Below are 72,089 nucleotides of genomic sequence, written 5' to 3' on the forward strand. Positions count from 1 at the left end.
TAAACCTTGAATACCTTGATTTTCTTTAGTTCTCTCTGTGGATTGCCCCCTCAGTAAGATGCTGACAGGCTTTTGATACCATTTACGAGCTTGCAGTTGGCACAGTCACAAAAAAGAAAAAAAAAATTTGACCTTTTGTAACTATATAGGTACTACCTCATTATTCCTAGGAATGTTACACGGTGAATTGTCTTGTTTGTGAGATACTCAGGGGTGACTGTGGTATAGGCTTAAAGCAGAATCCCAAAAATTAAATTAGTGACCATCTCTGTTGCTGCCATTAGATTACTCAACCACAGTGATTCTGTTCTATAATACAATGTTTGCTCTACCAGGCTTTATAGGACTGACTATCATACGCATCACCAAGCACAGTGATGGATAGATATGCTATGTCAATTAGTAAAATCATAGACCAGTGCTCAGCAAAACATATTTGGACTGATGATGAAAGCTTTTGTATCTTGAAGTTGACAGAATTGCAACACCTTCCTTTGCAGGGCTCTCGTAAGTATTCTGTATTTTAGTATATTCAAAATGCAGCAATCTGCATCCTTACAGGCATTCAGCTAGCTTTATTTTCTCTATTTCATTTACACGTACCAAGTGCCAATTCAGTTTGTTTAGTCACTTTTCTAGTCTTTATAGTAGAGATTTTGGCAGTAGAATTGTATCTAGAGATAGAGGGCTATTTCTCTGACCCATCCACATATTAGACGAAGCAAGTTGCATTAAGAGACAGCAAAATAAGTGCCTGAGTCTCCATAATATAAGAAATAGCTAGAAGGAAAACAAGACAGACTATAGAGGAAAACCTGCTTGAAGGAGAGCTTGGGCCTTCTGCCGTAAACATAGTCCTGACTTTATCAAGGATTTCTGGGAAGCACAAGGACAATAACTTACTTGTAGATTTCTCATCTCTGTTGTTTCTGGTTACCTTCTTTAGCAATTATGTTCTGCCAAGTAGAGGACTAAACAGTAAAGTATAGAGCAAAAGTCATCTTAAGACTTGTTGAAGATGCTAAAATATGAAATGGATACTTTGGAGTACAGTGTGTCTGAGCCGGCTGGTGTCAAGAAGTGATATTTAATAGATTCTACCAAAAATAAGTGTGTCCGTAGCTATTCAGTATTTTTAACTGATGAAAATGGAAGTTTTTCAGAAGTGTAGTGTCTGGAACTGTTTCACTGATGAACCCCCTTTCCTTTATAATAAAAATAAAATCACTTTTTGGCAGGGTTCTTTATAACCAATTCACAAGTCTATTTAAGTCTGCTTCCCAAAGTTTTATTTTTGTATCCTATTTTTCAGCAGCTAATGAACAGTGCAAAGTATCAGTTGCTTAAGCACGTGGTTTGAGCAGCACTGGACTCGCTGGGCACTGATTACTAAACCAGAAGTTAGTTGGTAAAGCTCTGAGAAGCAGCTGAAAGTTGTTTCTAAGCTTTGTTAGGATCACTTCCATGTGTTAGCCTACGAATCAAATGAGGTATCATCACTATCTCTTCAGCTGTGTTTTAAAAAAAATATCCTTGGACCTTTACTATGTGCTTAACGACAGCGAGAAATTAACAAGCTGATTAAAACTCTAATCTTTTATGCTCTTTTTTTTTTTTTTTTTAATCAGAGCATCTAAAAGCTCCAGGTATGGTTATAGGGCTGTACGCACACAGGAAAGAAGCGATCCTCCCACAAAGAGTTGACAATTAAAGATGAGAGGCAAAAGGTGAAAAGAGAAAGCAGGACACGCTGACAGCATCAGTTACAGGTTTTTGGTTTGTTAAGAATACTGCTAAGGTAGCCAAGTTGTTTGTTTGGGTTTTTTTTCCTTAAGAAAGCAAAAGAAAGCTTTGTAAGGATGAATGAAAACAGGACAATGAGGTAACTGAAGATTTTTGAGGGGCAGACTGGTGAAAGCAGAAAACTTCTTGCCTGATAATCTTACAGTGCAATAACGGAAGAAGCAATACGTTTGAAGGAAATAAATAAACTAGTCAAGCATCTGTTATTCTAAGTACCTAAGTACAGTCTCAAATTCATCCTTGTTCTGCAGAGCAGTGGAAGTAGGCATGACTGAAACATTGCCTTATACTTAAGTGAGTGCTGTACTGAATAAGAGTTACACTGAAGTTGGTAAAAGTCTGTCATCAAATTGCCACTCCATCCTATGCAGTCCTCCTGCTCAAGCCTGGGACTACTAAAGAATTCCCTTTAACTAAAGGGAATAGCTTTTTGCCTAATACAATGCAAGTAGTGCTTTAGACTAGGTAAATACTTCCTAGTTCTTAACGTGATATTTAAGACTGTAATTCCCATTTCACACTCTATAATTTAGGTATTAATCCTTGACTCATCCTTGACATTCTATTTTACACCTACAAGTACTTTGGTGCACAGTGTGTTTTGGAATTTAACAAAATTAGATACACTGCACTTTGCCAGAGAATGACTAGAGAAAAAAAGTACTTTTTTCCTAAGCTAGCCAAGTAAAAATCACACTTCTGCAGCTCTAGCAAGTCCGTGTGTGTCAGGGTAGCTATTTCAGCATTTCATAGGGGGTCTACGTCCACTGGAGATGAACAAACTGTGCAGAAAGGAGAAACAGTTTTAACCTATCACCGAAATTTGTTTTACATACTTTTCTATATGTGTGTGCATCTCTGTGTATGTATGTACTCCCTATAGAAGCTTTATGCTACAAATATTTCAGATGGGAACAGTTCTGTTTTCTCTATCTATTTCATGGATGGTCCCTCCATCTTAGCCAGTTCCTAGGGGTCACACCTCTCCAATTATTTACTTGAATCTGTATTTCAGAATCTCTGCCAGTATTTCGTAGCCTCATTTAGTGACTTCTAAGACATAGATCAGACAGAGAATGGTTTGGCTTCTGTCTTTCTTTTCCAAGTTAGATTGCATGTGCTAGTGGAAACCCATGAGACTTAAATGCTGTGTAGGACATCAACAGCATCTGGTTTGGGAGCCAGAAGCTGCTGACGGCTGCCTCACGGTGATGCCTCTCAGTGCCATTGCTCCCTTTGTAGCTTCTTTTTCAATACCCTGTCTGGCACCCGTGTTATAGCTGCCAACCCCTGCTCTAAAGCAGAGGTTGATGTGTGGCAAAGATCAAGACTTGAAAGACATTGTCCTGCCTGTAATTAGGGTGCCAGTTTGTGTGCCGGAGCCAGAACAGTTATGTCCTGGAGGAAATAGCACACTCTGCTGTTTATGCTGCTTGCCTTTAGCTTGATGTATGTTTTTGCCCCTTCTTGTCATCAACAGTTAGCATCCTGAATCTCATGTGGTTGGGTCCACATGGGTTGGATTTGTGGGTTGTGTGTGAAGGAGCAATAGAAACTGAAAATTTGCAGAAAGGATGAAATTTTAAAAAATTAATCCCAGAAGAGCAGTGGCAATGAAGGAAGTCTTGGGAACAGGGGAAAATAGCACACGGTCACCTAAGGAAGAAATACGGTGTGGTTTTACCTTACTGAAACGTAGGGAGCACTTGTGTATTGTGCCCGTGAGTTAAAACAATGGCAAGACACACCAGGCCTGCCCTGGTGTCCCACTAATGGTAACAATCTGTCCTTTCCTCACGGTCTTTTTGTTGTTCCCCTGTTTTCTTTCACTGAGCAAGTAGGCCCTTCTCCCAACAGCTTTTGCTACTGATTTCAATGAGAAAATATTTAGGTGGTAAATTCTTTCAGGCAGGCATTATTTCTTCACTGCCTGCCACAGTGGGAGTTTTGAGCTATGACTATGGGCATTAGGGACTCAGAAAAGAAAATTATGAAGAAGAATAGTAGTGGAATAGCACAAATTGTAAATGATTTATTTCCTGAAGATTGTTTAAAGCAGACAAACACAGTGCTTAGTTAAATCTCTCAGCAAAATCCAGAGCTGCAATGCATTGAGGAGCAAAATGCAGCTGGGATGGAGCTGTCCCTTCTAATCACAGCAGAAGGAATCCATTCAGTTAATTATGTCTTGGATATATGATCTTTTCTACCCAGGTCAGGACTGGGCTCCTTCTCACAGCCAGCTCTAGGTTTAGGCAAGGCAGAGTTTCATAGCGAAGCGGACTGCCAGGGAGGAAGGGAGCCCATATAACGGCAGTGGCTACAGAGCTCTTTGCCAGAGCTCTGTTTTGGTTGTTTGTTTTGCCAAGCAGCTATTGCCGGGGAGCTTCAGTCCCTCCCAGAAGCACCAGTTGCTGCCCCAGCCCCTCCAACTCCCCCCGTGGCAGCAGAGACACAAGCCCAGCTTCTGTGGCAGAAGAGACTCAGCACCCACGGGGCTCGTGGCTGCCGCTCTCAGGAGCAGCAGCATTTGCTGTTGCCTTGCAAGGGGGGAGCTCAAGCCAGTCTATTTTTCACTTGCCAAGTTTTAGCTTTTATCCTGCTCAGAGTATTTATTAGCCAACCCAATCTGAATATACATCGCTATGGTTACTCTTGAATAAAGTCTCTTTTTTGCAGGGGGGAGAGGGCGAAGGTCTTTCCACTGTGATTGCCTGTCATCTCGGAGCCCTTCCACCTTTTCCCTTCGGAATCGGCTGCTCAATCTTGGACTCACCATTACCCTAGTCCAACTTCAGTTGGTGAATGTGACTTAAAGGAACAAATCAAAGTGGTGGTGATAGAAGTCCTCGGAGAGAGAAGATGGTGAGAAGTCTGGGACTAGAAGACAGGAATTTATTTATTACAGAAATACATGTGAGTTGTAAGAGTAAAGAAGTTGTGGATGTGAAAAAGAACATCTTATTGGAACAGTAATGACAAATAGGTGCTTTTTTAAACCAATAATGACAATATCTGGCTCTGTCACAGTTCTCCAGACAATTGGGAAGGCTAATGGATTATTAAATAAATTAACTAAACAGCATCCTTTTCTGAGGTGACAAAACTTGGTAAAAAACCTTTGCAGAAGACAGACAGGGCTTGAAGAGCAGAGTGCTCGAGGGGCTAGACAAATATTTTATTTTGAGCATCTCAAATGCATTCTTCATTATGAAGAAAATGGTCAGCTGTGTTCTTCAAAGGCTCTCACATTTCAGAATACCATGGTGGCTTTCTAGTCACCTACAGAGGACTACAATTCTCCTGTCAGCAAAGTAACTGAATACATTATTTCTATGCGAGACATTCTAGTTGCACCATCTTGCTCAATTATTCATGATACGCACTGGAGGAAAAGGAGGAAAAAAGTTCAATTTGCAGCAGAGAAATTGGGAGATTTTAAGAAAAGAAATTATAATCCTAAGGGTATTGTAACACTAGAAAGGCCAACCAGGGAGGTTGTGCTGCCTTTCAAGGGAGGTTTTAAAGTGTAGGTTAGAGAAACGTCACTGAAGAATGAGCTTGGTGAGGTTAATTTTGCCTCGGTGCACAGGGATTAGGTAATTTCTTGAGGTCATCTTCTGTCTTGTATTTCTGTGCATCTGTGCTTCTGTTGTTGTTGTTTGCTGTCCTTTTATTGATCTATCCCACTATGCTGTTTGCCATTTAGACTGCAACTCTGCATTAAGTACTGCCTTCAAAGACCTTTTCCTTCTCCAGTAATCCTTTTCCTGGAGAGCACGCTACATGTCTCTCCTATTAAACACATACTATTTGTGTGTTCCAGTCCTCACCTCCTCAGGCTTTTACAATTGTTTCCAGCAAATTGCGTTTTCTCATAGGCTCTAGGCATTGAGAGGAAAATTACAGCCTAGTAGTGAAACTTCACATAACTAAAAAATGTTAATGTCTCCCTATGTGCACTATTCACACGGGGTCAAATAATGGGCTTGCGGAAGACAGGTGTAAAACACAGCTTGATTTCAGTAGTGCCAGCATTTGGCTAAAGGAGCCTGTCATATACAATAGAGAGCAGCTATAGATCCTGTCCAACTGTCCCTTTGGTTAGGGACACTTTAATTTAGTCATACACCATATCTCATTTTCAAGCTAAACCATGTACAGTGCATTCTGCCTTATTTCTACAGCCAGACAACTCATTCTCATTTGTTATGAGATCCACTGAAGCCTCCCTGTGAGTCGTGGATGTTGAGCCATCACAGCAACAAACTAAGAGCCCCTTTGGGCTTGAAGGAGGAAAAGGATTCTCATGGAGAGCTCATTTCTGCAGGCTCTTCATAAAAGCAGTGAGGAAAGCGAGGCAGGATTGCTCTGAAGTAACCTCTGGGGTAACTGTTTTTTGTTGGCTGCTGACTACATACAGAGCCCAGGGAGAAGAGCTTCCCAGCTGAAGTACCTCCTCAGGTGTGAGAACCTGGAGCAGGAGGAGGGGTGGTGACCCAGTTTGAGCTCCAGTTGTCCCCCTGGTCCAGGCTTGATGAGAAATTTGTTGTTGGATGATTTTGTGGGAAGTTGTTCACGGAACTCTGTGACAAAGTGTGTTTCTTACATGGCTTGCTGGCAGAAGCCCTTTTTATCCTAACACTAAAACATCTTGAATACCAAATCCTTGCCGCAGTCAGTGAATTTCAGTTTAGGACCTGATTTAAATAGAAACTGGTTTTATCTGTGGGCATTACGCAGCTTGGATTGAGCTGCTTATGTCCCTGTACCTACACAAGCAAAAAATACAAGCCAAATAAGAAATAAGTGAAATACCCCATATCACAGGGTTACAGCCAGCTGTTTTATAGCATGCTGCAATATTCACTCCATACAGCAATTGTCTCCTCCTTCCTCTACACTCTGTCCTACTCCTTTTCGGCACATTGCTATTTCCATCTACCCACCACTTGTAGTTCCAGATAGACAATATTTCAGGGATGGACCTTGCAAAGGCATGGTCAATTCCTCTTAACTTTAGTTTTCTATGTGGTTCCTTTGCTGGAAAGTTAGACCTTCATCTTATTGAACCGTGTTAGGAGGCTACAGGTATTTGCCAATGGTCTATGCCTGCTAGAGGACTCGCACAAGGAAGGTGCAAGAAAGATTATTTACAGGAAGCAGCTGGCACTGTCTGGCTTCGATCACCATTGTAATGGTGCTGTGCCCACTTACCTCCGCTGCAGAAGCTGAGTTTCCTTTGTACACCCCAAAAGAAATACTGTAAAAAACATTCTCCTAAGTTAGTTGGTACTTCTCTTTCTTGCCCGTGCTGGGCATCTCTAAGAGGCACAAAATTCTGCATAACTTTTCATGTTTTCTCTAAGCCTACTTTAAAGCTACTCAGCCTAGTTTGTAGGTGATACCTGTCCTTGCTAACTGGTGTTACAAGACATGGTGATTGTTACAAGACCTCTTGTTTGCAGAGCACCATACTCTCATAAAGAATATAAGAATTCAGACAATGGCAGAGCTATTCTATCTCTTGAGTTTAATAAAGTGGACCCCTTTCGCACTTGAAATCCCTACTTCAGATACCTGGGAGACATTCTGATAACCTGGGAGTTTCTGTTATTGTTGTAACAATGACAAAGGTGTTGTATTATCACACAATAGCTCTCTTCTTGCTTGTCTCATTTGTTTATATATATATAAAAAAACATATATGTGGATTTATATGTTTACATACTATAAAAATATCTTTATGTATTTCTTTAAATGTGGCCTACTTGAAACTGAGATGCTTTTTGTGCATGTTTGACCACTTCAAAGGGGGTCACAGAAAGAAGAAGTTATTTCCTAGTATGCTTGTATTTAATAATGCTTTTTACTGTATGGTACTCAGCTCTGTTTGAAACAGGTATAGATAAAAGATGTAAGGAATAGAGAACAGCAAGGCAGATTATCTGTACAGCCAAATAATAACTGTGTGTTCTCTGTTACAGAAGCTTCATAACACAGAGCTGTAAGCAATGAATACTCTACATCTCTCCCTTCTGAAAAGGAGATTAAAAAAATCCATATTACTTTTATCTTTTCATTATTTTTATTTTAATATTTTAATTCCCGAGTTCAGGCTGACTTTAAGTAACTTCTAAAGCTATAAGGGGCTAGGCAGAGGAAGGATTTCCAGAGACTGCTTCGTAGCTTTTAAAGTTCTTTCTATGACAAGGACTGCTGATTGCAGCCTGCAAAGATATTAAATATTGTCAGTTCTGCTGGTTTGATCATCAGTGCCTGATTTCTCCTCTCCTCCCTTCTTTTCCGAAGACATTGTTAGTTTTAATACTGGGCATTCCAAGACTACAAATATGACCGTTCAGACAAGGTATTTTTGGCCTTTGCTAATTTCCTCAACTGCTTTTTCAAAATCAGTATTTTTTAATTGGTCACTTGAGCTTTTTCCAGTGACGTTGAACCCCTGATGCATGTCACTTCAGAAGCATTTTCCAAACATTGTAGGCGTCATGGAACAATTTTAGCATAAAAAGAAGAGTATAACTAGAGATGGCGGGGGAGCAAATTACATTTTGTATATATAGTATTAAATGCTTCCATTAGTTGCCATAGGGATGGGCAGAAGTTGGTCTGAAATGACAGCTTTTCTGATGCTTGATGTGTTTAAAAAGAAAACATTGGGGGGAGGGTTTTTTATTGTTATTATTACCCAGGGAGTCTTCTATAGGGGAGGGGGAAATATTAAAGTCATATTTCTCAAAAAAATGCAGCGGGCTACATTAACAGACCAGGCATCACCTTCACCTCTCTGTGGAGACACTGACCTCTACAAAACACGCATTTTTGTAGCTTCAGGGCTGTAATTCCACAGCTGCTCTGAGCTTCACATTTCCTTCTGTTGTGCAACACGGGAGCTATCACCGCAACGCCTCCTCCTGAGAAGTATCTGTAAATCTGCTGCAGTAGTAACCCAAGGAAAACCATGTCCTGCAATTACTGCTGTGCACACCCCAATTACAACAGAACTGGTGAGACCTGGTTGTCAGACCAGGCTTTTCTATTTGCTCGCTTTAACTTTCCCTTGGCTTGAATATTGGAAATCAACAGAAAGCAAGCCCTGGATTTATAGTTACACTATGAGCTCCCACGTGATCACGTCAAAAAGCTAAGAGGTGCGAGTCGCGTATCTCAGCGTGTGATCTAAGCCTGCAGCCGTCCAATGTTAAAACTATCATTCATGCCAAGCGTGACCAGGAGTAGGATGCCAACTGTGCGGTTTGCTGGCATTCAGGTCCCTGGAAATTTTGTGTGGATGGTATGTGTGCCACACAAGGGACACTTGCTGGTTTTGCTAATGAAAAAATGTAAATGGTTGAGAAATGACTACCACAAAATATGCAAATGAGAGTTAATCAGGAGGCTTAATGTTATAACTTTCAGTGTTTCTGAAGGTAGTCCATAAAAGAAGGATCTGCCCCATAAGAATGAAACTGAGGCACTATACTTACTGAGTCTAATCTGAATTCACTGGACTTTCCATTGATTTTTAGTAAGTTTTTAAACAAGCACCTGTGAAATGAATTTTTTTTTTTAAATCTAACTTCTAGGTTGTGCCACAAGAGCCTTTTTCCTTCGTTCTCCCAAAGACAATGTTTTATTAAAATTACTTATCAGCCTGGGGGGCACTGAGCAAACATTGAACGTTATTTTGAGAAGACCACCCATAGACTGTGAAATGTCATTTGTCAGGGCAATTATTTGCAGTCTGCCTGTACGTGCTGTTCTGACAGTTCATGGGGATACACCTCACTAATGAGATTGCAGTGTCTCTAATAATTAGTGAAACGGGCAACAGAATAAATGTATTATTTTTCTTCTCAAGGGGGCTGACTGAAAAGTAAGTGCAACCCACATAAAACGCTGGACCTGTCCTCAGCTGATGATGTTTTTTAGAAACCATCTCTAGTCTGGTGTTGTTAAAAGACCTGATCTTCTGTCAAGCTGAAGAAACTGGAAGAGAGGATCTGCATTAGCTGTTCCATGGTGGAATGCAAATTTGCTGTTAGTCCTACAAATTCCTACTGAAGGAGCAAAGAGGTTTTGCTTAAAGGCAAGCAGAAATTCTTTGAAATCACGAACAACATGAAGAGTTTGAAGTACACTCCTGAGCCCGCAGAGTACGGTGAAAAAGGATGAGGATGTGGGCAGAAAGCAGGCATGTCTGAGGAGACAGGAGAACTAGCATAGCCCCCATCGTGCTAATGGAACACGTAGCTGCAATACATATTCCTCTTTTAGGCCATACTTTTGCTACCAGGCAGAAGTAACTTGACAGCTCTACAGTCTCACTATCATTAAGAAAGAATTAGGTTCTTCTGGCTTGTTATCTTGCTCGTCATTTTTGACATTGCATAGACCTGCATTATGTGGGATCAAATCCTTCAATAAAGTACAGAAAGCACAGCAATATGTAGTCACATATACTTACATATTTGAAATGCACAAAAATATCCAACTTGTGCACATAAAAAAACTGTGTCCAAACTAAGTTAAAGGTACATGCAAACTTTGGAATAACTCCAGTAGTGAAGTACAGTAATATGTAGCCAGGAACACTCAAGGTATTTGGATGATTTTGTCAATTATATTCACCTGTTTCATTACAAGTCCCATAAATATGCACACTGCAAAAGATGTGACTCCTCAGTAGCTCCAGAGCAACACAGGGTAAGAAACATAAGACAGGTGGATGTTTTTTCTGAAGCTCTCATTGTTGATCTGTCTTCCTAGGGAAGTTACTCATAAAAACCATAGGCCAAACACTTTTGAAAACCATATCAGAAGTTGATGCAGTTTTTGGAGGATAGCAGAGTGTAGAAACAGGAAAGGAGATTGATTTTTATGTACATTACTCAGAGACTGGCATTCATATGCATTATTTATCTATGTATGCACGGTGCCCTATGAATATTAAGTCTTATTTGAGGACTACACCTTGTGACTTCATTAATACTCCATAGTTATGTCTTTGCCTTACATAAAGTCAGTTGGCAAGAAGTCATTTGATTTTGTTCTAACCAGATTGCAATTCCTAGATTTTTATCAAATGTAATCACATTACTGGATTTATGTCCAGCTGCTCAGTTACTTCAGAATTGTTTATCCCATTTAAACCAGCAACCAACTGAAACCAGATTTAAGAATGATCCACTATCAGTGCAATTTCTCAAAGGCCATCAGGAGACTGTAAGCATACATTTATTTCCAGTTTCCCTGTGCTGGTTTTCCCTTTCTTTCAATGAAGGTTAAGACTGAGATCATTGGTACCTGTGTTAGTGCAAATTAAAGGCATTCCCTACTACATCTTTGGCCAGTCGCACTGTCCTTTACGTGGGGGATAGCTTAAGCTCTGGTGACTGCTCAGTCCCAGGAAGGCACAGAGGATGGATGATTTTGTTGTGTCTGTCATTGTTTCCAGCTGCCCCTTTGAATCCTTTTAAAGTTCCTTTGCCAGAACTCCTTGAAAAGTGAGTAGGAAGCTGAAAGGGATGCCTCCACCTCCACGACAGCTGCGTGCTGGTGGGACAATGAAGGAAGGCTTACCCAAAAGATCTGTTTTACTAGTTTCATCCACTTCCCCTGCCACAGATAGCTCTGCATTTCTCTATTTCCACCAAGTCACCCGTGGGAATGAATTAGGGAAAGTTCCTCTTCTTCCATCCTGTGTAGTTTGTTACAGAAAAAAAATAATCTGGTCATGTAATTGAGGAGGATGACAAAAGTCTATTAATGCAGAAGAACTTCTGCCTGTATAAGGACTGAAGGATTAGGCTTTAACATACATGCTCTCCTAAAATCTCTCTTCTGTAATATGTTTATCATATAATTATGACTTCAACCTCTCCTCCCTCAAATGAAGGCGTATCAAACTGCCATATATCGTCTTAGAATAGACTTTTTCTATGCGGGATAGCTAACCTTTGTTCTCTATGACAGCACTTTTAAGATTTTCTCAACTAGCAACTTCTTGAACTTCTTGTTCATGACACAGGATGCTGGAGCTGCCTCTTTTCAAACTCACCTCTTCTGCATTGGAATCCATGCAGTTCTTGCTTTGGAGCTAAATAACAAGAATGTGACCCTGATGCTATGAAAGCCCAAACCAAACCTTCAAGTGATTTCAAGAGCCAGGGCTACCTTTATGATCTCTTCAGTGTTTCTGGATATTGATAATTTTTATGGCAGAAGCATTAAAAAGAAATACCTCTGTACTGGGAGTGCCTCTTCTTGTGGACAACTATCTTAAAATTCCTAAGTGGTTTCAGCCTGAGGACCCCAAAAGGGAGTTGTACAAAATTTGTAGAAACTTCTGAAAGCATCAATGTTAGTCTCTATCACTGTAAAGCATCTGTAACCCTCATTTGAATATTTTTGTGTTTTGTTGTGTGCATCATATTTGTCTTGCATTACAAATAAGAAATAGAGAACATATTTGTGTCCTAATTTTGCTAGCAATCCTCTCTTTTTAATATATCTAAGCACAAGACTGATAATTATAATTTCAAAAAACCCCATTCTTCCTAGCTTAGGGGCTTAAACTTTTATATTCTTCCTTTATTCTGAATGTATCCCTCAGGAAACAACTCTCTGTAATAACCACCTTGCCTACACTTCTTCAGTCACACATTACATTCTCTCTCCCACTTTCCTTCAGGTTAATATTAGTGTTTGTCAGCAGCAGACTTTTTTTCCAAGGCTCTGAGTCATTACAGTAACAGTTATGTTCTCAACAGAGAGTTCAGGGTAGGAAAAAACCCCAGCCCTATGCCTACATGTATCTGACTGTTAGAAAACCAGAAGGCTACTCACTCCTTTTAAATGCCAAGTGTTCAATTACTTTCCTCTTGAGGGTTTTTTTGTTGTTGTTTAGTTTTCTTTTTTTTTTAATTTGGGAAAAAGTCAAATGTTACGCTCATGATGAGGAATGCCGGCTTCAGATTTTTCCAAAGCGTGACAGTTTTTTTCCAAGTATTTCTTTAGCAGAGGTCGGTGGGTTGGTTTTATGGTCTAGTTCACAAAGAGTTCAGTCTCAGTCTGGTCCTCCGTGGTTATCTGTGTATGTTACAAAAACATTGCACCCGTTATCCTGAACAGGGATCTGTGCTGATAAGAGGTCCAGTCAATAGCAGAGGTTTTGCAAGTTTGGTTTCAGGGCTTGATAGCACAGGGAAGCGTTCAGAGAGCTGGAGAGTACAGTTTCTGGTTCTGGCTACTGCTGTGCTTCCCTCTCCTGCCCCCTGAGGTGCTCTGCTGTTCTTTGGAAACCAAGTCAGAGTACACATCTCAATGCACTGTGCATTAGCTCAAGAGCGGTGCAAAACTTTCAGAGTGAGCCTCAAGGATATGTGAAGCCTGATCTGGGGATCATACCTAACTCAAAACAGATCTATTTCACCTGAACATTTTTCTAGACATGTAGGCTTTTCAACTGAACTGGAGGTAATGGATTTCCCTTTCTGAGGGTAGAGCTCTCTCTGGACTGCGGGTCAAATCTGAGCCCACACTACCATCCTAAAGTCTTTGTAACCAGGCAGGCAAGGATTTCCCTCATAGTGATGAATGCCACAGAAACATATAAATATAAAGGCACTGTTATCTTTCTTGTTGCTAAGTACCCCCTAGTCAGAGAGAGCTCTTAGCAGCTGTCAGAACTGCTGCACTATAATTTAAAGTGAACTGTAAATCCCTGAGATGGATGAAGGTATCAAGATGGATGATCTTGCAATGGTCAGTAGAGAGGCTGCTGGTGATTTCAGTGACTACACTTGTCAGTCACAGTGGAAGATGACAATGTAGATTGAAAGGGTGATGGCAAAGCGGATCAGAAGGACACACCAAAGGCTAAAGGACAGGTGCTATAAAACATTCTCCAGCATGCAAGGTTGTATTTTTTTCAGCCTCCTTCTGACTGGGAGATCCAGTGCCCCTAGGAAAAAAAAAAGTATTCCATATTGCTTGCAAACAAGCAGATATGATCCCTGGCGCGAGTGAGGTATAGTGTTCTCCTGTCTTCCATTTTTCCTTCTGAGTCTCTGTGTTGCCAGCCTTTCTTCTTTTTCTGGTTTTCTGTTGAAGAAAGTCAGCTGGGCTAAATAGGCAACTGGCCCCTGGTCCATAAGATAATGGATCCAATAATTATCAGAGGACAGCTTAGAGGGACCTATTGTTCAGTAGTCATCATGGCAAATACAAACTCTCCAAAATGCAAAGAGGAAGGTGCTAGCAACTCTCCAAAATGCAAAGAAGGCGACTTGCAGTCTTCTTGCTGTTTGTTTTTGCTTTAATTTGTGTTTAGGAATGAAAATGTTTGTCATACCTCTGAAAACAGGAACGCATTTTGCATAAGCCAGATCCACCACTGAGGTGGCACCGTGAGATGCCTACTCAATCCAGCCATATTTAGTGGGGTGCCAGTGTAGGAACAACCGTACCAGATTCTACCTGGAGTTCATATAGCTCACCCTTATCTTTAATACTGCCTGGGTGCTTTGAAGAAGCATGTAAGAAATCTTAAGAGTGGAAACCCATGGAGTAATCATCTGCTCACAGGGTTTCTTACTTTCTAACCTGCACCAAAAAAACTGCTCTGAGGGCTTATTTATCTTCTTGGGTTTCTTCTTAAAAGCCAAAAAAATCCTATGCTACTTGAGATAGAGTTTTCTGAAATGAAAACCTAACCTTTCAGAACCCACAGTTTTGAGCACCAGTAACGTTTGGTGGCAATGGATTTCAGAGGGCATTATACCTGATCTTTTGAGCAGAATATCTGCAAATATGGGAAGACTAAGCCCGATTGCTTCCTGACACTTCTCTTGGCCAGAACTTCTGAGTCTAAATTTATTGAAGGATCACTTTATCACTGCCTTCTTCAATTTATGATCCACTTCCAAAATCAGACTTTGGGGAACTACACTAAGACCTGCTGGAAGAAACAGGGTCCTGGTGTTCTTGTGAGGGATGCCCGTGCAACTTAATAGCATGGCCCTTGTTAGCCCTTAGTGCCTGGCTTCATCAGGATTCCAAACAATGTGCAGCTCCAATAATGCTAAACTAGATGAACTGGAAGCCACCAAGAGATAACTGAGCTATATTTCAGTTTATTAACCATCCAAGCCCACTTTCAAACTCAGGAAAGGCAAATCATAATTGAAAAGATCTTGGTAGAAACATATCCTGCTTTCACGGTCTACGGATATGCATGTTTAAGCTATCATGCCATGACACTATGCTATTTGATTTATGTTTTTAGTGATGCTTTGACTGAGTAGTTTGTTGCAATGTACTGCTAAACGGAGGAAAAATCAGAAACTGCATCAGACAACCACTCTGTATTTCATTCTAGAAAATAGCTGGCAATTATAATTACTCACCATGTTTCAGGCTGAGAATAAAAGTGGCATTGCACAAAAACCACACTGAACATTCATCGTGATTAGAAAATGCTCCATACCTTGGAGTGCAGTGGAGACATAAGAATAATTTTAAATGCAAATTAAATTGTGGGGGTAGCAAAGAGAACAGATAAAAGACAGTAAAACAAAGCCTTTCACTTTCCTCAAATTAGCAGGCTAATGTAGTATAAAAAAAAGGCATTTCTACTCAGATCTGTGCTAAGAGCTTTCATTTCATCATAATATAAAACAGCAGATCTGTCACCTTTCTCTATTCAGTACTCCTGATTTCGAGGTTGAAGTGAAAATTAGAAGCTGTTCATTCTGGCTCACAGACTGGGTTGCATTTGCTTAGTCTCATTCCATGACAGTAGGATGGAAAGAGGTCAGTAACACTGGTAAGTACTTATCTCCTGCATCTGATTTTATTTATTTATTTTTAAAATCTTTCACAGTGCTTTGGCTTTTTATCAATGTGTCTTTCCTGAAAAAAGCTACATCGTGTATTTTGTAAAAGGCTGTATCTTAAGCAGAAACGCAATGATTCCTTGAGAATGCTTGTATCAGATGTTAGAGCTCCTTCAAGAATGAATGAATTACTTAAAGTAGGAATTCTGTAATAGGAAAGGTTTCTGGATAATCTATATATTTCATAGCATCACTGGAACATTTTGTGTGTTGCTTTTTCTGTCTGCCTTGTCCAACAAGCAGTACCAGATAAGAAATGAATCTCTTCAAGATGTTATTTGCATTATATTCATAGCAAAACATTTAACAATCTCATTACCCTTGTGGTAAATGATGGGGAAAGTAGGTATTTTACTTACTGAAAGCAAATTATTAGACAAAACACAATGTTATGGTTAATCATTATGAAACACTTAAAAATATCTCAGAATATGAGATGCAACAAGGAAGATCAGAGTGAAAAACAAATTCCTAAGGAAACTTGATGTCGATTTTTTTTTTTTTTTCCTTGGGAAAGTTTTTATCAAATCAAAACCAAGGGCTTAATTTTTCAGTATGAGGGTGAGGGGGCGTGAGGGAGATGATCGTAGTGTCACCTCCTGTTGCTAAGTAACAACATCTCCTGGCCATTTTTATCTGATAAAGGAAGTCCAGTTGACGTTATGCATTATTCATCAGAGTTCCAATCAAACAATCAAAATTGTTTGCTTATACTGGGGACATTTAGTAAGATCAAAGAAACCCTCCTTGAAACTACTGGAGCTTACACCACTGCCAGGCAGCTCTTGATACTCTGCAGTAAGTATCGTTTCTGGTTTGGGAGTGCTACAGTAAAGTGAATTGCTGAGGAATTTAAAAAGTTTTCTCACCAGGATAGGATTCTGAATTTTAGAAAGGACTGCAAGTTGATCGATGAAAACTGAATCGAAGGAAAAAGGGAAAGCTTTGGAACCCTGGTTTCCTGATTTTTGCCAATGTAATTAAAGGGATTGCTTGAAGCAAGGGTCAGACTCTCCACCCCAAACCTTTCTGTTAGGTTTGCACGGAAAAGGACTAGAGGTATTTTTGTCTGTCTGTCTTAAAATAAATGTTGTGCAGAGCTGTTTGTATGCTTATGATTATATGCTGTAGCTAACTGAGGTGTGGAAGAGAGATATGGATTGTGTGTTTTCTGCAAATCCTGGTTTTTTATGTGAGTTGTTCAGAGTAGAAGAAAATGCAGAAGGTAGAAAGACGGCTGGAGAAGGGTCACGATAATGTGCGTAATCCCAGGAACTCTGCCAGGCAGAGGCACACCTGGTTCAGTGTACATCTTGGACAGTTGTAATCTAGGATTGAGACAGATCTGAGGTTTGAAAGAATGCCAAAAATATAAACCTTAGCTAAGAAGCAGTGCTAGCAGTAGGCTACCATTTCTTAATGATTGCTCTTATCACATCTTTTAAAACTGATGGTGGGATGTTCTGCCGCTGCTTCTGGTCAGTAAGGGGGGAGAGGGAAGGCAAGGTTGTCTTCTGGTCATTTAGGTGGAATGAAATATCCAGAATATTGTGTCTTCCTTTCTAATGCAGTGTTTTGGTGTAGGCGGCACAAATGCTATCTTTAATGTAGCCTTTTACAGTAGTGCCTACTTGGAGGTGCTGGCTGTGGATCTGGCTAAAGGAGGTCCCTGCCTCAAGCTTTTCTGATCTTCTTTTTAAGAGCAAACGTAACAGGCAGGTGAATCTAAGTATGTATTGTGACAAACGGAGACTGTGGCTAGAATAAAGGCGATTGTGCTAGGAAGGTACTAGGAACCTTGCTAATACTGCAGTAGGAGTTTTCTTTTATGTCGTTAGACAAGGATTTAAACCAAACATCCTAAAATAGAAAAGGATACTTATGAAGTTCTATGAATAGTGATTTGAAAACGCTTTGTCCCTAATATGCCAAATGAAGTACTTTAGTGACTGCCTACACGATTCTTTCCACAAAGAAACTCACCAGCTTTTTTCTGTCTGACATCTCTGTAATCTTTCCCAGGAACCTGACTGATCATCCATACGGGAGTATTGTACACAAACATAAAGTTCCTTCAAAATGGACTACTTTTTGGATGTCGAGTCTGCTCACAGACTGTTTTACAGTCAAGGAGCTCAAGGTAAGAAACTCTGGTACTGACTCAAAAAAGACTATTTTAACTGTACAGTTAAGATGTACAGGGCCAGGCAAGGGCCAGCCCTTGTGACTGACCTGCTGAAGTGTACAGAGGCCATAGGGAAAGGCCTTCAAAATGCATGGGGTGTAAAAGGGATTACAAGAGTAATGATAGGGTTGATCTGCCCTCTCAGAGGATAAGGAAAAGCCAGGAGAGCTGTTGGGTGCGCAGCAGGAGCAAAAGGAAGTGCCAAGATCCAGACTCCGGTGTTGCAGAACCCAAATGGACAAGTCAGAGGGGACAGCAACGGCCCGCTGCTTGCTGTGTAAGCCTGCGGCATCCTTCCCCTTCCTCCTTGCTTATCGATGCTGTCAGGATCATAATGTGGTGTTATTCAGTTTGGGAAACTGAATTCAGTTTGGGAAACGGGTTTGGGAAAGCCCTGAGGCAGTCCAGCACACTGTATGCAAACAGCAGGCTCTCACTGGTCTGCATCCTAGCCTGTGAAATACTGGCCCCCACCGAGCAGCAGAAGTGCGAGAGAGGGAAAGAGTAATCAAGCTTCTTTGCTTTAATGTAGTTGAGACTTGTTCACGACATAGATGATATTTTTGGTAAAGTCAGTTCACATTTTTCTCACCAGCTCTATTTTTGGAGAAAACTTGCAATTTCAGAGACGGATTTTTTTGTTCCTTAAACTTTAAGCACCATATTAAATTGAAGAAAACTGTAAGAACCAAGTAGCTCTATGAGCCTTTTTTGTTTTTACATACTGCTTTCCAAAAATGTGATCCAGCTTTTTTTCACCATTAATTTCGTCAGTTGCTAATCAAATTCAAAGTCCGGCCAACAGAGTTCTGCCTTCCCTCTGGAGGCCATTCTCCCAGAGCAAGACCTAATCTACCCCAGGGATGCCACTGTCCCAGGATACACAGGGGTCAGTACCACCTTTAATCTTTGGCTCAGCTGAGGTGCTGCTGCCTAACACATGCTGCATTGCCCAGCTGCTGCCCCAGTCGTTGTGATACATTTTCATCTGTACAAGTCACAGAAAACCTTTCTTGTCACAACACAGCCTTCTGCATTGAACAACAGAAGCAAGCGCTAAGCACCTCAAAACCAGGGAAAAAATCAGCTGAGGGCAATGACTGATTTTGCTGGCTTTTTCTCCACCTCTAAAATGCAATGGACACCTGAGCATTGCTACAGAAGTAATATTAAAATAAGTTCTTCGATATCCCTAATGAGAACAAACCCCTTTCTATTCCATAGAAACTAAAATTCAGGAACGTACAACTTACTGCTTTACAAGCTATAGCAATTTATCAACAGCATCCCTGTGCACTGCAAGGTACAGAGGGGACTATGGAAGAAGGAATATGTATTCATGCAATGAAAGTCTATTACAGTAATGTGCACAAGGTGACTAATAAGGGTTGCACAGGCAACCTTCACTGTAAGTATTTCCAAGAAGGCAAGGGAAATAAACATTATCTTACCCATACTTGGGGAAATTACATTGTTAGCACATACAGAAATGCTTGTACTGATCAGTTAGATGCATGACTGAAATTTTAACCTTAGCACCTGGTTGATTCTTTGTTTTAATGCAGTTATGTTGCTTTTTTTAAATGCAAAATGAGGAAAAAGATCCATCACGCAGAACTGTATTCCTTGATACAAAAGTCATCAGCAGGGGGTTGACCTATAGACCTGTCATGCGGGTTTCTATCCCTTGGCCAAAACAAGTAGGAACCAGCACTGAGACTTGGGGATTTTTTGTCCCCCTGCTTGTGAACATTTTATGAAAGATGCCAGCGACATGCTTCCACTGTGTACCACAGCATAGTACAGAGGCTCCCAAACCCTAATTACCTCCACAACTGATATACAGTACATTGATATAAGAGCCATGCCGCACTTCTGCTCTGTCCCCTTCAACTTTTCACCTTTCTGTTTGCTCCTTTTACTGCATTTTCCCCAGCTCCTGTCCTTCACATCTCTTACCTCACATGCTTGTGAGACCTCTTCCCCAAACTCTAGTACTTTCCCCTCTCTTCATCTCTCTGTGTTTGAGGTCAGCTGCTTTCCAACAAGCTGGGTGCCAGCAGGGAAATCGCTCTGAGCACAGAAGTGACAATGCTTCTGCTCTACATTCTCAAATGCTGCAACACAACAGGCCCCTGGCAACAGGAGAGGTGCTTGAGGGCAAGGATGGATGGACAACCCCGCTAGCAATAGGTGTGAGAGACGAAATGTGGCCTGTGCAGAGAGAAGTTTCAGGAGGCTTTCACTGTCTGCGGTAGCACTGAGCATCTCTGAGTGACAGAGACGGCTTCAGCAGGCCAAATGATAAACCTCTGGAAGAGTTTCATCATCAAGGTTTCCTGTAGCAAATGCCTTTATCACCATCCTTAGCCCCAAACTTCTTGATGGTAGCATCCTCTTCCTCTGAGCTATCTTACCCCCTGTACACAACAAGGAACTCAACCCCATTGAGTGTGCATTGATGCTGCCTGTACAGCCCTGAGGTCGTCCTTGTACCTTGTGCTAAATTTTAAGGCTGCCTTCAACAGAACAGGCATTTCCATATGAAATAATGGCATGATTTCTCCAAACATGGGTAAAATTAACATATTTCTTTCTTTATTCACCTTCTGAGAAACAGTTAAACTGTGTTAGCTATAACTTTCTGAACCCCCCCCAAAAATACACTGAATGTGAGGCACCCATCTGCCATAAACAGCATAGCTCAAGTAGCTAGTTTGGAACTGAATAAAAGGTCTGCAAGAAAGCATTGTCACCAGATCTACCTAATGGGATCACAAATAACTATTTGATGTTAATATAATAACATGATGCTATTAGCCAATCATGCTATCAAACAGCATGTGTATGTGCATTAAAACTGCATTATGACAGAATTGAGTGAAAGAAGACTACAGTATTCTGCCATTTAATTAGAAACAACATCAGAAGGCATTGTAAGTATTATTATTACTTTAGTTATATTAGTAATTATTGCACTACCAAATGCTCTATTTACAGACTGTAGAACGGGGGTTTATGACCCACTTTTTCTGTGAGATTTGAAGATTTCTGCCTTTTAATCCTTTGATCCTCCAGATCAAGAAAAAAACTCCTTTCCAATGTTTTCACATTAATGATATGACAATGTTACAAATGGCAGCTGTAAAGCACTAATTCTCATCTGTACCCACTCCTTGTGGGTGGAAGAGAAGGGAAGGAATAGGACTGCAAAATGTTGGGGAGGAACTCAAAGAGCTATGACGGCATCGCTAGCAGATGATATCAAATCCCAGCTGACCTCAGGTCTTGTATAGTTGAATGCAGGATGCTCTGACCTCAGCAAACAGACTGAAACAGGGTTTTGGTCCCCAGCAACTAACCGGTTATCTATCCCTTGCTGCCTGCACTAACGCCCACACCTCATCCCTACTCCTGCGGAAAGCTGCAGAACTGCCTTTGCTGCTGTAGGGTAGGAGGAGAGAGGTGTTACCTTATCAGCTGCCTCCTCTCCCATCCTCTCCTTCTGCAGAAGCAGCCATCACCTCACTCCTGTGGGCTGAGCGCAGACAGAGGATGTTCGGCCATTCGGGCTGCATCTGCTGTTCAAACAGCTGTTCCCTGTTTCCTCCAAGGAAAGTGAAGCAGGAGGGATGGAAAAGTCACAAAAGCTGGATCTGGCAGTAGGATTATCTAGATTTAGAAAACTTGGTAAATGAAGCCAGCTGGCTGTAGTCTTCAGATACAAGCCAGAAATATCCTAAGCCCCGCAGCCCTCCCTGACTCTCTCTTCTGTGGCCGTATGTTGGGATCTAGGAGGTAGGGGGTGTCCTTGCCAAGTGCGTAATGCCTGGTGACGCATCTGCAGATCAGAAGCAGGAAAGAAGGGACTGTGATCCCCTGGATCTAGCCCCTTGCCCTAGGAAAGTCTGAATCTGAAATCTAAGCGTGGAGCTGGACTTTAATTTTAAAAAAAGTCTTTTCCCTTTGAAGTGTGTGGAAGATACTAGTCATTCTTGGATGTAAATGGATGCTAAATACAAATCTACCATGGCTTTCAGCCATGAGGGCTGAAAGTATATAATGGGGCCTGGAATAGGATTCAGCTCACTTATCCCTTAAGTGTCCTTAGTGAAGATGTTTCCACCTAAGAGTTCTGACTAGCCTGGCATGTATCAGTGGAGAGAAACAGTCATTTTAAGAGCAGGGTTCACCTAATCTTAGACATCTTCCTTGGGATAACAGAAATCTTGCCTTATTCTCTCTACTGATTATGAAAGCCTAGACAGCTAACGTGAGTGAAAGGTGCCTGTGCTAATGGCATTTGTTTGCATAGAAGAATCACGTGTTGGCAGGCAAGATAGGACCTAATTCAGGAAAGGGAGTAACTTCCCCATAACATGTCAAATTGTAATCCAAAGCTGTAAATGTGCAGATTCCATCTCAGCTGTAGCCTACTTTGAAGAGACATCAGCTTTGATCTTGAAGTTCTACTTGAAAGAAGTTATGCTTTGGGGCATGCAAAGAAAGACCTCATATTTGACAGAGCTGAGCAGGCTGGCGCTGAGGAGCAGCAGAAACAGGCTGCTCCATAAGGGAAAGTGAGCCAAGAGTCAGCAAGACAGGCAGAGGCAGCGGCAGGGCAGGTCCGGTGACGGCACCAGGTTCAGCCAAGAGTCCAGATCATCAGATCATGGTGATGAGGCAGGTATGAGGCCAAGCAGGACATCAAGTCAGCAGTCTGGATGTGGATCAGTGAGGAATGTAGCCAGCCACAGGCACAGCCGCAGCCTCGCTCAGCAAGTGGGCAACGGCCTCAGTGTAAACGTAGCTCCCAAAAGAAGGGAGGAAGCAGCTGTTGAGGCTTCTTGCTGCTTTCTCAAACAGCTCCAAAGCTGGTCAGGGCTTCTCATGCTGCTCTCTCCAACAGCCGGGCCACGTCAGAGAGCCTGTCCTGAGCATAGCCAGCTAAAGTGTGTGCACGGAGTGCACGCAGGGCCCTGGCCGTTGATACCTAGCTCTCACCTAGGCTTGTTCAGGATTAAGAAACAAGGAACACCTCCCTTTCATTGTATACAAGGAGGTGCAGCTCCTTGGATGAACTCTAAGAGAGAAGAATGATTTCTGACAAGCACATTATAAATGAAGGCTTTAGGTATCATCATAAAAGGAGGGTTGCCCATCGCAGACTGCACGTAGCACTTTTCTGCAGCCATGAGTCCGATGGAAGGGGTCCTAAGACTTGCCCCTCTCTTGGTACCTCTAGCAACCCCACACCACAACCTGATGGGACAGGCTGGACATCTTGTGGTCAGGATGCCATTCTGGCCTGCATGAGTCCACCTTTGCACTACAGTCGGACCCTCTGGTCCCTGCTGGGAGTCTGGGTTCTGCTCTCAGGCGACTTCTGACTCAAGGATAAAATTGTTTCTAATTTCCTGGAGACCTGTGCATCCGCTCTTCCAGTCCTATCTCCTTTCACACCAGCAGGGGGCACGAAGCTTAAAATTAACTGCATTAATTGAGTATTTCCAAGATGCTCCTACATACCCTGAAGTTGCTTGCCAGTCCATTTGGCAGGATACACTGTACGTATTTAAATAACTGAACAAAACTCTCTTGAAGGCTTACCTTAAACTATCTTTTGTATCTATAAATAATTTACAGATCTACTTACATTAGGTATGCTTTTACTGGTTGCAACATTCCTGCAATCTACTTGATGAATGTAAGGAGTGAATAAAAAATGTAAAGTAGAAAAAATACGGAAATAAAAATATAGCACATATGACCAAGGGATAACAGATGCACAAGACTGTATAGACACATGGGAAATGATTGCTCAAAAGATTTCAGGAAATCCTTCTTCTTGATCAGTTTTCCAGGTTTGATAAAATACTCCCAGGTATAGTTTTAATTCCACATTTTCCTCTCGCACTCTGTCTCAACAATATACTTATTTCACTGTGCTTCACTTTTGCTCATTTATTTTAATTTATACAGTGCTGACTCATTCTAGATGTTTGACTTTAATCACTGCTGACTACTCAGTGCTACTTCGCTTCTGCTTTTGCATATTAAATTATGTCCAGTATTTTACAAAAGCGTATTGCTGCAGTATCCCCAGATCCTAATCCAGAATGATTCCACTGCAGATGTTCCTTGTGTAAAGTAACATTAGGATACTCCATCCACCAAAATTTTATGATTAATCCATCCTATAGATTAACATCTTTTCAGCTATGTTATTTTGCAGGTCTTTTTCTTTTTTTATTCATTTGATGTCACTAGTTCTTAAGACTAATAACAATAATAACAGAAGAATTAGTAACAGCAAATGTGCATTCCTGATGTAATTTCCCTCCCTTTAAATCCCAGGAAATAACTGATCAACATCAACCTTTTCCTCATCCTTTTTAAACTTTTTTTTTTCCCTTTCCCACCTCCTATTCTGGCATATCCCCATTACTGAGAATTTAGGAACAGGCAACTGAATGCCATGATTGGAGTCTCTGGCTTGCAAAGTCAAGTAGCCTAGCTTCACCAATTGTAGAAAAATAGCTCACGATGAGTTGTAGTAACTGTACGTCAGCTACTTTTTGTTCATTTATTTCAATATCCAGTCAGCCAAATTAAAGTCAGAAGAAATAAGGATCTTCTAATTCTCAGCAGCATATCTGAATAAAACTTGGATGTTTGAGATCCAGTTCTCTATACTCCTAAATACAGAAAACTTTAAAAAATTTATGCATGGATCACACTTGAAAAAATTTGATTCTGAATACTAAACCTAATTTTGTTCTATTAAAAATTAATTTTAAATAACCAAGCCTCTCCTTGCCCCTATTTCATAATAATTTAGCTGTTTTATTTATTTATTTTTAATAGTCTGTTTTCTGAAGCCTATGCCTTTGGATGCAATGGCAGAGGAACAAGCATGTTTCCTCTAAAATGTACAAAAAGTGTTAGTTAGGCATTTACCCAAATATCACAAACCAGCATAACAAGCATGTGCGTAAAAGTGGATATCCTTTTGCATGTGTACTATTGTTTGCAACCCTCAGGCCTGTGTTTGAATACTCTGTATCTAAGTACTTTCTTTCAGATTACTGATGTCCATCAAAGCCGTGTCAAAGACCTCAACAGCTTTGCTTTAGAGACACAGAGCAATCCATATGCATGTGTTTCTGTGTTTATCCGGGAGACACAAGCCTATAAATCATTCTGCATAAATGACAAATTATGTCCTCTCCAGTGCTTGCACACATGTTCTACTCTCTTCCTCTCCTGCCAGTCATACTCCATTTCCCATCTCTAATCCTGCAAATGTTGTCCTTTATCAGTTGCATTTAAAACAAGACAGAAGTGAAGTGGCATTAAATCAGACCAGAAGATTTTTTTCCTGGTCAACATCCACTTGGACCCATTGCCTGGTCTGTCTTCAAAGAAGAATATTCACAATCTAATGATTTTTTTTAGCACAGATGGTGTATCATGTTCCAGATGCATCAAAATGTACCTGAACTAATGTTTTTAAAGCTTACATTTAGCCAAAAATACATTTCTGTGTGCATTATCTACGTGTTATGCCATGGTGAGCCCTTTCCACAGAAGCATGAAGGAGAACTGAATAAGAAGCTCGTATGTTTCTCTAATGAAAAAACAGTAGCAAGAAAGAATCCTACTCAATGAGCAACAGCAGCACTGCAATTAAAATATTTTCATAGGTATTCTACAAAGTTGCTCAAAATTTGCCCTGAGAAATGAGGTTTTCCTCAAAAAAGTCTTAAAGATTTCTGATGTAAAACCGTATTCCTTTACGGCTATTTCCATGTCATCTGAAGTTGCTTGTGATTATATGCGTCAGAAACATACTCTTTCCAATGCATCTAGGTCTAGACATCTCCAGCAGAAACATTTTAGCACTTCGCTTGTACTAAGATTAAAATCATCAAGTCTCAAAAGTTGTTGCCATTTCGAGGTAAGAATCTGCTATGCAAATTAGGGTTTCTAGATGAAGACCCTATTGTGCCAAAAATGACCAAGGTATTTGTGTCACAAATGAGATATTTTAAAAACATTTTATTAAAAGTCGATTGATAAAAGTGGATGGAAAAATCTAGATGACTATTTCACGTTTTCTCTGACTAATTTTTAGGAGGATGGCTTTTTACCTCTGAAAGTTTTTTGATTAAAAATGTCCAAAATTTTTCTAAAAAACACAAGTCTTAAAAAAATCAACATTATAACTCTTCAAAACATAAAGCTAGTTCTCAGCAAACAAAAATTAGTACTAATATTTTTATTAAAATATATGGAAACGTATTTTAATGGAACAAATGGAAGCCACCAAAAATTCTTTGCAAACCGTCCCCCATATTCTCAGTAATTTCAAACAGCATTCAAAAATTGGACCACCTGTAGATATAACTAAATATATTGAAATTATGTGTTCAAAATGCCTCTGAACATGCAATATAATCATTTACGTATTTCACATTCCCTTCTCCCAAACGCATACTTGTGTTGTACTTCAGTAACATACAATATTTTGTGACAACAAATGTGAGATTATATATAATCAGTTCTAAAGTGTCATTGTATACATTACAGCATTTCTATTTTTAAGGTATTTTTCCTCCATAAGCAACCTTTTCCCTTTCTAACAAATACCAGACAAGACGTTGCCGCAATGTGCCAATTGTGGCATAACCCCATAAGGAACAATGCAAACAGAATGAAAAAAATTAACCAAAATGACTGATTTGCCTTCTGTGTACTGTTTAAAATGAGTTTTTGGACACCGGTCCCAAATCCATTTGCAGCATAAGCGGGCCCCTTAATGTGTATCATAATGTCATTCCTTTGCTCCAAGACCTTCAAGAGGACACTTTCTAATTTTCCTGAAAAACCATCTCCTAAAAACGTGTCCCAGAGACTAAGCTGGTTTGTGGAGAGCAGCTGAAGCTAGAGATACCGGTGGGTTATCTGTGATGGACCCAATGGTCACATTGGGCAAATGTTGACAGCTTTACTAAAAAATATATGGCAAGCCATTCTCATAATAAGGAGTGCTATGGATTACGGTTAGGAAAAGATTACAGTTAGGAAAAGAGTGCTTACAGGTATATTCATGGCATGCATAAATATTCAGCATCACTGTATGGATATCAAAACGTGATCAGCTATACCTTCCAGTTCCGTGGCTGCGTAAGAATTGATCTTAGGTTTTTATTGCAAAATGTTTTAACATTTCTTAGCTTCCTCTGAAATTTTCCAATGTTTACTTAAAATTTCCAGTCATTCTTGAAAACTCCTTTTGGTAATATACACAAAGGGGAGATAATCATGGTTGTCAAAGTAATATATAATGATTACTCCAGGAAACATTTTCCAGCATCCACCTACCTCTAGTCAGAATGAATACAAGCCAGATCCCAATATTTTGACCCAAAAGGTAAAAATGATTTATAAACAATTACATAGAAAAGCCCACTCTTACTCTCTGTTTACCATAAATGTATATGCAATTTGGTGGTGGTTTTTTTTTCAAATAGATTCCTGTGCTGGGATCCAGCCAGCCCTGAAATGCATGGGTGCCCTTTTACTGACTTTAACTACAGCTAGATCGTGCCAGTTTTAAAAGACAAATATTTTACACGGTTGTTTTATGAGATGATTTTTACGATGCTGACTTCATATACAGATAAATCTTCCTTAAGTGTAAATTTGATGATGCAGTACACAAAATTCTCCGTAGCAGAAATTTTCCATTCTATCTTCATTACTGTACTTCCCTATTACAAGGGAGTAACAGTTTACAGTCTAGTCACAGTGTTTACTTTAGCTTAATCTAAATAGTTGACCCCATTAAATCAATTTCAACTCTTGCCCTTTGCTTTTACTTCAAATTCAAATGCTAGGTTAGAAATGAGCAAAAACTTGAAAGAAATCTATTTAAAACCAGAAAATAAGTTAGACCAGAAATAATCACTACCTCCAGCAGCGCAGACTTGCTTGTTTAGTAAACTACATAATGCTACAAATTGAAAAATAGAGCGTGACAGCTTTTGTTAACTCATACTAATTATATGCTATCATACCTAACACCTAAGTCAGGTTTTAGGCATCTGAAGGCTTCTGATTGACAAGTATTATTTGGAACTCTAAAAAACTTTCAAAAGAATCACAGTTAGCAGGCTGCAGAATACGTTCTTAGTCACTATCAGTCATGCTCTCCAGTCCCAGCAGGAAAATATAGTTCATTATTAGTTATTTGAAGTGCGGTGGCTTACAAAAGCCCTAAGATAAAGTCTGTTATGCCAGATAATGCCCAAAGAGCAAGAAACATCCAGGGCTTAGGCTCCTAGGCTTTTACAGGGTCCCACATGAAAGTTAATGTTAATAGTCCCACACTAAGGGTAAGGATGGGCTTTCAAGCTGAAATTCTCTTTCCAGCTATATGAGGTGGAGGGGAAAGAAACACACGAAGGTACTTGTGCATGGTGCTCACGCTTTCAGTGATCAGCCAGATCCCATCCAGCATTTGTGATAATCTTTATCTACTCAGAGAGAGAATTGAGGTGGATATATTTATAGAGGCTCTTCTGTTTGTGATTTGCAATTTACAGGCTCAGCACCCAAAGCATTCAACAGCTACTCATAATTACATTTCACATAAAACCCACCTACATTAAAGGGACATTATCAAGGCTGTAAGGTCAAGTGCTAAATACTTAGGCAATGCCAGAATGAAGGTTGCCTCTGCAACATTAATTCAGTCTCCTTATACATATGTATTACAGTACGGTTTCTAATTGCATGATGACACAGTAATTTTTTACTATCCTACCATTTGCTTCATCAGTGCATGGAGTGGGCAGTGCTCACTTAATGAGCCAGTATTAAATATTTTGCTTTCTCCTCCTTGAAGGCATGGCCCCAAGCCATTTAAACCCTGTTCAGAAAATAGAAATCTCAGTTTCCTCATGGGCTTTTCATCGGTGCTTCACTAAAGTATATGAATACTTTACAAATATTAATGAATGTATATCCTCATGAAATCCTTACTGAAAGAAAATGATGATTCTCCCTGTTTCACAACTAAGAAACTAAGACATAAAGTGATCAAGAGCAAAAAGTAGCTGTTAATTTTGAGTGCCCAAATCAAGACAAGAAACTGAGTTTTGGAATAGTTGCTGAAGGCATCACGTCATGTGTCCCAAGCACAGCTTCCACTGATTTCTGCAAACTAAGCGAACACTTAAATACTTCCATTACTCAAGCATCACAGCCTCAAAAACAACATTCAGGAAAAGAGAGACTGCAGCTATTGAGAAGCTGTAAAAAGAGCGGCTTAAGTGGCAAAACTAGGAACTTTGAATAAGCAATCTGTGGCAGGAACAGAGCTATAACCTGTGTCTTTGGGGCACACAACACAGCAATCTTTTCTCTTCTTGGCATCATTCAGTGCAGCCCATAAATTCTGCAGCATGTGAGGCAAGGACCTTACAGCAAACAGCCTCTTCTACTACCTGCTACAGATCCTCTTTTCCATTGAGTGATTTTCTTTCTCTGATCTTTTTTTTTTCTTTTTCTCCCCCTTTCCATTTCTCCTTTCTCCTGCTATTCTCCTCTTCATTCGTTCTTTCTTACCAGCTCGTCGGGCAACTCTTCTCACCGTGCCCACTTTGATGACAGCGTCTTCTGAGGATGACATAGACCGGAGACCCATCAGAAGACTCCGATCTAAGAGTGACACCCCTTACTTGGAAGAAGCTAGGATCTGCTTCAACCTTGATAATGGTAAGACCACCCGTTCCCCAAACAGCATATGATGTTAATTAAAGACTTTTTTTGAGATGCAGATGGACCAGATGGTACCTCCTCGTTCACAAGTGGTATGGTGGTTCACCAGACATCCAAGGATGTCACGGCTGTCAAACTACAAGCACCTGCATATGTATGAACAGGGATCCTTTTCAAAATTCTCCTGCAAGTATTAACCAAAGATTTTCCCCTGTTTTAGCTAGGGTGAGCCAGTGAGATCAGAGCAAAAGAGAATGGCTTTGCAAACAAGATACAAATATATCTTATCCACTCCAGGCATCCAGAAACATGAAAGTCCTTGTGAACATTTATGAAGGGATTAGAGCTAACAGCAGACTTCAGCTAAACCCAACATTACAACCATGGAAGAACATCCAGCACACCCCAAAACCTTGATAGGTTTAATTGGCAAAAGTGTAACAGAAAACTCTTGATTCTGCAGGAATGAGTGAGAGCTGTCCCCCAAAATTCAGACCAGCTAATGTTACTACGGCTGCCTTCAGAGTTACTGAGCCCTGGCATTCCCTGATCCTTTTTCTCATTGGGTTGACCAAACCAAAAGATTTTGGAAGTACTGACAACTTAGTGACTTTAAGCAGACTGGGTTTTCTTTAAAAAATCTGAATTAAATGGGATGAACTAGCACACTCCCTGGCACATATTTTAACTGTCTAACTCTCACTTTATATAGTACTTTTGTGCTACCCAGATTATTTTTAAAAATAGCATTTTAAATTATTTGTATTACACTAACATCTAGAGGTCCCAAATGAAATTGGAGCCCTAATGTGGCAGGCAGCCTACAACCACAGTGTAAGAAATAACACCTGCATAAAGAGCTGATTACTAAATAGAGAAGACAGAATAGGGGAGAAGCAGCAAAACATTGTCCCCAGTTTGCAGCTGGAGAACAGAGTCACTGATTTTTGCTTATGGTCACATTTTTTTCACAGACCTGCCAAAGAGACTTTGAATACGAGTCCCAAGCTTTAAGCGACAGTCAGTTTTAAACACTGAGAGTAGGCTCCTCAGTCGCCTTGGCATTTTAAAGCGCTTGGCCTGGTGCACCATTCTGGTTTACTTAATGGGTTTGCCCAAGAAAAGAGGAGAAGGAGGTGAAGGGATGAGCCCTTAGACTTCCCACCAAGTCTCGATCCAGCCGTGCCTTGAGTTTTGGGACCCCTAGGCTAGAAGAGAGCAGTGCAGGGTGCCCAAGACTGGGGCGGGAGGTGCCAGGCCTGCTGTGGGGTGGCACCTCGGCCAGCCAGGCCCATAGCGGCGTGTGGCACCTCATCCACGCCGAGGTGCCTGGCGGGGCGCGGGAGTCACCTCAGCCGGGACCCTCCCCTGGGGGCGGGAAACCACCTCAGCCGGGACCCTGCCCTGTGGGGGTGCGGCACCTCAGCCAGGCCCTTGGCCCGGGCCTCCCCTGGGCAGGGGAGCAGGTAGGGCCGGGGCCAGGCAGGGCCGAGGCAGGGGGGAACACCGCTCCGTCCCCCCCGGAGCGAAGGTCGCCGCCCTGAGGCGAGCGGCCGCGGGCGGGGCGGGCGGGACTCGGCCGGCGGAGGCGCTGCCGGCGGGCAGGGGCAGCGGGCAGCGGGCAGGGCCGCCGCGGCCGCTCCCGTCCGCAGATCCTTGACGGGTTTTCCCTGTGTCTCTCCCTCCCTCCCTCCGCTCCTTTCTCCCTTTCCCTCTCTCCTTCCCCGTCCTCCCCTCCCCCTCCCCGCGCCTCTCTCCCTCACTCCCTCCCTCCCCGCCCGCCCCCTCCGCCCCCTCCTCGCCCGGCCGCCCCGCGCCGCCGCTCGCCCTCGCCAGCTCGCCGGGCCACGCTGCTCACCGTGCCCACATTAATGGCGGCATCTTCCGAGGAGGACATCGACCGCAGACCCATCCGCCGCGTCCGCTCCAAGAGCGACACCCCCTACCTCGCTGAGGCCCGCATCTCCTTCAACCTCGAGACAGGTGAGAGACGACCCGGCACGGCGCGGGGCCGGGCGGGCGGCCCGCCCCGCTCACGGCCGCCCGCGGACCGGCGGCGGCCACCCCGGCGGCGGGGGAGGCAGGCAGGCAGGCAGGGAGGGAGGGGGCCGCCCCCGACGCCGCGGCCTCCTCCCCCGCCAGCGCCGACGGGCTCCCCGGGCGCCGCCACCCGGCCCTGCCCTGGCGCCCGCTTCTTCGCACCTCCCCGGCCTCCTCCGGCCCTGGCCCGCCGACCGGCTCCCCTTACCCCCGCAGCTCTCACCCGCCCCGCCGGGTGCCGGCTTCCCTTCTGTGTTCGGCCCCTCACAGCCTCCCCTCTCCCAAGGCGCCATCCTCTCACCCCGCAGAGCGTGGTACCACTTCCCCACAAGACTTCAGGTCTGTCCCTCCTCACCAGGTTCTTCTGGCATCCCTCCTGGAAACGCTGCCCTTGGCGTTTTGCAAGTCTCTCCCCCTCTCACTCTTTGCCTTCTTCCCCTGATGGGTTTGTGCCTCAAAAGTGCAAGGAAACTTGCACCCATGTTGTCCACTTTTTCTCAGCCTCGTGAGGTCCGCTGTTGTCTCAGAATTGCTTTTTGTGACTCTCGATGGGTGTACAGCCTGATGCTTTCTACCAACACACCTCCAGCTCCCTACATTCACCTCCGCCTGCCCGTTATCAGGACGAGCCTTCTGCAGGTCTCTACCTGACCTTTCCGTCCGCCTTCTCCACTGCTGCCCTTTCCCCTCTGCCACCTCTTCCTCATGGACCCCTTGAGATTTCAGCTGTCCCCTTCAGTTCATCCTGCACATGGTGACTATCCTGTTTCTTTCCTGCTAGGCCTGTGGTTTTCCCTCCTTCCCTGACCTTTTCTTTCCTTATGGGCTCTGTCAACAGTACACTACACCAGAGGTTACTTGCTCTCAAAAACAAAGGAAAAGAAAGTTCTTTATGTTGGTTCTCTGCACCAAACCAGACTTCCTCTGTCCATGGGTGGGGGGTGTGAGGGAGGATCTGTAGCCGGGAAGCTCTACTGCAGCCTCCCTCATGTCCCAGCAGCAGCGCACAAAATGACCCAACTGTGTAACAGTCTTTGATGCTGAGCCTGTCAGCTCACTGCCAGCTGTAAAGGGAAAAGAGCTGCCTTGGAGTTGCTGCTTGCCATGATGCAGTCTCCCCCATCCCTCCTCCCCCCTTTCAGCTGGCAGAAAGTTGGAGATGGCAGAGATGCGTTTTCTCCTCCATTTGGGGATGGAACGGATTCCCCTCCCGTCATCCCTGCTGTAATTACAGCCTTGGTAATGGCTAATACGCAGTTTGGTTTTACCATTGATAGAACAGTTGGTTACATCGTATGGCAGGTCATTATTTCTTTCTGATCATGACTTCTTAAAAATTACCAAGCTGTAGGTAAGTTGGGTGGCATTTCAGGGCACAGGCTGGAAGACAGTGCCAGATGCCAGGTTTCATCTCTAAAGAACTGGGAGTGAAAATGGAAAGAGCATCGCTCTGCGTAAGGTGTAAATAAAAAGAGGCTGTGTATGGTTATTTGACTGCTGAAATAACCCTGCGTTGACTTGCTGTCACAGGTAATGTTATGTCATGTAGTTATAAATAGATAAACCAGTTAAGAGCAAGGCACCTTCAGGTCACCTGGTGCCTCACATCTCTGTGCTGAGCTAGACATGCTGCCTTTGCTACAAGTCCCAGAGGATGTGCAAGTCTCTAGGTACCTCTTTCCTGCAATCCACTGAAAAATTTGATAATTACACTTAGCTTCTTTCTGTTCCTCCCCTCTCCTTGGCTCTTTTTAGCTTATGTCTTTACTTTCAAAGCTGGGAATGGAATTCCTTTAAAAGAAATAATTAAAAGAAACAGTATTGGTGTATCAAGAAATATAAATGAAAAATGTGGTAAGTAGTGCAAGTGTGTGTTTTCATTAATCCATCTGGCAGTGAGTAGTTTTGAGCTTTTAAAAAAAAAAAAAATTGCTTAGCAACCAGTATTGAGTGAGTGAGCCAAAAAGCAAGTGAAACGTGCCGCTGGTACCCACTTCATTTCTGAGCTGTTGGTTTTACTCTTCTGTTTGCTCAGAAAGCACAAACCAAGCAGCCTGGCTTTGAGAACTCTCTATTCCAGGAACCAGCTGTTAGAAAATTTGTTTAGCCACTTTTGCTCGTAGTTGATAATGCTGCGAGGCGCAGGGTTTGCTTTTGAAACTTATTCTTTATGAGGTGCAACGTTCTTGAACTTATTTTTTTGGGGTATGTGTGGGAAAAAAAAAAATCCCCTGTTCCTAAAACTTACCTGGTTTTCATACGCAGTTTCGTTGCTGGTGATGTTATCGATGTGCCATGGCGGGTGCCAGGTCGCTCTCGGTGTCCCAGGGGGTGCTGCCTGTCCTGCAGGCAGAGGGGCCCGACCTCCTGCCTCGCCGCTGTCACCGCCCTGCGGCGGGGCGGGGCGGGGCGGGGGGGCGGGGCGGGGGAGGGGCCGGGGCCGGGGCCGGGCCGCCCGGGAGCCCGCGGGCGCTGTCCGCCGCCCGTGGTGCTGAAGCGCCGGCCGGCGCGCCGGGGTCTGGCCGCGGTAGCTGACCGCTCGGCCGGGGACGGCAGCTGCATGTCCCGCCTTGTCTTGTTCTCCCTCGCTGTCCGTGGGTTGGCAGCGCACGTGTGTGCACAAGGGTGTGTGTATTTCTTTGCCTGTGCAGGGGGAAGGTGGTGGAAAGGAAGTAATGCGGTTTCTTCAGCCCATTGATGCCGTTGCTTGGGGCGCAGAAAATAGCCTCTTCCTTAAGTGCTTGTCGCTTGCTTTCCATTTAGTGTATTCCATATCTACAGCTGCTGCTCAACCACTGCTTACAGAGCTATTTTTCCTACAGCTGCTACAAGTCGAGCTGCGTTCCCCAGTCATTGTCTTCTGTCAGGACATGGCCAGGGCTTGGATGTAGCGTGCAGCTGCTTTGCTGTATTGGAACTTAAAATCCACTTTTATTAATGAAACATAAGCAGATGCAGTGAATACTGCTCTTCTCCACTCTTAATTACAACCACTAGTTAAGAACTAGCAGGTTTTTATCTACTTCAGCTGTAAGGTATAATTAAACCATTACTGCTGTTATCTGTATTGTTGAACAACTGAGAGATTGCATACACAGAGTCAATTATACAATTTGGGTATAACACAGATTTGGTCTGGATTGTAAAAACCCCATAATTTATAAGTGATTAACAGTGCAACTTCTACCTGCCCTTCTCTTTCGATTATATTAACAGTTCTGCTTTGTTTGATTTTCCAAAATACACTTTTTTATTATGTTTGTTTCTAAATATTAATCCATTAACTCACAATTATTACCTAGCACGAGTTAACAAATACTGTTCAATTAGTTGCCCCTGGTATGGTTTTTCTGCTGGTGTTCCCAAACTGATTAAAATACAAAGCTGTTTTCCAAACTCAGGGTTATTCTCCCTACTGTTATACATATGCAAATCCTATTAATCTGAGTTATGTGCTCATATCAAGAGGATAATGTTTCCCAAAGGATTTAAATCACCTCTTCTGCCAAAATTAATGTAGCTATGTAACATCATAAAACTATAGACAGATATGAATTCCTTTTGCATATTTGATACTGAATCAGTCCACATACAGAAATTAATTTTTTAATTTTCTGAAAGACTTCCTCCAGTGCGACACTAGAGGAACGTGGAATGTGCTCTCACTTTCAGGTGGTGATCTTTTGTTTTCTTTATTATGAGTAGCAATGTGGCAGGGCTCCATCTTTGCCTTTTCATACATATCTTCTTAAAAGCAGTTTTCAAATTGTCTTTCTAACTTTCTGATTCAGGCATCTAAAAGCTGATCCCAAATTACTTCTGAAAACTTGGACCTCCATCTGTGACAGTTGTCCAACAGCATAATCCCTTTCCTAGTCCTGTGCCAGCTGACAAGTTCAAGTGTTTTTTACAGGTTTTGACCCATTACAGGTTTTGACCGATTTCTGTTCTTCCTGTTGCAAAATATTACACTTTTAAAATGGCAATACATGGTAGGTAGCTTTCAAGCTCGATAAATTAGCAGAGGTGATGACTGATAAGGAAATAGACCACTTAAAACTCTCACTAAATGATCCAAGATGTGTGAGCTTTTCTTCTGCTTCCCCCTCCATGTGGCTGCTTGGGGAATCCCTGTCAGAATTTTATCAGTTTGTTAGGGGAGGGGGGACTACCACATTGATTTGATCTGATCAGGTTCTTTTTTAACCCTTCAAATGACAGTCACTATTGAAGGTACTTCTGTATACAGACAGATACTCTTACTCCTTCCTAGCCGAAAAAGAATAAGCTTTGTACTGCAATCCTTTGCAAAGTTGATTCTAGCAGACTGGCTTCTTGTTAAGTGGTGCAAGAAGTTGTCTTTATCTCCGCTGCCACGGGACCTTCCTGAGATCGTTCAGGGAGGTCACCAAATGTCAGTCTTTGTTTGAACAAGGCTGATTGTCTACTTAGAATTTAACCTGGGAATGGAGACTCATGGAGAAAGCAAGCCAATGCCTTGGAGAAGGTGTAAGGCCAGAATGACTGCAGTAGCTGTACTAGAGGTCAGCAAAGAGGGGGTGTTCCTTCAGAAAGCATATATTTAGCTTCCATGCTGTGAAATGAGGGGAGGGGAACTTTTGAATGTGAATATATCCTGCCCACCCTGACTTAAAAGCGTGCACCAGTGGTGCAACTGAACAGAAGCTTGTGGCCAGAGGCGTGCAGGATCTGGGCTCTGAAGCTGGGGAGAGAGAAGCAGCAACAGAGCGGACCTGACAGGGGATGGTGCAGCCTGCGCTAGCTATGGAGCCCAGCTGGCTCACTTGGCCTTGAAGCACAGCACAGATTTTAAGTGTGCTGAAGTCACTCAGTAATCTCACCGAAGTGGCTGGATCCTCAAGTGATGTAAGTCATTTGTTGACTTCGGCCAGGGATCTGAGCCAGACTGTAGAAATATACATCTCTGCTTCCTTTCAATGATGAAAGATCTGTTTTATCTCTTTGTGGTATGGAGCCAGATGTTCTCCTGGAATGTGTTCTGGGAAAGCAAAGCTGAGAGGGAAAGGACTGAGTGGCTCTGCACAATTTTGCCGTGTGTACAGAAGAAAGGTCCTTGTGTCTAGAAAGGCAAGTGAACTCGGTACCATTTACTGTTCTTAAGTAGTGACGAATAACTCGCATATTGGGGAGAGGAATAAAACCCACGGCAGCCTGCGTTAGTGCTGCTGCAAGCAGAATTAATTCACAGGATGTAAAGAGGGAGGAGGATCCTGGCAGAAACTGCTGAATGGCCGAGACAAATGTTAGCGAGCTGGGAAATGTTCATAGTCGGCTGTTTCTGTGATGCAGAGCTGGTGGGGGAAAGCCAGGACACAAAGGGTGACCGTTGGTTTTATATGCAGGAACTTTCCTGATCTGAATCAGGCACAAAGTTGAAATCAAAAGCTTCTTCCATTTTCAATGTCCTGGCACCTTCCACACTCTTTTTGGGCCCTAGTGCTTCTTACAGCCTTCATGGTAGACTGCGTTACTATTGTTATTTGTATCGCTGTATTCATTCCATTATACAGCTTTAAAGCTGTGCTGAATACTTCTCAGAGAGTAAAATGATGTATGATTTTCCTTTCTAATGGAAAGATAATGTCATATGTATTAGCCTCGTACATGTTGATTTGTCTAGAAGGATACGATACATTTTTCTCCAGTGATCAAGGAGGAGGTTGTGCACTTTATTTTGTCACTCTATAAAATAAGAAAGAATATTTATACAGCTCACTGAGGTGGGTAAATTCTAAATAGGTGAAAATAAAGTGAGATGACTTGACTGGATTTTCTGCAGGAAATCTCCATCCCATCAATTTTAATTTTCTCTAAAACCCACCATTTGATTTAAAAATCTGTTTTGAAGTTTCTGAGTTTGCCCCTGGTTATCCTTACATATGATTTAGTACACTAACCCAATTAATCATCTCTGCAGTCATTTGAAATGTTATCACATTTGGAGTTGTGTTTTTTCTTTCCTGTTTATCCAGCGTATGTTTGCATATATCCATAATAAAATATTCTACATGGTTTCATGATTAGAGTAAATAATCCCTAAAATGATGTAAGACTTTAAACTACTTTGGATTTATGGATCTCACATATTAGAAATGATGTTGAAGGGGTAATCTGAAGGGCATATTTGTATTTTTAAAAATACTTTCAAATTATGGTGGCTTTAAGATTTCAGGTAGAAAAGATTGGGCTCGGGAGAACGGGGGAGAGAGAAATATGCAGTAGTAGGCTTCCTAATATGTGTGGGAGGTTTTATTTCTTTCTGGAGAAAGATTAGTAAAAATGCATGCTTGGAAAAATTCCACTTTCTCTTTCTGCTCTAATCACTCCCTCAGATTATTGTCATGGAGATCCTCTTGTACTTAGGAAGCCAAATCACCGGTTTTGGCAAAGCATTTCTTAATACCTTTATAAAAGGGCCTGAAGAATGGGCCTCCTTTGCCACCAGGTTTTCTGTTACTAAAACTCGCGCCTGCGCTTTAGTTGAATGATGACTGTTAGTCTAAATGCTGCTTAATTTGGAGTATAGCTAGAGATTGGATGTGTGCCCGTCACTCATTTCGTGGCTGTTTTCCAACCCTGGGAGCATGAGTGCACACACCAGGAAAAACGAGCCTCCAAACTGAACGCCACCCACCGTGTGGCAAGAATACACCATTTGAGATAACCAGCCCTTGCCAGGGCTAAGTGGAGAGGCTGAAAGCGCCTCTGTATCAACATCATATGCGGCAGGTAAACAGTCTGTTTTGAGGGAAGAGGTCTTAACAGCAACTGAGGTTTTAACTCTTGTACTTGGCTTTGGGGACCTTTGGTTTAAGACTATGACCTTCAGTGAGGGCCAGATGGGAATAAGTTTACAGATTCTGCAAGTCCTGTAAAGGGGAGAGATGCCCCTGCTTCACCAGCTGTCATCCAAAAGGAATTGTTGATGCAGGCTTTAGTTAACAAATATAATTGGTGACAATTTGAAGGGAAAGGCATAGTTAGTCAAAATGATGGAACTGACAAGAGGAAAATGATACAAGATCCATTTCTCTGAATGTGTTGGTGGAATTGACTAAAAAAAAACTTTGATATTTTAACCATTCTTGTGGCACTGCATGTGTACATCACCTTTCTGTGTCAGGGGGGCAGCTGATACCTGTGCAGTCAATGGCACCGACATTGCTGTGGAACAACCGTGACAGGAGATAGAAGGAAGGAAGGTACATGTTTGCTTTGGGATCGGAATATGCAGACCTGGTGCCTCTTACAGTTGTCTGCAGTATGTGTGATTTTAAGGCTGCTGTAGTGCTTTGTTACTAACCTCGTTGTTCAAGAAAATCGATGTGGCGGAATTTGCCTGAGTAAGAAGTTATGTCTGTATTTGTCTTTTGCTCGATGAACTTGTTGGGTTAACACAACCGAGTTTACTTCTGCAAGCTGGGATACTGCCAAATGCTTTTATTTTTCTTGTTTCATCAGGAACCACAGTTTTCTTCTTGGAACTAGGTCTTTAAGGAAGATACATTTTTCCAAAACTTCAGATAAAATTGTCAGAACTGGCAACCCTGTTCAGAATTGTTAGCTGTAAAATTTAATAAAAAGAAAGGGCCTAATTCTCAGTAACAGGTATAATTAGCTTTAATGCTTAATTACTCTGAGTCAACTAATTGGTTTCATTGGGACTACTCACAGTAATACTCACAGCTAGGCAAGTAAGTGCCTTCAGAATCAGTCTTAAAGTCTGTAAGTTTTTGCAGTATGACAAAAGTGATTAGTGCAGAAAGAATGTCCTGGGCTGTCTGTTTTCGGCTAATATAAAATGTCAATACTAATGAAATACTGTGTTATTAGCAGTTGTTTCTTGTGCTTAGACTTTAGACCATAGAATCAGTGTGGAATGTCATACTTCTGTAGCAAAATAAAACTTGGCTGCACTCATGCTTTCTTGGTGACGAATATTCATGACAATGTATCTCTTGTGGATAAGGGGCAAAACGTGTCAGTTCTAACATTTTAATTATATTAATTTAGTGTATTTTACATGGTAATACAATTTGTTGATATAGGCAACTAAAAATATTTTCTTCATTCAGAGTACTTTTAGGGTAAAATTATTTATAATCATGCAATAGCCATTTATAATCATGCAATTCTGTTGCCTTCGTTTAGAATGCATTGGTGGCCTTGTTTTATGTTGATATGCTGAGGCTATAGTTTGACCCTCGGTACATGGCTGCCTTCCCTAGGTTTCATTGCGGAGCCAATGTTACTGAATATTTGAAAGAAGATAATTGTTGCTTTTACTGCAGACTTTGTAATAATTTTCGTATCTTGAAATTACAATTCAATCTATAAGAAAGAAAATGAAGACAATGTCCCAAGAAGAATTTAAATGAGTAGCAAATTCAGCAAGAAAATAGGGAGGCAGAGTTGAAAAATTAAATGCCTGTGTTTCTTCTGCGCTCCAGACTCACTGTGGTTTCATTCTGGTTATGAAGTACCTAAGATAGGGGAAGTATGTGACAAGTGTTTGCATGCTGATATACTGTATGGACACATGCCATTTTAACTACGATGGATAACAACTGCAGCACATATTTCAGTTAATCAGAAAATCCTTGCTATGCATAATTTATGGTGCAATATCATTTTTACAGTTAGTGCTTACAGTACTTGGACACACAGACATCTGGTTAATAGTTTATAAGCAAATTAAATACTTGATGCATTATTAAAATGGAAGAGAAATTTCAAGGCTAAATCTAATTCTTTGCTAGCATGTTGGAAATAGTTAAAGCCTGACACAAGCTTGATGCCCCAAATGGGGAGGACCTGTTTTGAGTGTGGCACTTGTGTGCCTGTGTGGATAAAAGGGTAAGGAGTCTACTGATGATTAGATCTGAGAACTGACTGGGGTGCATGTCCTTGGGAAAAATGTTCCTATGTTCCCTCAGTCAGTCAAAAACCTAAGTCAGTCAGTCAAGTGTTACAACAGTGTTAAGCCATCAGAAACAGCCTTAAGTTAAAAGAGTCTGTCTCAAGCTAGTCCCATTTTGCTACAGCTTTGCACTAAGCCATAGGAATCTCTCTCAGAACAGAAAATATGCCCCCAGTTAGGATGAAATGAGACATTAGTAGTTATATTGCAGTATTCCTTGAGAAAAAGATTACTCCCATCTGACATCTGTAATGGTCCTTTTTTTTCCTTGCTGAGGTCATGATAGTACAGTTTTCATACATAACTCTTTTCCTTCTGCTTAATTGTTTTCTTGTACTAGAGAAGTGCTAGAAACAAATGCAGAGACCTCGATGTGGCTATGCTTGATGCATGAGGCATCTGTAACATTTGGAGGAGAATGGCTCTTCCCCATGCTGAGCCTCAGTTGCGGGAGCGTGTGGGTGTAAAGGTCGTGTTGTGCAGACTGCTGGTAAAGAGGTCTGTAGTTGAGTATCTCATGCAGTGCGCTCAGCTTCTGCCTCTGTGGGGTTTTGTTGTTGTTGTTGTTGTCATATCTCTTTTCCTGCCACCTTCCATTCTCCTGTATATATCAGGGCTACGTATGCTGGCAGCAGCAATATGTTGGCCTGCGGTTTCTTGAAGGCTGTCCCTACTGGGTTGGGAGAGCTGCCATACCACCATTTAAAGCTGTAAGTTGGGAACTATGGCTTTAAATGATCACCCTGTATCCTTAGGACCTCTGATAAAGAGCTATGTAATCTACATGGTGCTTCCATGAACCCAGTTAAAGCAATCATTCCCCAGAGCAATGATTGCTCCTGCTCTCCGCTTAGTGAGTGCTCTTCAGGTCGTTGTGGGTAAAGGTGATTTATTGAAAATACTGAGGTGGAGAGTTAGGAATAAACTGCATTAAGCTGCTAATGAGTAGTCATTGTTTATATTTAAAGCAATTTGGCATGTTCATCCATTCATGAACAATTTAGTTTTGTCTTATCACCTTCTTTGTTCATCATTCTTTATGACTTGCACTACACCTGAAGGCTCTTTTTAGATTTCACTGATGTGATGAATGTTTTTCCAAAAAACTTCAAAAGTTTGTTTCAAAATTATCACACTCACTAGGTTGAAATAGCCAAAAATAAATGGAAAGCAATTGATCATTTTAATTTTCTCTGTGTGGAAGCATGGCAAAATCTTGGAGCATTTCAAAGCTAATAATAAAAAATTAACTGGGGTTAACTAATAACCTGTAAAATAATAGCCTATAATTATAAGGCAAAAAGAAATCAATGAGGCTTGATTTGTAATTTAGTCTAATCTCAAGGCTCAGAAGAGCAAACCATTCTGTGAGATAAATTTGATAAGATTGCTTGAAATAATAATTTTCAGGAGAAATTAATTTATAAATAATGTTTGTTTTTTAAAGAAAACAAGATAGGCCTCACTGAATAACCTTGGGGTCTAACCTTGCAAGCTTTCCGCTCTGCAAGCAGTGCGTGTAACAGCTCTGTCAGTGTTAAAGGAGACCCAAGGGGATAGTGGCAAAAATGTTTGGTCGGGAAGTATCATTACACAGATGGAATATAGCTTTTTGTTAATGGGCTTCATGACATAATAATAGGAAACCAGGGGGAAAGAGTCACCAAGATTAAGGCAGCGTAGGGCATGTGATGTCATTAAAAAATGGCGGGGCTTACCAAACGTAGCTGCTGACAGTTAATGCTGCCCTAAGCAGCAGAAACGTGATCTTAGCAGGTACCGACCTAGGTGGCTATATATATACCTAGAGATACATGTCAGCAGCCTTAGGAGCATGCAGGGACCATCTGTTAACCAGCATGAGTTTAAAAGGCTTAAAGTGGGCAGCAGAGGGATTGTTCCTAAAGATGTGCACTTGGTTCTTTCAATTACCCAAGTCAGTGGTGGATAGACAGGTCAGGAGCAGTGATAGGTGTTCCTTCCTTCCAGGTTATGCCTCTCTCTGTGGCTTTTGGTAATGCTTATGGATATTTGTAGCCAACTGCGATTTAAAGTAGTGCCTAGTGTTGAGAGGGAGCAAAATGTAGGACCTGCTTGCTTATATTTTCGGAGACAGATCCTCCTTTTAAACTTCTTTCTTCCCTGTGTCTGCTAAAATAAAATAAAACATTGTATCAGCTATATATCAGTGTGGTGAATAAGGAGGCACTTAGCTTTCATTAAAGCTTAAACAGAAGGAAAAAGATTATTGTCAGCAAGAGCTAGAGGGATATACTGAGGAAGTGGACATGGTGACAGTATTAGCCATAGTAAAATCCGGAGCTGTTTTAGCAAAACATCATTCAAAACATCTGACCTCCCGTATAACTTTTTGTCATCACACTGGAACACATTTGGTCTTGTTTGTTCACTTGTGTGAAACTATGGGATTTATGTGTGCAATAGAGCTTTAGTGTACCATAGCCACTAGTGTACATCCAACCGCCCTTGTTGAATGGTAGGTACGTTGTGGGTGGTTTGCCTTTGGGAACAGAGTGTTTTACCCCTTTTAGAATTTTACACTGAATTTAAGGCAGAGTTTTAAACTGGATTAAGCAAGGAAATGTAGGTTGGATCTTGAAGAAGATATTCTCAGTAGCTTAGATCAACTTTCATATTTTGTTTCAGCTGGTGTTGCTATCTTAGAAAAAGATCAAGGGCTGTATATAAAGGTGCCCTTCATCCATTTGTTTTATTGGGTGGGAGGGGTATTATTACTGCTGCTCACAGTGTGGACCCTTAACTAATATGTCATTCAATGAATACGAGAAAGTATCTGTTGTCCTTCCCTTGTCTTCAAGCATGCCCTGAAGACTCCAGGATAAGTCATCTCCAACCTCCATGTATGTCCTTTCCATGAGGAGGAAGCTCAGAAGACCTAGAAATCACACAGAAAGAAAGGATTAGAGTGGTGGAGAGAGGACCTGTATTGTGTCTTTCTCCAGTCACAGTGGCCTTAATAATTGTATTTGAGCTTAATAATTGTATTTGCTAAGAATTTTACCTGTCTAAATTTTGGGAGGGATCAAGACATTTTCTGGGAAGAACTGGTATGTATGGAGTGAGGGGGAGAATGGCCAAAGTGGATTCAATCATTAAGATGTATTTCTTCCCCTGAAAAGAAGATTGTTGGACTGAGGAAAGATGTTCCTCTGTGCTAGAATTGAATGTGCTGGGTTTTTTTTTCTGCTTATTGGGTTTTAGAGGACTGTATTTTTTTAATTTAATATCTCACTTCCCGTAGAACATTACCAAAACAGTTTCTATAAATGTCTATGCACAGAGTATTTTATGTGAGTCAAAGATATTTTTTCTTGCTAGATCTTTTGTACCTCGTGGCACAACTGCACAGGTATTTATGTGTATCCTTAAAAGTTTTTATTCTCATCTGTAAACTAAACCTTGAGTGCTAACCTCTTTCTTCTGACAAAGTCCTCTGATGCTTTTCCCTTAGGAATCCCCTTCCTTAATTCTGTGCCATTCTGTGTGGTAAGGGGGATGCTCTCTCTGAAGGACTTGTCCTCCCTTCTGAAGTCTGCATCACAGTCATCTTTCTTTTGAGACTGGAGAACTAGCAGTTATTTGTAACAGAGCTTCTCTGTATTGTTCTTCATATTGGCTAAAGAAGTGATTATAAAAGCCAATAAAGGTTCTTTTTCAACCCCTTATCTACTGACTCAACAGTACTCTGAGACCACATTGGCCTCAGAGCAAAGGATTAAGCACACATCTCGTGCAGAGAAGCTTCTTATGTCATTGCAGTATCTTGTCACTTCATTTGCCCTGTAAGGATTATGACAATGTGTTCGTTATAACGCACATCTCACCTTAGAAACCTTTTCTGGTAGCTTCATAATTAAGTAAAAGCAATGCTTTTGTAATTTTTTTCAGGCTTCTTTCTCCTCCATCTCCCCTCAGGAAAAGCATACAAAATATGAGCAAATAAGTTTCCTTTTAATGCAGTTTTGGAGTAGTTCAGAGTGGCTTGAAAACAAATGAAAAACATTCAGAAAAATAGGTCTGACTGATTTCCTGTTCATTTAAATTATGCGTCTATCCAAAGGCTCTCTTGTATAATAGGATTTTTAGTCCCCAGTGGGTAGGAAATAGTTATCTGAAACTCTGCTTATTTTTTACACTGTATCAGAATGAGTCTCCCAAAACAACCTGTAAAGGGTTGCAGGGTAATTAAGTTTCACTAGTACAATGGTAACTAGATGGCTATATTTAATTAGTCTCTCTGTAAGGTAGAATTGCTGCATCATATTTGAAATGCCCTTTGAGGAAGATAATGAAATATGTCTTACAGGAGCTTTACTGTGATGATCAGTGTGGTTAGTATTTAAATTTGCTGCAAAGTGAACTTCTATTACACAGGTAACACAGCTTCTGATAGATTACCATTACAGCATCCATCTTCAAATAAATAAATATGTATTCTATTACAGTTCTGTAATTAGCTATGGAAAAGAAAGAACTGCTGTCTCACAACGATATTGACTTCCCTAGCCACCTCCTGCTTTGGCTTATTGTGACTGTGGAAGGACCCAGTTCAGGAAAGCACTGGTGCATCTAGGTTCATCATTAGCAAACATAAGAAGTGTGTTCCTGAATTGGTCTCTAAGTTGCAAATGAAAATCTGCTCTGTGGAGATCATCATCTCAGCACCTTCTTTTTTTTGTGTTTGTTTCAGAAAAGAGAGAGTAAACCAGCACCAGTCCCAAATAAAAGTGTTGGCAAGAGGCGGGGCAGATGAGATTCTTCTCATATATTCCCACTAGGACGCTTGCATTGTCTCGGGAGGCACAGCACAGACCCCAAGGTGCTGGCACACGTCTTCAGAACTATTTGCAGTTCTGCAAAGTATCATGTTCAGAACCAGGCTGTGCCCATGCACAGAAGAGTGCAGGGAACAGACATTGGAGAGAAAGGGAAAGACTTCACCACATCAACTCAAATAGTGGTTCCTGCTGCTCTCACTCATAACTGTTCTTTAGGGCCTCATGCTTTCCCTGCTTGCACACTCAGTTTCAGTTGGGCCAAATTGGGTTTGCTAGACCAACCTCTTGGAAATCAGGGCCACAGATGTGTGTGTCTGATGTGCACCCTAATACGTAGCTGGGATGTACCTAGGGCACGTACTCAGTTTTAGGAACACAGGAGTGTTCACCAGGTCCCTAATAACAGTATACCACTAGTCTTTGCATAGCCACTTCCACCCTGCTTGGGCTGCTGGCCCACAAAGCCTCATTAACACCTCTCAAGTTGGACAGGTTTATGGTTGCCAGATGTGCTGGGCTGCTTGTGGTTTCTGCCCAAACACAGTTTCTCTGTGGCAAAAAAATCTAAGTCTGCCAAACATTTGCCAGGGATTTCCAGATCTGAAGCAATCCAGTCAGAGCAGCAGTATAAGCCTGTCTCTGGATCCTTGTAAGTCTGTGTACTTTTCTCTATGTTCAAAGAGCATCTCCACAGAGCATGCCTGGCCAATCTGACACATCCTAGAAATGTATGTATTTCTATCTAGGAAAAACTATATCCCAGGGGAAGCTACCCACCCCAGCCTTAGTACTGTCCTCAAGGTGCCCTCTGGAAAGTAATTTGCAGCTGACCTCATGGTACCTGCACTAGAAGGAGACTTTTCTGGGCTGATGAGGACACTGATGTGCCATATACTTCATTGTATTAGTACACTAGTGCACCAGCAAGGTGAAAAAAACCCCAAACTTCCCTGTGTTTCTCATCCTAGAGGTGCTGGCAGATAAGTATTGATTGACTATATTGAAATATTAATAGACACTGCTGGGTTAGATGGATCCTTTGTTAATACAGAGGAACTGATGCACTGGATCAGTTCTGAGGTCTTGTTCTGAGGCCTTGAGCTCTTGTTCTCTGTAGTGTCTAAAGGATGGACAATTCAGGGGTTTATGACTGTTGCAGTTCTTTAATTGTTGCAGAAAACATTGGTCATGCTCATCGGAAGGTCAGAGAAATAATACACTTAGACAAACATAATCTCTGTTCATGGAAATGGTTTCATTTTGGTCACATGGAGTGCAATGTGATTATTTCATTGTTGATTCACATCTTTAAAACTTTGGATCTTCTGCATTTGTAGAGGGAAGTGAGAGAAATGGATGTAACAGCTAGCAGGTGGGTCCATTTCATTGGGCATATCAAAAGGCTCGAAGTTTAAACCTGTACGAGAGTGTGCACGGGGTTTGGATTCTCCTAGACCAGGCTTACGAGGCAGTGCTGGTAGTGATGGATTCAGTTTTCACTGGTTCTGTATTTTTCAGAATAATGTGACCCATGTGATGTCAAAAAATTAGTAAGCTCCAAGCAAGAAGCTTATTAGAAATAAATGCAAAGCTAGTGAATTGTTGTTCTCCTGACAGATGGTCGGTTGCTTCAAGTTGGGCTTGCTACCCAGTACTTAGAAACTCTGTTTTAGCTTTAGTGTGGCAGAGAGCTTACTTTGGTGTATGGCCTTTGAAAACCCGATGAAAGAGACCATTCTACTCCCTAATTCAACATTGCTCTTCACTGGGTGACCTGCATGTAGTTTTATTAATTGCATGCTTTTATGGAAGCGTGCTAATGTCTTGGGGTTTCTGGCCTGGCCACTGTTGGTTTGTTTGGCAGAATTTGAAAGAAAAACAGAAGAAGGTGTGACAGTCCTGGGTTGTTCACATCCACTTCTTGTCTGCTTGCTGCTGTGGATCTGAACTGGGATGGCTACTGGGACATGGACTTTGTGGATAGAAGGACTTGGGAGAAATGAGGGAGGAATCTAGCCCAAACGGTTGTGTCCCTGAAGGATTTGATGAAAAACCCAGGCTATGAAATATGGAATATCTTCACTGTTCAAACCATACTTTCAAAGCTTTTAGGCTCCAAATATTAATGCACTTCCAAAGCTATATTTATTATAAAAAATAAAGTGAAATAGTGGAGGTCAGGATTCCAGCAGGTTTTCTTTACAATAGTAATGATTGTCAGATGATGCATAATCTGGCAGTTAATGGGGTAGCAGGGGGCCTAGTACTAGAATCTTAAATGACAAGAAATGAAAAAGCCAAATGTTGTCACAAATACTCTGCACTCTGGAAACAGATGAAGGTGAAACTGAAGGACCAAGCTTTGCCTTCCTACTCAGGAACTTCTTTTTCACAGAGAGACTAGAGTGTGAAGGGTAAGGTGATATTCCATCTAAAGAAGTATAACAGATTCTGAACTTAAGTAATTATCAGTAATCAATAGATTACAAGCTTGGTTTTATTCTTTGTTTCTTTTTGTCTGCCTTTTAAATTTTGAATGTGCTCTTGCTATGGTGTTCATAGAAAAATGTAGCTTCTAAAGACCCAGTACAGTAACGAAAAGAAGGAAAAAAAAACAATTCACCTGTTACCATCAGATTTGTAGTTTACAGTTACCTTGGTTTAAAGCAATGTGAACATTTGGGGGGAAAAAAAAAAAAAGCTTGTGGGGAGGAAGGGAGGGAAGAAAGCTCTCACTTAGAGCTAAGAACATACACTGAGGGCTTTTTGCTTGCTTTACTGCTGTATTCTTAAAGGAGGAATTTTTGTGTCGCTGCTGCACAGACTGGTTTGTTACATGAATCATCGTAAAACTGGTAATCCTCAAAGTCTGAAGCTTTATGCTGAGTCCAAAGGTGACAAGTTCTGAGTAGCAGCTACTTGCGTGAGCAGCCCTGTTTATTTCAGTGGGACTACACAGGTAAGAAGGGGCTGCAGAACCAAACTCCACCTTGAAACCCAACTCTGATGTACTGCTGTCCGGACTTTGGGAAGGTGGGAGGGAAAGGCACTTAGCAACGTGCCTCCCAGAGCAGAAGGCCACTGCTTTGTCTTTCTGCTTCAAGGGATGGGAAGACCTGTTTTCCCCGTGTGGTCGGTCTGGACCCTGCTGAGCAGTTGTCTTCCTGCTAGGATGTGTGTCCGGCCAGGGTAGATGTCTAACCCAAGGAGCATTAAGGTCACTTATGTGTCTCAGCACCAGCCATGCTCTAGTCATGTGTCAGGGAAGAAATCTGCCCTTCAGGGCTTCCCTGCTGTGATGCTATTCCGTGCTGCTGCCAGTGTGGAGTTATCCCTTGAAGACACAAGAATATTTGTCCCTCAATATTTGTTTGAAAAGCACCAATACTTCCTTTCTTGTTTAGATCTGTATCAATGAAAAGGAACGCTTGTGAGCTAAGCTATTGTAAACCCAGTAAGAAGGAGATGTAAATAATGTAAACCCTTGTGTTAAAATTACCTGGTTTTTTCCACCCTCTGCCTTGCTGGTCTGTAGGTAAGACTTGTTAGTGGGTAAGATGGTCAATAGATCTGGTTGGGCTTTTACTGAGTAATCTAGAATGGGGGATAGCAATGCATCAGTTGTACTTGAAGCTGAAAGAGGATGAAGGTCATGCGTTTTGCAGGCTGGTGTAAGTACTGTCCAATGCATATCAGTGGCCCTTCTGAGCCCCACAGACTTTGGCATCAGCAGGATCCTGCTCTGGCTTTCTTCTAAGTGCAGTTCTTAAGTAGTCTCCAGGGAGTTGTTTTTCCTCTTGGCAAGTAGAGTGACTGAAAATCCAGTAAATGACCTTTATGAACATCATTTAAATTCTCTGTATTGCATTTGAATATTAATCCCTGACCAGCCCTGTGCTGTTCTTTCTACTTGCTAGTTCTCAGCTAGTGCATATGTAGTTTCATGTTGCTCTGCCACCTTTCAACTCCTTTGCCTGGAGGCTAAGGCATCAAAGCCTAAGTGATGAAGACCCCAGTCACAGCCATTCAGGGGCTGCTTTGCTGGAAGAGGTCAGTGTAACAACAAGGTCAGAACAACATGTTGCTTCTTCTTACCGCAGAAATTGGTGACCTTCTAGGAGAGCCCTAGTGTGCATACATAGATTTAGGTTTTGATGATTTTGTCAAGGATAATCTGAAGTGAGGCATGAAAAATTGGAGGTTCAAACCAGTCACAGTTCACCATCTCTCAGGCCAGTAGGGTTGCCACTTAAGAGTGCTACCTTTATCTATATTTCAGCAGCCTTGTGAATGAAATATGAGCATTTGCCCTAAGGAGCAGCTTAAAAAAACTCAAAGGGTTAGGGGTATGCTGTATTCATTTGTAGGTAAGGGGATGCTGGCTTTTGGGGTTTCTTTTGGTTTTGGTGGTGTATCATTCAGCTAAAAAAAAACATTGTGCTGTTTCTTATGTGTCTTTACTACTTGGTAAAGTATCACCTAACCATCCCTGTACTTTATTAATGTCATGCTTTTCTTTTGATGCTGCTTCATAAGACATCTAATGTTGGATTTCACTCTATTGCCATGGGAAAGTATTATTCAACCAGACAAAGAAACACAGAAAGAATCTCTTAAAACTGGGATTTAATCTGCTGTTTTGCTGTATAAGTGTATCCTGAGTATGTGAAAAAACATGCCCTCGTTCATACATCCCCCCCCCCGCCCCCCAATCTATGACCCTAATCTTGAAATGCCTTTTCTAGCCTTAATTATAGTTTTTAAGAGAGACAGAGTCATTGAGACACTGCTCTAGCTGGTCAGGGTTTCTACTGAAAGGCCTTTGCTAGACAGGGTTCACTTCAGGTCGCTGCAACGTTTCAGCCTTGCATCACAGTGGGAGCTTGAGTTACCTGTGTGGAGGGGTTTCCTTCCTTTTTGTTATTGTGAAGTTTGGTTTGTTTTACTTAGAGTGCCATAAGGACATGAACTTTCAGGAAATTCTTTTTCTTTCTGAGGGCTAGATTCTGGAAATTAGTACTGAAGCCAGGTACCCTCTATTTCATCATTTTGATTGTGTAGAATTAATCAGACCTGGATGTGTCTGCAATGGAAGAGACTGTCATTTTTTGAGAACTATTATAGAGATCAGAAGGGGAAACCTACTTCTCTTTACAAAACCTCTTTTCTAAAAAGAAATACTTTCCTAAGTTACCAAATGCAAACAAGCTAGGTACCACCATCTGTTGTAGGTGTAGCAAATACAGTATTAAGGAATGCCTGTGTGGCCATGCAATCAAATAAGAAATTAGTCATATATTTAGCATAATTCAACGTATGTGGTAATGTGTATTGCTGATAATTCATACTGACAGTAAGCTCTGAAAATATCAACCTGAATATTTTCTGACAAAACTTTCCATGTGGCAAAACATAAATTTGCCTGTAGTCATTTAAAAATTGATGTGATGTCCTTGTGTGTCTTCCTGAAGCATAGTGCTATTTTATGAGCCAGTCATCTAAAGAAAAAATAGATGCATCTCTTGTAAAATGAGTGTTGAGTGCCTTAGATATACTTATATTTCTTTATATTTATTTTGTAGTGCTTGTTGGACCTCCAAGGATGTCTTTGAATCCTTCCCTTTATTTTTTTCTTAGTCTAAAAGAATATAGAATACAGCTGGTTTCTATGCATCCCTTAATTTTCTCCTTTCAGGTGGTTTTTAGAGTTCAGTTTTCAAGGTAATTCAGTCTATAGGTAATCCTGAGGTAGGCTACAGGTTGATAGACGGGAAAGGAGATGCTAAAGTAAATGTTCCTTAGGTATCCTGTGTCCCTCCTGCCAAGACCATACTATGCCATCTAAGTCACCAGTGCCGCTGCATCTAGCTCTAGTTCACCTATGGTGAATGTCAGCTGTGATGCTGTTTCCTGACCATAGATGAGTGTGAGTTTATTGTTGTCCGATTTTTAAGATGTAGTTCAGAGTTGTTTCACATGGGTCATCTGTATCATGTTTGCTTTCATTGGCTCAGTTCTCACTGAAGCTTGAGAAGAGTTTCCGTGCTTTTTTGAGTAACTTTGCTGTTCTTTTCCCATTGTCCTTTAACTTCTCCAGTTGCTGGGTAGTGATGAATGTAGTTGCATGTTTTATACCTTTTCAGTAAAACAACCTGTCAAATTTCCTAGAGGTTTCCTTGTTTGGTTACAGAAAATCTCAAAACAAACAAAAAAACCAACCCACCAAGTCATAAAACAAAAAAAGCCCACCACCACCAAAAAAATCCCCAAGAAAAACTCACCACCCTTTTGATTCAGATTCTTTCTATGTGGAAGCTCAAATAAAAAGCATTCAAATGCTGACTAGAGCTTACATTTTGCCTGTTATTTTAATTGCTACAAATCAGTTGTGTTTTATTTATACTTGAGTCTCTTCCTATCAGATGGGTTCCCTCTTGCATAAGAGAATACACTTAAATCGGTTCCTTTCTTCCTAAAACAATACACTTTAAAAGTATCTCATATACTATGCTGAAAATTTTAATTTAACCAGTTTTGGGTTTTTTTTAATCAAGATTTTCTTTTCTGAACAAACCAAGGAGGTTGGTTTGCATTTGCAAGCAAATGCAGCGCACAGCTGTAATTTCAGTACATTTCCAAGCATAAGCCAGAGATGCAACCTTTGAACGAGATTTAATAGGATGGGCAAACATGCTATTGGCAGAAGATTTTAACTGATTCATAAACTGCTCATGTTTTTTTTCATTTTTTATTCGCACAAATTTAGATCTAGCACTATGTGCGTTTATGTGGTATCTGTCAGGAAGGAGGTTCTGGAGGGGGGAAATGTCCCCAGGTATTAATGTACTCCAATGTCTTCTTTAAGAAGCTTTTCTCAGTGTATGTATTTCTCCTACAGCTGCCAGCTTTGTAAACACAAATCTAGATACAAAAGTTATTCTTTTTTAAATGGATAAATGTGAGTAAAGTAGTGTTCCTGATGTCTAAGGAAAAGATCCAGCAATGGAAGCTGAAAAATAATGCTGAGGCTGTCTCCATGGTCAGCAGAGAGGACACCATTTCCCAAATGGTTCGTTGGATTTCTTCCTGCAGAATCCCAGCCTTTGTGCAGAGAAACTCCTTAATCATCTGTTGAAGTGGCAGGGATTTCATGCTTTGGAAATGTACTTGATCAAAGAAGTTTGCTTAGACAGTTAAAACTATTAAATCTCTTCAGTCAACTTGTGTTTTGCAGGCCTTGGGCTGCTCTGGATTCATCAAAACAACATGCTTTGCAGTCCAATGTTATCAGTTTCTGGACTTGATCTCTTCTCCCTCTGCCAACTGTCTGACTTCCAGATATTTTGAAAGCTTCTTGGTGATGGAAGCAGCTACTCTTGCAGTGTCTTTTTTCACTATGGTGTTACACAAGTACTTTGTTGCACTCCGTCACTGGGCATGAGATGTCTGTATTTTTAGCTGACATGGAAAGCTCAAAGTTGGCTAGCTTTAAAAATTATTTTTCTATACTTTCAGAAAATTAACTTCTGTGAAGTTGGTTTGCCCGTACTGCTTCTAAGTCTGGGAAAATACTACTTTGCTCTTTCACAGCTTGATTAAAATTTATGAAAATCTTAGAACTGTAAGACCTTCCATTACTACATGCGGGAAAAAGCAGAATAGCCAAAATAAGATGAGGCTGTAATGAAAAGCCTTTGACTTAGAGTGCTGATTAACTGAAAATGAAAGCTGTTTGTGGTTTAAGATGTACTCTGACCAAAAGCTCATATCTGATAAAGGCTGTTATTTGAAAGAGGGTGATGGCTGTGGAACAGACCCTTGCAGATTGTGGAAGGAAGGTTTCAGAAACACGATTGCCTTCTGCGGTCAAACACCATTTAATTGTTTCACGCATGAAAACCTGGGAGTTACTCTTACGTATAAAGAAATATTTTCATGGCAGTTCAGGCTAATCTGTGTGCGAACTGCCGTTATCTGTCCCATCCTTGGCCATGTCCACCTATTTCCTCACTTCAGCTGGAACTAGCGCTTGTCCAGAAAACCATCTAGTAAAAGAATAGGCCCCAACAAAAAAACGTTTTGGCCAAATCAGCTGTCTGGACCAGCTCTTCACACAGCTACAGTGGCCAGTTCAAGGCAGGGCACAGGCGTTTACGGCTAGGAGGGAAAAATCCCATATCAGCTTGGATTTAAATTGGATTGCCTTACTGTGGAACCACACTGAAAGCCACAGCAAGGGCAGCAGGGAGAAGCAGAACTGCCCTATTCTCTCTTCAAAGCATAACTCATTTGTTGTTAATGTACCTTCCTATAGGAAGAAAAAGAGACAAGATTCTGGCTTTTGGGGTAGGGTGATGGTGTAGAATGATTAAAACTAAATTGGTTGAACATAATACACTTTTACATTGGTGCAACTAAAGGCAGAATCAGGCCCAGAATATATAGGAAGGACAGAAAATTAGCTGCTTCCTCCATAAGCTATTGTTGGCACCAGAAGTATTTAGAAATATTTATTGCTCTAATTTAACTAGGTCATATACAGAACCACCCTTCTCTTTGTCTGGCAGAATTGGATGTAGGAGCTGTATTAGGCATGTGTGGTAATTTGAATGTGTTGCAACATCACTATTTTTTTTTTTCCTAGCTGTGTTTACCTGATTACCTGATGAGGATTGGGCAATAGTAGTCAAATGTATCCTTTATGCAACAGTATTGTTTTCAAGAGAATTATGACAAAAGGGTGCAATTTGAATACACTCAACTGAGTCATGCAAGTCTAAAGTAAAACTGGTGCATTAAGAAGACAGACTTAAATAAAAGTCATACCTTTAACTAATCTTATGGGTAGTAATACAGTGCAGTAGATGAAAAGAAAATATTTCTGATGACAGTGATAAGCCATGCTGTATAACTTGCGCTACTAAATGTAGCCTTTGTCAATTACTGCTGATCTATGTCTTATGTCTAATAGTAGAAATAGTGCTGGTTTCAAATACTTGCTATATGTTGTGGGTTTTACTCAATGAGTCTCTATCTTGTACTCTGCAAGAAAGATCTCAAACTTATGCGGGGGCCTTCTGTTTAGTTAAGCCTGTGCTTAAGGTTAAACTTCACAGTTGATTCAAGGACATAGCAAGCAGTTGTAGTGTGGAAGCTGAAGAGGGATTGTTAAGTCTCTCATTGCTTTCTTAATGTAGTTCCTTGAGGAATGACACAACATCTCTTACTTTCCTAGAATAGGTTATTGCTTTCTCCCCTTACTTCTCTGTGATTTCTTGGTTATGATGACTTGCTTATTGTCAAACAGGTGAGGGAAGAAGGCCAATGCCCTTGCACACTCTCCTTTCCTACCATTCAGGAAGGAGGATTAACAACATGAGGATGGCTGCCCTGACATCTTATTTCAAAGAGTTGTCAGCATCAACAAAGTTCATGCTTGTGTGCATCAACAAAGAATCATTAAACAGGACTAGGAAGAGCTTCGGAGAGATCATTGTGTCCAAGTCTCTGCTCATGTAGCTTGTCTGAGGGTTGACCTGTGCATTCTCTGCCTGGTTGAAGAGCTTTGAACTCTTCTATGCTTCTGAAGTGCTACTAGCAGCATTACATTGGATAAAGGTGTATGTTTTTCTTTGTTTGTATGCATTTTTTTGCTAAACGTATGTAAAAGCATGAATCATATGGTGGGACACTGTTACTGCTGTAAAAACATTGGTTCCCAAAACTGAAACAAGCTGTACTTGCAGCTTTTATACCAGTACAGCCATATCCTCAACTCAGCGAATTTTGCAGCTTTTAACCATTGACTCCGTCTGTCCTAGTTAAAGCAACAAAAAACTTAAATGTGAGCTTAAAAGCTTGTCTGTGCTTAAGTATTTCAGTGAACTGAGACCCAAGGAGTGCTCTTGCAACAGTCCTCACTTCAGTTAATTGTGGGTGTTCTGGCCTGTAAAAGTAACTTGGTTAAGGATTTCAGCAGCAGGATTTCAACCATCATAACAATTTCTCCTGCGCAAGTACAAGTTAAAACAATAACCGTGCAGTGGAAATCCTGAAAATCAGCTCTTAAGGCATTCATCATTTCATTTGCTCGCTAAACTGTCACTTCCATATGTTTTACAGTATCCATCCAACCGTAATTTTGGTTCCTGGGTATTCTTTATTGTAACAATGTGCTGTTGAATGTATACCATTACTTTCTTTATATTACTTACAGGATGGGTTTTCAAATGCATGGTTTTCAATGGCAGGCATGAGCCTGCCATACAAAACTTCTGTTGACTTCAGTAGTGTCAGCTAGGTCAATGATTAGTGCTTTAGAAAATCCTCAAAAGAAGGTGTAATAGGAACTATTCCTCAGTATGTCAGAGTTGTAAGGTTAGAGGATTTAATAAAAAATTTCAAATTGGGGTTTTATATAAGTAGTCTTTTTATTCATATGCATTTGGACTCGTATAATTGGCAAAGTTGACTTGATGTTGTTTAGCAAATGTGCTGCAGACATGCTGTCCAGGATAGGAGTAATTGATCAGCCTAGCTCCTTTTCAGTGCCAGAGTAATGTGGGACATGTGCTCCCAGTGCTTTTATAAACTGTCCCTGTGATCATTGTTCTTTTGCTCCAGCCAGACAAGGTGCCTCCTGAAGCCAGGTCACTTGCCTGAGTGAACTTTAAGATTGTTCTGGTCTCTGTATACATTCTCTGGCCTGCAAGGTGATTTAAGTTGAAAACCTGTAGGAAATAGCATAGTATAAACTTTTCTGACACATTTTTAATAATTATTAGCAAGCCACATGTTACTCAGCTGTTTTTTTCCCCAAGCTTCAGGAAGCTGAAGAAAAAGGGTGTTTGCTATTCTGTCTTCCCAGGTGACTCGGCATGGAGAATTTAACTGGTGGTAAAGATTCAGTACTTAAAAGATGTGGGGCTTTTGTGGCTGTCATGGTGTGGAGACTGAGCAGAGGACCAAAGCTTGTGCTTGTGTGTGCGGAGGGGCCCCCTACAATGCTGTGTATCGCTTCCTCCTCTGTTGAGGGCAAGAAAGGAAAGGATAAGAAACATCCATTCCCTTTGCTGTTGGCAGAGGTCCCTAAACTCAGTTTGCCTAGATATTGCCAGTGATGGGAGTAATGGCCTCTGGCTACACACGCACAAGGCAGTGTTCTGCAGTTTTAGAGCCATTGAAGTAGTCCTGTGAAGTAATTAATGCTCTGCTAATGATATGGGACTTGCCAGTTTGCAAACTGTGGATATAAACTATCCCTCTCTCCTCCTTCCTCACCTTTTGCTTTTTCTTCATCTGGGCACATCAATTCCTTCTTACACATGCACACAGATATGTTCTGACCCAGGCTTGCCAACATTTGAAAGGGATAATCTCCCTCCAAGCCTGTTTTTAGGTCATAAAGCGAAGCAAATGTCTGATAGCATGTCTTTCATTGCTTGTACATGCAAGTGTTAGCCTTGCACCATTGCCCATGTTGCACTTTGTTAAATTTGTCTTTTAACACCATAGTGAAAACAATCATGAGAGGATTATGGGAGACTTTTGGAAGTTCTCACTGGGTAATAGGGTTAATAACTTAAAAGTAGGAACCATTAGCTCCCCAATCCCCAAACATCACCATTAGTATTTAGATTTGAACAGCAAGAGAAAGGAAAGACTTAGGGTTACTGTGTTCTTATGACAATCTTAAGCTAAGGGAAAAATCCCTGGAAAGGATAAACTGTCCACTGAAATCAGTGATTGTTCATTTTTGCCTAGGAGAAAGACCACAGGACCAAAGGCAGACACATCCTCCATCTACTGAAAGTCTCATCTTGCCAGCTTGTTTTGAAATATATCACAAAATATGCCCAATAGCATTCAAATACAGTTTGTAGTGCCAGATAACGACCAAACCCAAATGATTCCTCAATGTTTCATTTAAATATTTGTGCATTTGTTTTTGGAATTTGAGAAATCCTGAGTCAAGCCGTGAGATTGTAAAAGCTGAAAATTATGATTTAGTGGGGGCTGCCGAACTGGGGAGTGACATTGGCTATTTGTCAGGAGCTGGAAGACTCCTGCTGAGGAGCTGACAGTGGTTACTGATAAGTACCACTTCTGAAGACTGGGTAATGTGCTTGTATGACATATTCTCCAGGCATTGGTACGTAGGGGACAACGATCTACTTCTGTGCACTAAATAAGTTATTCACACAGAATAGATGATCTGGAGATCATCTAGCCTTGTTCAAAGGAGGGTCAGCTACAGCAGGTTGCTCAGGGCTGTGTCCAGCCTGATGGATGGAGACTCCACAGCCTCTCTGGGCAACTTGTCCAGTGTTTGACTGCTCTCACTGTAAAAGAGTTTTTTCTTATGTTTAAGTGGAATTTATTTATTTCAGTTTGTTCCCATTCTCTCTTGTCTGTTCACTGAATACTACCGAGAAGAGCCTGGCTCTGCCTTCTCTATGCCCTGCCATCAGATATTTATATCCACTGATGAGATTCCCCCGAGCCTTCTCTTCTCCAGGCTGAATAGTCCCAGCTCTCTCAACCTCTCTTCAAATTAAAGATGCTCAAAGCCCTTTGTTTTGCTGGTCTTGCTCCAGTATGTCCATGTCTGTCTTCAGGAGCCCAGAACTTGGGAACCCTAGAACTGGACACAGCACTTCAGATATGGTCTCTTACCTTCACCATCTGTGTGCTGAAACTCACGGTCTTTGGTTTGAGTGCTGTGTTAATGCATAGGGAGCAGGTCGCTGCCACGGCAGTACTCGTTCAAGCATGCAACATTCCCTCCTATCTTTTCCTATTGCAAGCATGAGGGATCCCAGTCCATCATGTTTCTCTTCCCCTGAAATGTAACTCCTGCCATCTTCTAGAACCCCGTAGTAGACACTACTCATCCCCTCATGTCCAGTTTCCCCTGTGACCTCTTGGTATGGTGACAGAGCAAGGTGTCCATTCCCAGGAGTCTTGTACCAGGAGCCAAAATTATCCTCAGAGAGAAACCAATACTAGGCCATAAATCTGTGTGCTGGAATACAGCAGGGAATAAAATGGAGTTATGATTGAGCATATGTGGGGTTGTCAAGTGCATGAATATTGGCCAGTGACCACAAAGATGCAGGGAAGTAGGTTTTAGGGCTAAAAGCACATGCATCTCCTGAAAGTGTGTAGCTACCCCTCCGCCTGGTTCATTCACTGCTTGTTTCTGGGTGGCCACCTTGAGCCTGGCAGCTGGCTCCCCAAGCCAGCCCATCTGGGTTGATCTAAGCACCTGCTCCTGCTCTTACACCGGGCATGTGTAAGAACTGAGATGCCTTGTGCTCGTGCCTTCCTCGTACAGAGGTGGATGGAGGCAGAAGGATGCCTGGCTCCACCTCCCAGCTACTTTGATGAGCCTTTCAGCCTCTGCTGATTAAAGAATCTCTCTGTCATCAGGGGAAGAGGTACTTAATTTGCTTATCTTGGTCTCAGATAGGAGAAAAGGCATGGTATCAACAAAGACAAACCTTTGGTATGTACTGAAAGTTGGGAAGGGGCTACCCTCTCCCTGATGTGGAAGCAAAGGACCTCAGATGTCAGTTCCACATATTTACTTCTTTCTCTGTTTTGCCCTGAAGATATCAAACAAGGAGGCAGTAGGACTTGTCATAAGTGGAGAGCTTACAATGCTCCTCTGCAATATTTTAAAGTGCCCTTGCACGGCTTAGGTTGTTGTTGGTCTCTGAAAACTGATTGCAAGCATCAGCTTTAGATCCCTTATGATGACAATGAGAACTTTTCGTGAGCATTTATGCAGTGCTTTGATATCATCAGGTGGAAAGGCTTTTTTTTTCTGTATGCATGTAAAGGATCTGTATTGTTTTGTAATGTTAATAGAAATTACTTTTTTAAATTACATTTTTCTCATAGTGAAGATGTGTGAGCACTAAGAAGTGCTAAGAAGAGAGATGTAATGATGCAGAAGCTAGAAAATCATAAGGCTGCTGCTGGCTGTCACTCCGATGATTTTATGTGACTTAAAATTAAAGAGATGTATATCAAGTGGCAGGAGTGAGTCACCAGAATGGGGATGACTCAAGTTGTTGCTATGAATTCTGTGAGGAATGTTAAACGATGGGCTCCCACAGCGGTAGTGCTGCAAGTCTCTAGGTGACAAGAAAGGAGCTTAAATATTAGCAGTAAGATGAAATGAAATTTAAGATTACATTGGGATACACGGGCAACAATAAGACTTTTGCCAGTTGTCCAGTTTCACAGCCTTGGAACATCATATAGGAATATGTTACTAAATCTTCTCATGTAATGCTGTCAGTAAGGATAAGAGTAAGGAGAGTAATGTTTAATACAGTACTTCTGATTGTACTCAGTTTTTTATATAAATGATTTAACTCTCTTTAAACATAGGACCAGGTATCAGTCTTGCTACGATGTAGTCTTTAATTAATATACTGGAGAACTAGCGTGGAAGCCAGGGTATGCCGAGCATGAAATGAGAGTTGCTCAGTGGAGCATCATGGCTCCTGCACCCAAAGATCATTTTATGATTTGGGAGCAGAAGGTCTGAGCGTTGTCAGTGGTGCCATTGTGCTTCCAAGTAACCACAGTTCAGAGCAAAAGTACAGTTGGAAAGTCTACAAGCCTGTTGAGTTCTTGCAATATTTTGTTTATTGTGGACAGGGGAATCAGTTGTTTAAATAAAGGAAAGGTGAGGGCATGAAAGGGAAATAAAACAGCCCTTCTGACTAAGCATTTTCAATAGAGTACCAGAAGGCAATTTGGACTGGTGCACGAATGCAAGGCTGCAGAAAGCTGTAAACTAGTGACCCAGGCAGAATGAAAAGAAAGTGAAATCCCCGCCTACTTCAGCTTTTGTTGATGCTGCCAATCTAAAATAATAATCCCCACAAAATTACCTTTCTTGTGTTGACATCTCTGAACACGTGAACAAGCTCTGTTCAGCAGTCAGCTGTATGGCATGCAGGGTCTGGGTCCCTCAGTGTGATTCTTCATTCCTGGATTGTGTGAAAGAGGATAGTGTAGAAAGTGCCACGGGTGTTGCTATGTGATAGTCCTAAGGTGATGAAGCTTAGTAAAGGTCTTCAAATAGTAGCCATAATATTATAACATATTTAGCTTCAAGTGCAAATTTCAGCCGCAGAAAAGGATGTAAGAGGAGGATATCTATTCCAGACAGAAAATTGCTGGTACTAGAGCAAGAGTACTAGTCTTAAAATAAAACAATTTTATGGCTTTTCTAAAGTTATTGACTATCAAGTGATTACTCCCACTGACCTAAGAGCTGTTCAAGACCACAGTGTTAATACAGCTATGTAAACTGCCCTTGCAAGCCTGTTTTTGCAGCCCTTGCATATACAAATGCCTGTTTCTTACAAAGAGCAAGTGATTCCTTAGTATTCTTACTTATGCAATTGCCGTGGTCCTTATATCAAGTCCATTTGTTCATTTGTTTGTTTTCCCCCCAAACCTCCTGTCACCATGGAATCCCAGCTCCCTTCGATACATCCAAAAACAAGTCTTATGCACAGGTCAGGTAAAAATGTGTCTTCTCAAAAGAGAGTGAGGCACTGGACTTTAGGTAGTGTTAGAGTCCTGGTGCCCATAGTGTTAGTGTTGGCTTGTCTTTAAAAAGACCAAGAGTTTAAAGCTCTGATGTAGTTCTTTCTGGCCTACATAAGTTCTTAGGGCCAGTTCTGAGATTTGCTCACTCCAGAGTTTCATTAAAAAGTTTATTGGTGACTTTCTCATGTCAAGGATTTGGCTGACTATGCTAATTCAGTTTCTGGAATAATACGTATATTCTTCTGGAGAACAGAAATTCAGGTTGAGCTGTGCCAGAATAGGTTTTGGCTCATCTAACCAAGCATTCTTTTTTCACCTGCCTAGTGAAGGTTGAGTTTTTGGGGGTTTTGTTTGTTTTTTAATCCTTCTGCTATGCACCTCTAACTGTGCATTGCTATGCATGGGGAGAGAGACACTTCCCAGGTGTCTTTTGGCCTCGGCTCTAACATGTCACTATGTCCTTTTGTTAACTTAGTTACTATAGCCAGAGCAATTCTCTGTCAGCAAATCTAAGACAAATACTGTTCTTAATGATATTTTGGCTACTCCACTGAATGGTGTGCAAACCGAAACCAGACATTTCCCAACTACCTTTCAAGGCACTGAAACTTCACTAAATATTTAACCTTCTCACATAACAGGTAGCCTGAATAAGATCTTCTGTGAAGAAATTGGCAATCAAAGCACTTCAGAAACTTTTCAGCCTTGACTACTCCTACTCGTCTGCTATTCTTAGTGCACTCTCTATTGCCGTCAAGAATCTAGCTCAAAGCTCTGAGATTCTTCTCACTTCATCAGTATCGTAAGACTCCTTTTTTGCGTCTTTATTTTTAGGCATACAGTTTCTGGCAATTAATGTGCAACCTCCTTTCCTGGGGAAAAGTGTGATTGTTAAGTACTGTAAAAACAGACTGTGTTTCGCAGATGTTTGACGGTAGAGAATGAACTTTTTCCTATTTCATTCTTACTCTGCACTGGGGGCAGATGTTGCTAGTGCAGCTGATTCTGCTTCAGTTCTTTCAGTAGGATTATCCACACTCCTAAAATTCTGTCTTGCACTTGCTTAAATGTTTTACTGGCCTGGAGCTTAGTCTGAAACAATGACTAGGAAGCCTGTTCCAAAGTAATGAAATATGCATCAATGAACAAACGAATAAACACAGCAGATTGCAGAATAAGAAACACACTGTTTAAGGAAATGAACTCTGCTCATTTAATAAATGCTGTTTGTTTTTTTTATAACTCGTGATTATACTCATGTATGATACTAGCACAGGGTGATCCTGTGTAGAACAGAAAAAGGGCTGCATATATGAGCAGAAGATGGAAGAAGCAGAGTCGGACAAGGGAACCCCAGGGAACTTGATCCTGCCTGAATGAAAGAAGTGCTGCTGGCTGCCAAGTTCCCTTTCCTTAGCATCCGGAGCAGGTCTGAAGAGGGTACAATGACATTTATTATTGGTTAGTGTACGGTTGTTACTAAACAAGATATAAAGAGCCTGTGATTTGAATAGTAGCCACAGAATACCACAGACCCTGAGGAAGGAATCACTTAATATGCTTGTATTTTACTTTTTGCAGCAGCAGAGTATTTTTGAACTCTTGAGAAGAAGTAATGGTTACTCAGGAAGATAAATCAGAGAGGAATTTCTCTATGGGGACAGAAATGGTGGTAGTTCAAAGCATCATGTATGGCAAGGAGCTGACTATTTCCGGAAGACATACAGTCTCCCTCTCTCTCTCTTTTTTCCTTCCTCCCTCCCACTAACAAATAGTGGTATAACTATTACATATTAAAGGATCAGTTTATAAATATGTGCTGACCTCTATACCTTTAAAGGTCCCTTCTTGACCTTTAAAGGTCCCTTCCAACCCAAACTATTCTATGATTCTGTGCCACTGGGATAGTGCAGAGAAGCAGCCAATCTTTGATTGTAATTGCTCAGTTAAAACTTTCACTTACAGAAAACACAGTTTTGCTATGCCGAGTCCCAGTTAGTGCATGTTTTGGAGGTATTTATGCAGATTCCCTCCCTGCAGGAGCAGAGCAGAGCTTGCTAAAATGACTTCCAGATGGAGGATGCATCCCTGATCATACATGACTACATACAGACCAAGTCAGGGCAGTCCTGAGGCTGCGCTTGCTTGACCCAAGTGAGAAACCATCATCTTGGAACTCGAAGTGGAAGGAGAAAGTTAAATGAGAGTCACCTACTTTAATTGAAAAGTAATTAGGCAAGAATACCAGCAGATTGTGGTGATAATTGAGAAGCCATGGAACAAATTGTTGCCGTGAATTTTGACTTTTTGCAAAGTGGTACACGGAACACACCAGGTACAAGCATAACATCTGCTGTTCTTCTGACAGTCTAAGTGTTTCCTCCTGGATTACTGTTTTACCTTGAAGTGGCAGTAAATATGATTTTAAAATAGGAATGAGGAAATGTGGGTGTCATCCATCTGATGCTACAGAGTAAACACAGTCTGTGAAAATGAGACGACTGGTAGGACAATACCGCAGTTGATGATAAAAAGCTTCAGTTGTGTACGGAGCAGAGGCCTTTCGACTGGATAACCATAATCTGAGACTGTCAATAGGAAATGAGGGAAATGCAGTGGTGGGAAGAGAGTAGATTCATCTTTTGGATTTATTCAACATACTGCTCTAGTTTGGAGGGATTATTGAAAGTTTGGGATAAGTCTCTGTTCTTCTTAAAGTGGTCAAAAGCTTAACTGAGGAGCAGTATCTAGAGCCATAGCCTGTATTCTGCATGTAGGTCAGCCTGTTTGAAAAGCATCTTTGCTTCATGTCTGTCTTTAACTGATGTGCTGGGAAGCCATGCAGAAACGCATAGACTGATTAAATAATGCTACAATTAAGCTGAGCAGAGAAAAGCCAGACCTAACCTGCTGGAGTCCTTTGAAGATCTTACTACAAAGATACAGTGGGTGTTACCGTGCTTAGCGATTTGTCTCCAGCTGCTAAAATCAAAGCACTCAGTGCTTCAGTATAGAAACCAAATGATCACATCTGTACTGCACAAATATTTAGTCTGTCACTCACCAGACCCTTCAGAGCTCAAGCCTCTATGACTACAGCCAGGCATAAAAACCTATGGGTCAGCCCATCTTCTTTTTGTTGTTATTGCTATTATTATTATTATCATCATACTTTTAGTCCTTCTCACAGGGGATACGACAATGATAGTTTACTTAAAAACACATCTGACAGCCTTCCCCCTCCATGTATGACTCAACAAAGACACTGCTGAGAGAATCAGGAATGCTTTTGTTGTCTGCTCCTACAGTCACCTCTGCTAGAAAATGTGCGTATAATCGTTACTTAAAATGAATATTCCAGTCATGTTCTTCCCAGAAGATTTTAGTATACTTAAAATTACTGCATCTGATCCCACTCGACAGCTTTTATGCCTGGAAGAAATCAGGAAGTAGCATACAGCATGTGCTTTATTTAAAAAAACAAAACAAAACAAAACAAAAAACCAGCCCAAAACCAGAGTGGTTGTTCAAAAACACAGACCTAGAAAAGGAGACTTTCTTTCTCAGTAGACCAGGGAAGTGGCGGTGTAATTCCTTGCTGGTATGCCTCAGTTTTGACCTGAAGAAGTTGCCTGTAGCGTTTTCATTCCTTTGCTCATTCAGTTTGTGGCATCTCTCTTGTGATCAGTATGGATTTCATGATGGAGCTGCCCTTCAGGCTTGCAGGTAGCCTGTGGCACCAACCCCTTTCACACAGGCAACGTAATACCTTTTAGTCATCACCACCAAAGTGGCCTGTATCTGATTTAGACACCCAGAGCTCAAAGGCTCCTGAACAAGCTGTTCGTCTCTTCACACAACCTTGCCATGGAGAATCCCACAAAACAGTCCAGCTAGATTATCAGTTTTAAAACTGTGAACAATCTCCTGGCTCTTTGCTCTGGGCTGGTCAGGCTTTGAGAAAACATTGAGTTTTCTTACTGCACTGAGAAAGCAGGACGAGCTTTAGTACGTTGGCCACATGTGTCTTGGGTTGCATTTTGCCTGTGTATGTACATACACACAGACGTCATATATTTGTGTGTAAAATGACACTTTTCTTAGAAATGACATCTATATTTGAGACATCAAGTGTGTGCAGGCACCTTAATGATCTAACAGTCAGAGACATGCTGAATAGAAATATTTGCCCTGCTTTGCTTTATGACAAGTAAAATACGAGCGTGGAATAATTCAACTCCCACCAGAAGGCGTGGTGCTGTCCCAGCAGTGTTATTTTTGGGTTGACGGTAGCTGTGTCATTGCTGGTTTTCCAAGTGCCACAGCAGCTACTGACCTACCTGTGCTCCAGCCTTGCCTAAGCCGCAAGAGCTATTTCATGCAAAATTACTCTCTAATTAAGTTGCACAGTGGTAGAGCTAGCACAAGCTGTACTGAAAAGGGGATGCCACTTTCCAGTAGGTACCAGAAGCTCAGCATGACGTTAAGCAAATGGAATAAATGCCTCTTCACAGCCCAGTGCTTGCTGTATTTGACCTTGCACTGCCAGCTGTTGTATGTTGGCTAACAGTACCCTGGCTATACTATAAACAGGACCCTGATAGTGACCCCAGTTACAGTAGAGTTATGCCCCAGCCATTTTACAAAGTGAGTTTTGATTCGAAAGGTAGGCTGGGATGTACAGTTACGTTTCATAACCTGGTGCTGCTCTGTCAGGGTGTTATTACCTGAGGCACCCTGAGGAGTTGGAAAGAAAATCAAGAAATAAGTCCATAGATACATATGTTCTGTTGCCTCCACTGTTACTCGCAGGTGTTACGTGGGTAATTTCCATGAGGAAAATGTACTCTTCTGCTGCTGTTCTTGACATTCTGAAATGCAGACTATTTTATGTAAATTGAAAGAACATTTCATAAGAAATTGTAGATGGAGAATATATTAAATCTTCTGCTAAATGAAGGAAAAATTATACTAGGGAGACAGATCAACTGCAGAAACTATTCACCTCGAAGTGTGAAGAGATGGGAAAGTGAAAGCCATTAATCTGGTAGCATTAGAAGACTACATGAATTATCTGGGCTGGTTACAAACCAAAATGTAATTACGTGTGGTTGGTTGCTTGAGGTTACTTTAGACATCAAAGATGGGGGAAACGGGGAGGACAGAGTGGTTACTGAAGTAGCAGTAGGGAAAAGCTTTATCAGACCCAGTGCCTATGTGACTATTGCTTTGGCATTCTGTGCCCTGTGCTGCTGTCTGCTCTGCTACATACATACTCATTCCCAGCTGTTTTCTGTGCACCTAGGAGCCGTTATCTGTAATGCAAACTAAAAACTTTTGGGGTCTTTCTCTTAGAAAGAAAATAGTGAGACGCTCACAGAAGATGTGGAAGTAGATCCAAAAGAATTCATGCAAATACAGAATATGTACTTGTGGAAAAGCAATGGATGGCTTGGCATTTTGCTGTGGGAGAAGGTGTAGTGTTCATGAAGCTGCTGTACAGCCATCCCTGGAGAATGATATCCTCTTTGCTTATACAGGTCAAAGTGACCAAAACATGAGCATCACCCTCCGCCTCCCAGGAAAACTCTTGTTCATTTTTTACAGCTGTGTTTCACATTTGTTTCTTAGTGGGACATTACTTACTTGCACTGCTTCCATTGATACGCCATTGCTGCTTTCTCTACACGGATGACTCTTTCTGGAAGGGTAACCCTTTTGTGTTGCCTTAGGTACTCCTCTCTCGTGTGTTTGCTTTTTTCATTGTAAGCCCCTTGCTGAAGCAAAATAAGTTGTTATGAAGGCTTCACCTGCTGTAATAATTTTTGTTCCATATTTTAACAGTTTAGGGAACTCAGTCTCCCTTAAGTAATAAGGTAGAAAATATGACTGGTGACACTAGTTTGCTCTCTGAAAATTAAGTGGGATTGCAACTTCTCACACTGCTCCAACCAAGGACAGCATCCCACTGTGCTACATCAGGAGCAGAGTAAAATCCTCCAACCATTGTTTCACATCCTCTACCATTTGTTTGAGGATGGGATTAAATGATTTTTGTCACGTTTCATGGGGCCAGCACACAGGGTGTTACTTTAGTCAGCCAACATGGACATGGAGCTGGGACATTGCACTCTTCTCTTACATGTTCCTCCTTACCTGTTTACCCATCCCTGGGGAGATACAAGGAGGGCAGTGAATGTTGACAGTTTTCCCATTCCTCTCATCCTGTTGCAGGAGTCAGAATGTGAGAAGGGATGGGGAGGCCAGCTCCTTCATAGGATTGCCCTGCTTTATACGGGAAATAATCTGTGCTAACACGGTCCCAACTTCACTATAAAGACTGACCTCTTTCTTTAAAGGCCACAAGTCACAGCCTACTACCCTTCATAGCTTTCTTGTAGGGAAGCAGAGGGATTGATGAGCTTGGTGTTCGTGCCTAGCAAAATCCTTAGGGCTTGCTCAGTCTCAGGTTTCTTTTTTTTTCCTCTTCAAACTTGAAAGGAAGAGGGAGAAAGTGAGAGGGAATGTACCTGCAGCAGGTGCTCGGAGATCGGATCAAGATACTGTCTGTCATCATTGTGTTTAGACTGCCAAATAAAATAATGATTGAAAATGAAGATTAAAATTGGATATCTTCTTTCATATCTAATGAAAATCAGTAATCTTGGCATAACATATGGCGCTACGTTCAACTCTTAGTGCCATAGGAGTAGTTTGCAGCTGACAGCACATATGTCTGTGCAGTATGCTTCAGAATTCCTAAATTTAGATATTCCATTGAATCAGTAATTTTTAAGCTTGAAACGTAAGAATATTCCTCTTCCCCCTTCTCCTGCTCCGCCCCCCACACCCCCAGAAAGCAAACCTTGAAAAGTTAAGCATTTCCTAATGCTTTGGAATTATCTCCTGCGCTCATTCGGAGTGATTCTTTCTCTCATGCTTCCAGTATTCCTTGGCGGGGGGGGAAGTACTTGGATTTCTGTTCAAGGGAACAAAGGACCCAAAGAACCTCAGGTGGCATCTCAGAGCTCATATAATACCTGCCAGGAAAGCCTATTGAGTTCCAATTCTAGAAAAAATTTGCTGCAACTGCCAATATGGGTTTGAGCAAAAAGGGTGTGAATTATATGTACAGTGTGATACTGTGCTTATTCCCTGACTGACATGGTAAAACTTTCAGCATGTCTGAGCTTTCCCTTTGCAGAGGATTTATTAATCCAGTTTCCAAACTTATCTCCATCTTCATCTGCATCTTCACCATGCATAAACTCTCACTAATTCATCAAAGTGTGCAGAGATTTGTATTCTCCAGGAAGAAAGAATACAGAGTTCTCTCATTAAGGTCTTGCTTTGCTTGGATCCCTTCACAGTAAAATGTCAGACATTTTTTTCTTATGGCATTAGATTTTGTTTGGGTTTCATTACCAGTAGCACTTGTATCAAAATTTTGATACAATTTATATTCTGGCATTTGGATTCCAAAGCAGAAGACCATGTGTACATTAATTAAAATTTATTAAAAAAAAAAAGTGGTTTAATGAACACAGAAGTAACACCTCCTTAGTCTGAATCAGAACTTGGGGATAGCACGCCTTCGCAAATTCATGTATATTAGCCCACTCTCCTGAAGGCAAAAATCTAGTGAGTAATGGAGAAAAGATAGCTATTCAGCATGAAGTCAAGCTTAGGGATGAGCTTTGATGACTGTTAAGGTGAATTACATATGGGGAAATAGTTGAAGAAGAACTATTTGGCTGCAAAGATCGGCATATTAAAAGAGCCTGTATCAAGATATCTGAGTGCAAACTTGAATATATTGCAAAGGCACAGCATTAGGTGCACTTTCCAACTTACTCATTTTGATGCTTTAAAACTGAGTTTTTCTCTTTGAATGTGCAATAAGACTGCAGGAAGTAGGGATTCATTTGCTGTATTCATTTGCCTGCATCCATCCTTTGTGGAGCTGTGGCACACAGGCTGTGTGCAGTTGTGTACCGGCATGTGAGATGGCCCCCTTTCAACCTGTTTTATCCTTCCTGAGGGCTCTTTTGCTCCCATCACCCTGCCCTGTGTACTTAACTCCCCTTTACCTCCAGTCTCTCGCTGAACTGCAAGCTGGTTTTGCTGTCTCCACATGTAACCTAGCTTAAAATCCTCTGCATGGGAGTGGCAAGCCTTTTTGCAAAGGTACTTTTACCTTACTTCGTCAAATGCATCCCATCTCTCAGCTCTTCTTCCTCCAAGAGGGAACCTTGGCTGTGAAAGCCAAAGCACTGCTTGCAACACCGGCTGCAGAGCCAGTTGTTAATTCTCAATGTGCCTCCACTCCTATCCAGGCCTTCCCCTTCACCTGCAGGATCAAGGAGGTCATCGCCTGGGCTCTCACGTTCTCTACCTCTGCTCTCCAAGCTCTGTCGTCATTGTTGAAGTGGTATCTGTCCATCTTGTTCTAGTTATTCACGCTAGTCCCCCACAAAAAAAAAGAGACACAAAATGATTTCAGAAACTGCGTTTGCTTGATATTTTACAACTTCACAATGTCTGTTCTATGACTCTTCTAAAAAGACCAAACAGACTATACTAATAGTTCTAATTATTTCAAGTAAATAACTTGAACAGTGTTACTGCATAAAATGCAAGGAATCGATTAATGGCTTTAATAACCCAGACTTTCTGGACATGCAAGATTTGCTTCCCAGCAGAGTTGGCTCTATACTTACTCACTTTTTTGAGAAAAAAATTATATATGCAGAACTGTGTGGACCTCTATCAGTCAGAAAAGATTTCGGGAAACAAGGTTGAATCTAGAACAGAACATGTACAAAATCATCTGGAAAACAGGAGCCAGAGCACTTTGCTGGTATTCATGAACCCTTTAATTCAGTTTTCATGAGCAGTAACAGAAGTGATGTTTTGTCTGTAAGAGTGTCTGCAAAACTCCACCTCACTGGCAATTCTTCAATAGTCTTTTCAATACAATAATCATTTAGAATACAAATAAATCTTTAGATTTTCCAGCTGATTTTATAAAAAGTTTCAGCAAGGGAGCAGAGAAGCACTACAGAAAACCAAATCACATAGGTAAGCAGCTCTCAGACAATTTATATGCTGAAAGTTATTTGCTCAGGATATGTGAGAAACTTAAGCAAATTAAGAAAAAGCAAAGTGTTTGTAAAGTGAAAAAGAAGCTAGATTCTTCTTGGCAATATCTCTTTGGTTTATTTCATGCTGGGTTTATTTTTGGAACTTAATATTTTCATCTTCTGTTCCCCTACCCCTGAGAGTTAATGTTTTTACTATCTGTGACAAAAATTGCTTGCTCTTCATAATGTCATGTTCTGAGAGAGCTGGCTGCTATAATCTGTCTTCCTTTCAGTGCTCATCTGCTCATCTTGGATTCTCATACTGTATCCACCATATCAGGGTCTTAGTACAGTCCAGCAACATATGGCATATCATGAAGAAACAGTTTAGATTTCTGGTGCAATCTCCAGCAAAGGTGATTAAAAACTAAATAAAGCTCAGATGATTTTTAATAACCAAGTTTTACCTTTTCCATGGCATTTTCTTGCTGGCTTTTAAGAGTATGTGTATGTGCTGCCCTCTAGCAGGATATCCTATAGCATAGCTATTGTTTCTAATTGCCTAGATGCATAGGGACACTGCTTTTTGGTACACAGAAATTGCCCCCAAAAGATGGACTTATACTTTGGAGCCCAATTGCAAAGAGGAAGTATCACTCAGAGTTCCTCTACCTGTCCCCACTATCACTTTAGAAGTACTGGTGGTCTCTCCACCTTCTCATTAGTATGGTGTTCTTAGATGGGTGTTGCATACAGATGAGTAGTTGAGAGCGAATTTCCATGCACCCCTTATCCATCAGTTGGGCAGTTTAATCTGGATGCCATGACAAATATTTGTGCTGCCTTTTCTGAAGAGCTCAAGGACAACTCCAAGGGCTGTCCTTGTAGTGGGAGATTGAGCTCTTTTAAAAAAACAAACCAACCACATTTGGATACCAATATATCTCTGCTAGGACCAGTACATTACTCCTTTGAGGTCTGCTACAAGTGTGGAAGGAGTCATCTACAATATGAGAATTATTGAAAGGTATATGATCATTTGAGCCAAAATACTGAAGCAGAAACACCAGCCTGGATCTCCTCAGAGACTGAAGGATTTTCTGTATATCTTACATAATATGGGAGAAGTAAAAACATCATGTGAATGACATTAGAAGTGCCAGGGAAACACATGATTGTCTCTGTCTAGACTTAAAGATGATGTAATACAGCTTTCATTAGGGAAAAGTTGGAGGCCCCAACTGTCACATTTTTTTTTCCCATGGAAATGCCAAATTTTAATTTATTTCTCTCTGGCATATGAAAAAAAATGCTGTTTAATTACATCTCAGTTTGATAGGGTGCGTCTTTGAAAATGAACCTTGACTTATGAATACTTGTAATTTATGCCATTTATAATTAAATAAATTGAAAATTTTGTTTAAAGTCTCATAGAGGGGAACCAATCACTGACTTTTTTTTCTTTTTCTGAATTGGTATTTGTATTTTAAGAGTGCTTTCAAATGAAAGTAAAAAATCAGCCTCAAGCTGTTAGCACGAGTACCCCACCCCCCAAATTAACATTCTTTTCAAATTTTCATAAAGATATGATAACTTTTGAAAAGTAAATATTTCTCCTCTGTATTTTTTTTGTACAGTGAGACCATCTCTTATTTTCTTTGTTTTGTGTAACACCACGCAGATGGTACAGATGCTGGGAGCAAAGAGATGAAGAAGCTAGGATGGTTCAGCCAAGAGAGAGGCCAAGTGACAGGTCACTCAGGTTTGTAGGCAGGTGTAGGAGGACAGAAAAAAACCTTTTTCTCTTAACTGCATCTGCTGAGGAAGCAACTATCATCAGGTGCAGGGTATATAGCTAATGCTGCCAGCCGTCAAGTGAGTTGGGGACTCTAAGTGCCCCCTGTTCTAGCAGTA

Source organism: Gymnogyps californianus, chromosome 2 (assembly GCF_018139145.2).
Source record: "Gymnogyps californianus isolate 813 chromosome 2, ASM1813914v2, whole genome shotgun sequence".
Taxonomy (NCBI): Eukaryota; Metazoa; Chordata; class Aves; order Accipitriformes; family Cathartidae; genus Gymnogyps; species Gymnogyps californianus.